Source organism: Mustela lutreola, chromosome 15 (genome assembly GCF_030435805.1).
Source record: "Mustela lutreola isolate mMusLut2 chromosome 15, mMusLut2.pri, whole genome shotgun sequence".
Taxonomy (NCBI): domain Eukaryota; kingdom Metazoa; phylum Chordata; class Mammalia; order Carnivora; family Mustelidae; genus Mustela; species Mustela lutreola.
The window spans coordinates 59,596,700-59,651,596 of record NC_081304.1 but is presented as its reverse complement, the minus strand read 5'-3'; the positions used below and the strand labels follow the sequence as shown (position 1 = coordinate 59,651,596).

General features: G+C 54.5%; 6 protein-coding genes and 1 long non-coding RNA gene across 9 annotated transcripts in view; 3 read left to right on the top strand and 4 right to left on the bottom strand.

Moving 5' to 3' along the window:
* PLD2 (phospholipase D2) overlaps positions 1-11,494 on the bottom strand; it is an 11,948-nt gene extending 454 nt beyond the window's left edge. Inside the window, exons 1-25 of one of the 3 annotated variants that reach the window (XM_059150168.1) lie at positions 11,422-11,494; positions 10,719-10,828; positions 10,507-10,637; positions 10,275-10,417; positions 9,741-9,846; positions 9,584-9,649; positions 9,396-9,454; positions 9,174-9,266; positions 8,921-9,073; positions 8,356-8,505; positions 5,276-5,359; positions 5,054-5,132; positions 4,270-4,380; positions 3,913-4,083; positions 3,446-3,572; positions 3,120-3,238; positions 2,932-3,045; positions 2,704-2,808; positions 2,401-2,489; positions 2,186-2,299; positions 2,002-2,051; positions 1,639-1,773; positions 1,328-1,481; positions 636-750; positions 1-360 (exon numbers count right to left, since the gene is read on the bottom strand). The exon at positions 1-360 is cut by the window's left edge and continues 454 nt beyond it. In XM_059150168.1, the coding sequence (XP_059006151.1) occupies positions 136-360; positions 636-750; positions 1,328-1,481; positions 1,639-1,773; positions 2,002-2,051; positions 2,186-2,299; positions 2,401-2,489; positions 2,704-2,808; positions 2,932-3,045; positions 3,120-3,238; positions 3,446-3,572; positions 3,913-4,083; positions 4,270-4,380; positions 5,054-5,132; positions 5,276-5,359; positions 8,356-8,505; positions 8,921-9,073; positions 9,174-9,266; positions 9,396-9,454; positions 9,584-9,649; positions 9,741-9,846; positions 10,275-10,417; positions 10,507-10,637; positions 10,719-10,827 (2,802 nt within the window). In that variant the 5' untranslated portion in view covers position 10,828; positions 11,422-11,494 and the 3' untranslated portion in view covers positions 1-135. Of the gene's footprint in view, positions 361-635; positions 751-1,327; positions 1,482-1,638; positions 1,774-2,001; positions 2,052-2,185; positions 2,300-2,400; positions 2,490-2,703; positions 2,809-2,931; positions 3,046-3,119; positions 3,239-3,445; positions 3,573-3,912; positions 4,084-4,269; positions 4,381-5,053; positions 5,133-5,275; positions 5,360-8,355; positions 8,506-8,920; positions 9,074-9,173; positions 9,267-9,395; positions 9,455-9,583; positions 9,650-9,740; positions 9,847-10,274; positions 10,418-10,506; positions 10,638-10,718; positions 10,829-10,943; positions 11,261-11,282; positions 11,382-11,421 lie in introns of those variants that run through there. The other 2 variants (XM_059150167.1, XM_059150166.1) reach the window with 2 other exon arrangements.
* A 5-nt stretch (positions 11,495-11,499) lies between these two features.
* LOC131816946 (uncharacterized) lies at positions 11,500-12,850 on the top strand. Its single transcript, XR_009348241.1, has 3 exons — positions 11,500-11,813; positions 12,181-12,321; positions 12,471-12,850. It is a non-coding gene; the product is annotated as an uncharacterized LOC131816946 (long non-coding RNA).
* Positions 12,851-16,812: 3,962 nt separating this feature from the next.
* C15H17orf114 (chromosome 15 C17orf114 homolog) lies at positions 16,813-17,457 on the top strand. The gene is made up of 2 exons (XM_059149864.1): positions 16,813-16,885; positions 17,291-17,457. Exons 1-2 carry the CDS (start codon positions 16,813-16,815, stop codon positions 17,455-17,457), a joined length of 240 nt encoding a protein of 79 aa, XP_059005847.1.
* A 2,564-nt stretch (positions 17,458-20,021) lies between these two features.
* PSMB6 (proteasome 20S subunit beta 6) lies at positions 20,022-22,004 on the bottom strand. Its single transcript, XM_059148636.1, has 6 exons — positions 21,846-22,004; positions 21,385-21,452; positions 20,931-21,062; positions 20,686-20,815; positions 20,362-20,506; positions 20,022-20,239 (listed from the first exon to the last, which is right to left on the bottom strand). Exons 1-6 carry the CDS (start codon positions 21,945-21,947, stop codon positions 20,097-20,099), a joined length of 720 nt encoding a protein of 239 aa, XP_059004619.1. The 5' UTR covers positions 21,948-22,004; the 3' UTR covers positions 20,022-20,096.
* A 3,261-nt stretch (positions 22,005-25,265) lies between these two features.
* GLTPD2 (glycolipid transfer protein domain containing 2) lies at positions 25,266-28,564 on the bottom strand. The gene is made up of 4 exons (XM_059148635.1): positions 28,383-28,564; positions 28,211-28,275; positions 27,818-27,984; positions 25,266-27,723 (listed from the first exon to the last, which is right to left on the bottom strand). Exons 1-4 carry the CDS (start codon positions 28,504-28,506, stop codon positions 27,186-27,188), a joined length of 894 nt encoding a protein of 297 aa, XP_059004618.1. The 5' UTR covers positions 28,507-28,564; the 3' UTR covers positions 25,266-27,185.
* Positions 28,562-31,661, top strand: VMO1 (vitelline membrane outer layer 1 homolog). Its single transcript, XM_059148637.1, has 3 exons — positions 28,562-30,804; positions 30,914-31,029; positions 31,302-31,661. Exons 1-3 carry the CDS (start codon positions 30,619-30,621, stop codon positions 31,597-31,599), a joined length of 600 nt encoding a protein of 199 aa, XP_059004620.1. The 5' UTR covers positions 28,562-30,618; the 3' UTR covers positions 31,600-31,661.
* Positions 31,662-32,518: 857 nt separating this feature from the next.
* TM4SF5 (transmembrane 4 L six family member 5) lies at positions 32,519-37,731 on the bottom strand. The gene is made up of 5 exons (XM_059148638.1): positions 37,444-37,731; positions 33,514-33,594; positions 33,068-33,204; positions 32,688-32,868; positions 32,519-32,610 (listed from the first exon to the last, which is right to left on the bottom strand). The coding sequence occupies exons 1-5, from the start codon at positions 37,618-37,620 to the stop codon at positions 32,596-32,598; spliced, it is 591 nt and encodes a 196-aa protein (XP_059004621.1). The 5' UTR covers positions 37,621-37,731; the 3' UTR covers positions 32,519-32,595.
* Positions 37,732-54,897: the final 17,166 nt, after the last annotated feature.

The following is a 54,897-nucleotide window of genomic DNA, read 5'->3' as shown; positions in this document are numbered from 1 at the left end:
AGTCCCCTCAGGCATGTCTGCCTGCCTGCCCTGGGTCCCAGGGGGCACTGCCCTCCGTACTTAGGGTTGGGGGCAGGGAGCCGGCCTCAGTGGTGCCCGAGGCGGCTGGTATGCCATCCCAGGCTGGAGCCACCACTATGTCCACACTTCGAGGGGCATCACGCCTTCCTTGCTCCCCAGGGGCGGCAGCAAATTTTCTTCCTCCAGGAACTTGAGGGGAAAGTGGACCAGGTGACCCTGGACCTGGGTGAGCTCAGACCTGGCCAGAGGTGGGCTGACCGTGGCCAGGGGCTCTGCGGCCACGTATTCCCGGAGTGCCCGCAGGGAGCGGGTGGCGTTGGATGGCAGGCAACGGAAGATCTGTGGGCGGGGGGCAGGGGGCATAGAAGCCAGTGAGGCTTGGAGAGACTCTGCCAAGAGTCCAAAAGCCCAACTGGGCTGGACACCCCCAGTTCTCACACCACAGCCCCCCACATTGACCCCGAGCTGCTGAACCCCATGATCTGCCCCCCACACTTTCACCTCTCTTCTGAGAATGGCTCAGTGGTGGGGCTCTCTCCATCCTACCCTGAACGAGACAATCCATGCATTTCCACACAGAGACCCCCCTCCTCACCCCTTGCCCCGGCACCCACCTGCTCATAGATATTGGCATTGTTCTCTGCTGTGTCTTGCCACAGCTGGAAAAAGTCATCACAGACAGGATCTCGGAGGTCCAGATCCGGCCGGGCATCTGCCCCAAGAATCACACTACAGGACAAAAGGGTGCCCACAAGGTCAGATTAAGATCCTTGGAGAACCCGGGACACCTGGGTGGCTCAGTCAGTGAAGTGTCTGCCTTCGGCTCAGGGCCCTGGGATCGAGTCTACATTGGGCTCCCTGCTCAGTGGGGAGTCTGCTTCTCCCTCTGCCTCTGCTGCTGCCCCTGCTTTTGTGCTCTCTCTGACAAATAAGTAAATTTAAAAATCTTAAAAAAAAAAAAAAAGGATCCTTGGAGAACTTGACTGCTGGAAAAGTCATTTTGTGCCTACCCAAGTAATTCAAAATAAACACACTGTTAAATAGTAAAATAAGGGCAAGCGGGCCCAACAGAGTTTTAATCTGTCTCCTCTTTGACCACTAACTTGATGCTTTACAAAAAAAAAAAAAAACAAAACTATTTTTAGAGTATTTGCTTCTTATCTTTTTGATAGCCCTACTTGGCCCTGAGTCAGATCGGGAACTCCAGTGCTACTTACGGGTAGTAAGCCATTCACACACCTCCCCAGAAGGCAGGCCAGCCCCCTCCCGACCTCTTCCTCCCCCGCAGCACCCTGTCCCACTCTACCTGAAGCAATGCTTCCGCAAACTCAAGGCAAACCTGCCCGCCTGATAATCCCTGCCATCCATGAGGGAGGGCTCCATCTCTGTGTCCTGGATCAGCACGGCTAGCTCACTGTCCCGCTTGCCCAGCAAGCTACGGTCATTGATGTTTGCAGAGCCTAGGACAGGTGCAGGACACGCTGTGTCTGCCTGAGCCCCAGGGGGGACCCTCTACCAGAGGACCAGCCAGTGTCCTTCACCCCATCCCCCACTGCTGGGCCTGGCTCCACACCCCACCCCTCCTCTTGCTGCCAGGGGTCCTGATCCGGGACTGACCAATGATGACCGTCCGGTCATCCGCGATGAGCATCTTGCTGTGGATATAGATGAGCTCTGAGACCGGGTGTCCACCCAGCTCTCCGTGGGTGCGCAGCCCACAGATGGACATATAGTCCCGCCACGCTGTCCCCACTGAAAGAAAGATGGGGGAGGGGATGAGGTAACAGGTGCCCTCTCGTGCTGATGGAGCCCTGTCCCAGGTACCCCCCACTTCAAAAGGCCTAGAGCTAAGTCTGCATGCGTCTCCCTGCAGCCCAAGACTACCTGCAGTTTCAGAGTAGTAGCAGCCCCAGAACCATGCGAGGAGAGGCTCCCCTGCCTGGTGGTCCGGGGCCTAAACCCCCCACCCCCAGCACTCACTGGCTGCTTTGAGGCGATGTAGGATGGAGTACTCCCCACGGCACAGGGTCCTGCGGAAAAGAGTGGGTGAGGGAGGGGGAGGCTAGGGGATGTCAGGAGAATGGTGGACCTCAAAAGTCCAGCAGAAAGGGAGCGGGACAGACTCAGGGCAGGGGCACGGATGGGTGGCCATGGGGGGGGTCACCTGTAGGTGAAGTGCAGAATGGCCTGGATAGAATTCCCACCACCTGTAGTGATGTCACCCTCGAAACCGGGCAGCAGGGGCAAAAGAACGTAGACTCGGAAGCACTGCCCATGTCTGGGGAAGGGGGCGGAGTCAGAGGCGGGGCCAGACACAAACCACGCCCCTCCTGGTTTAAACCACGCCCAGACGCCCATCCTGCCGCCAGTCCGCCTTACTTGTGGGCCTTCAGGATTCTGTCCACAATCTCATCGCCCACCTTGTTGAGAACGGTCCGCCCATCCGAGCAGCTAATGAAGAACTGATTCTGAGGCAGGGACCCAAGACAGGCATCAGCCGCCAGGGCCCTGCCCGGTTCCCTCCGCTCGGCGCCAGCCCCATCTCGAGGTTCCGGCCCACCCCGGGGTTTCACACCTCTCCAGGCCCAGCCACACCAGCCCTCCAGGACTGATCCCACAGCTATCCTCAGTCCCTCTCCTCAGACGCCCCCTCCCTTCCCTGTCCCCCGACCCCCGTCAGACCTCGATGTATAGAAAGTGCTGGCTCTCCCTGATGGTGTGCAGGTAGGCGTTGAGGATAGAGTTCTCCAAAGTCCCTGCTGACCAGCGGTCCACAGACCGCAAGACCTGGGGGGACAAGGAATAGGATGTGGCTCCTGACCGCAGGAGAGCAGTCTGGGCAGCTCTCAGGTTTGGGGCAGTGGGCTGAAGGGAGGGAGGAGTAAGGACAGGTTGAAAGGGGAGCCTCACCTGCACGGTGGTGCACTGCCCCCCGGGGAGCGTGAAGGGGAGCTGGTCTGCTGTGCTGGTGGATTTGGGCAGCAGGTAGGGATACATGGGTGTCTTATACTTGGCCTTGGTCATCTGAGGTGGAGGGATGGCTGTCAGCGGGAGGTAGCTCCTTCCCACCACCAGCACCCCCAGGACAGAGTGAGCACCTTGGTGAAGTTCCAGCGTTGGATGAAGTGCCGGGCCAGGTCCCGGGCGGGGAGACCATGCACAGCCACCCCGACGTCCCGCCATGGCATCCGGGGCATGGTCTCCCTGTCAATGAAATCTGTGGGTCCCGGGAGAATCAGGGGCAAGGCCAGGGATGGTCTCTTGGGGAGGGTTCCGACATCCCCAAGCGCTTCCGGCTCCGACAAGGAGCCGATCAGAGGGAAGGCCACGTTACCCTTGACCCAGCTCCTCCCATTCATAGCCCCCACTCGGACATCTGCCCCTACTCCCTTGTCCTGGGGGCTATGGAGGAGGGGACCCTCACCCTCAAAAGGCCGGTCCAGCTGTACCCAGTCCTTCGTGATAAGATTGCTGTAGTCTTTGCCCAGCCAGAAGAATTGATTTTGTGAGAGGTCTGGGCTGCCTGGAGAGTCGGAGCCCGGCGGGGGAGGCTGTAGGGGAACACACCCAAGCCGGGGAGGGGGCAAGGAGAGGTCACAGGGAGCCATACAGAGCCAGGGCCCAGGAGGAGAGAGGGGCACTGATGCGAAACAGAGAGACATAGAGAGTAAGAGTGACACAGATGGTTCCCCCCAGCCCTCAGTGGCATTGGATGTCCTAGAGGAGCGGGGAGGGGTCTGGGGGCGGGGAGGGATTGGGTCTACTTCCCAGCAGCTTCCTGGGGCCCCAGTAAGAGGAACCCCGTGGTGGGCAGTGCCTGGAACGGGTGGAGAGGAAAGGGTGTGCATTGATGCGGTGTTTAGGGGAGCTTGGGAAGGCCTTGGCGATTACCTGTGGGGCCGCTGGCCCGGATGGGTCCCCGAGGTCAGTCAGGCGATAGTGCAGGTCATCCCAGCGGCCATAAGCGAGGTCCAGCCCCCCCAAGAAGGCCACTACTTGGTCCACAACCAAGAGCTTCTCATGATGGGCCCACAGGGTCACCTGGTCTGGGTGGCGCATGACCTGCCGCAGGTGGGGGAGAGGGGTCAGGAGGGTGGGCTCTGGTGAGGGGAGAACCGAAGCGCCAGGAGGGAGGATAGGAAGATGGAAGAATGAGACATTCATTTGAGGACAGGGAGAGTTGGGGGCTGGGAAGCCTGGAGGGTAGGGCTGCAGTTGGGGGGGGGGTGTCTCTGACACCTGAGTCACCTTTATGTTGTGATGCAGCAGCATTAGGGCTCTCTTGCTATAGCCACTGTTAATGCCCAAGGCCAACTCCACTTCCTTAAACAGTAGGACAGACACACGGACACCCTCCTCCTGGTGGTGGGGGTGGGGTGGGGGGGTGGGGGTGGCAGTGTGGCCATCAGATCCTAATGCCCTTTGCACGATGGCCCCTTTGCACCCTCCCAAACCCTGCCCCATGCTCGGGGTTGCTGTGTGAACCCCCACTCAGCCTGGACAGCCTCCACACTTACACCCAGCCATGGTGCTTGTGGCAAACTTGGCAATGGGCCAGCTGTTCACCTGTCCACCGGCTTGTCCATGTGCGCAGCTCCTTGCCTGCCTGTCACTGTCTACTCGCCCACGTTCCCCACCATGTACTTACCCCCCTTCTGTGCCACCCATCCTGCATCCACCCACTGCATCCCTGTTGGCACCCCCTCCGACTGCCTATCCTTCTCTCTGTCCCCATTCCCACCATCCCTCCGTCCACTGGCCCCCACTCGCCATCATGGTCTGCACGTCCAGTGACACCTACAGATGCCCGGACGTGGCAGCCACTGCAGCGATGTTAGTCCAGTGAGAAAGGCAACATACATCCGCCCCCAGCCCCTGATGAAACAAAGCCTAAAGGGCACTGGGAGAGACATCTACACTGGCTCCAGGAGAAGCATTCCCTACCTTCTCCCACACTGCAGTCTATTCTAAACCACCCCCCCCCATGGGCCGCCCCCTCATGCCTCCCCTCCAGCCTGACCCCTCTCCTCACCGCCTTCCTCTTGAGCATAATGTCCAGTCTCCAGTCATCTGAATGGGCAGGACGCTTCAGGTAAATTTCCGGACTCAGCCTGGGATTGGGGCCGGAGGTCAGAAGCAAGCTAAGCCTTACCCAACCAGCAGCCACTCCCCCACCCCTCCCTCTGTGGCCCGTAAGCTGATCCCCGGCAGGCCCGACCCTGCCCCTTCCTGTTTGAGCTCTTCCCTTACTCACCACCAATCTGTGATGAAAATCTCCTCTTGAGCTCTCAGGATGGCATCCGCCACAGCGGCAAAGTAACCCGCCCCATTCACAAACCTGGGGGGAGGCCAAGCCAAGGAAGTCAGGGGAGTCAGAAGCCAGAAAGCTCTGGAGAGAAGACCGGAGGACAGCCACGGCTCAGAGGTGATAGCAGGGTCAGTCAAAGATCAAGAGTGATCAGAGCAGTCAGATGGATTATCAGATGTATCCAAGTGGGACAGACTTGCCAGTACAAGCTAAATAAAATTAGAAACCACAAAAGACACAATAAACGAAAGAAGATAACGACTAGAAGCATTAGTATGCCATATGTAAAGAGTTGTAACAAATCAGTAAGAAAAAGACATACAAGCAAACTGAAAAGTGGGCAAAGAATAAGAACTGACAGTTCATGGAGGAAATTAAAATGCTCAACCATACAAGAAGAGGTTCAATGTCACTAGCGAGGAAGAAAATTAATAATAAGATAAAATAACAGGTTTTGGGAAGCCTGGGTGGCTCAGTGGGTTAAGCCTCTGCCTTATGCTCAGGTCATGATCTCAGGGTCCTGGAATGGAGCCCCACATCAGGCTCTCTGCTTGGCAGGGAGCCTGCTTTCCCCGCCCACCCCCACTGCCTACCTCTCTGCCTACTTATGATCTCTGTCAAATAAATAAATAAAATCTTAAAAAAAAAAAAAAAGAATAGGTCTTTAATCCACGAGATTAGCAAAAATAAAGACCACTGATAACTTGCAATATTAACACGTGGGGAAGTGAGCATTCTCACGGCTACGGGAATACACATGGGTTACAGCCTTCCTAGAGGACAGTTTGGCGGTATCTCCGGGAATATCGAGCACACATGTTCTCGAATACCAATAAATGCACAGAGTCCTTCTATTTCTAGGAATGCAACCTATTAAATGCTTAGACAAAAGCTGGGTTCACTGCGGCATCGTTTAAAATGAGGAATAACCAGGGCACCTGGGTGGCTCAGTCAGGGAAGTGTCTGCCTCCAGCTTGAGTCACCATCAGGGCTCCTGGGACGTCCCTGCTCAGCGGGGCATCTGCTTCTCCCTGGCCCTCTGCCACTCCCCCACTCTTGCTTGCACACGCACACCGGCTCTTTCCCTCTCTCAAATAAAAAAGATCTTAGGGGTGCCTGGGTGGCTCAGTGGGTTAAAGCCTCTGCCTTTGGCTCGGGTCATGATCTCAGGGTTCTGGGATGGAGCCCCGCATGGGGCTTTCTGCTCAACAGGGAGCCTGCTTCCTCTCTTTCTCTGCCTGCTCTCTACCTACTTGTGATCTCTGTCATATAAATAAATAAAATCTTAAAAAAAAAAAAAAGAAAAAAAGAAAGATCTTAAAAATAAAATAAACAATCTAAATGTTTAATCCCTGAGGCACCTGGGTGGCTCAGTGGGTTAAAGCCTCTGCCTTGGGCTCAGGTTGTGATTCCAGAGTCCTGGGATCGAGCCCCACATCAGGCTCTCTGCTCATTGGGAAGCCTGCTTCCTCCTTTCTCTCTGCCTGCTTCTCTGCCTACTTGTAATCTCTGTCTGTCAAATAAATAAATAAAATCTTTAAAAAAAAAAAACAAATGCTTAATCCCTAACACACAAATTAAGTGAAGGAAAAATAAATGACAAAACCAAGTGCAGGATCTCATTTACATGTAAAACAAACAGCAGGGGTGTCTGGGGAGCTCAGTGGGTTAAGCCTCTGCCTTGGGGGGGGAGTTGTGGTCCCAGGGTCCTGGGATCAAGCCCTGCATCGGGCTCTCGGCTCAGGGGGAAGCCTGCCCACCACCACCACCACCCCCACCCCCGCCCCCACCTCTCTGCCTACTTGTGATCTCTGTCAAATAAATAACTAAAATCTTAAAACAAAACAAAACAAACGCTAACATACATATAAGTCTACCAAAGTATGCTGGAAAAGAGCTAAGAAGATAAACACGATACTATTGTGAGGACTACTTCTGGGGAGAGAAATGGGCTGCTGGGAGGCGGGTAGAGAGAAGTGGGGCTGAGCACAGAGGGTTGTGCAATGAATGGAAACTTACATGCTTAACGTGCTTCCACGTCACTTGAATTCTTATTTATTTCACTTATGTATTTTTTTAGGATTTTCTCTTTTGAAGCAATCTCTATGCCCAACGTGGGGCTCGAACTGACGGCCATGAGATCAAACATCGCATGCTCCCTGCACTGAGCCAGCCAGGCGCCCCTTGACATTCTAATAACTAACAGTTTCGTAGGATGGTGAAGAGCGGGGTCTCAGCCCCGAGGCTGCCGGGATTTGAATCCTGGCTCCACTGTTTACAGGCTGTGTAACCTTGGGCAAGGACCCTCACAGGGTTCGCCTGACGCCTTCATAACACACATAAAGCACGTAGGACAGTTCCCAGCACACAGTAAGTACTACGTGAGTATAAGCCATTAGTTCTGGCGTTAAAAAATAAATGTTTGCAGCCCGTCCAAGAAAACAAGGCTTCCCCAACTCCCTCCCTGCCTGTGATGTAGTTTAGCTGCCTCTGCTCTTTCCAGCTCCTGCCTCGGGCCATCCTTGTCCTCAAGGCTGCTGCCTCCTGCAAGCCTGTCCTGATATCCCCATGCAGGGCCAGAGGCTCCCCTTCTGTGCTCGGTACCCCCACAACTACCTCTGGAATGGCAATCTGTCATTGCTTCATGATTGAATCAGCTACTGGGCTGGCTTCTTTCTCCTGCCACTGGGCCGGGCACAGAGTAGGTGCTTAGAAAAGGTTTATTGAATGCATGAATGAATCAGAGAGTTTTGAAGAGATCCTAAGGCACAGAGAGGGACAGCATGGCAAAAAGGCAGGGGGGGGGTGGTCACAGGAGGTCAGAGATTGGGTCAGAGGAGATTAGCGAGTAAGGAGAGTCAGAGAGGTCAGAGGGAGATTAGATATCAGTGTGGTTAGAGGGCAGCTGGTCAAGGAGACCAGAGAAGCCGCAGGGGGTGGAAAGCAGAAGAGGTTCAAGGACTCAGAAAACAGCAAGTGGGCCCAGAAGCCCACAGACAAGCTCTGAAGGGACGTCAGTGTCTCACCACCGGGCCAGGGTCCCAGGCCGGGGCGGGGCGTAGCTGTCATGTCGGTGCAGCTGTATGAAGTCCCTGCCCGGGCCCTGTGCCAGCTCCGTGATCTCCTGGCCCCACCACCGTGCCTGCCGGTAGCTGCCACACTTGAGAATCAGGGACCTGAGCAGGAAGAACAAGGGGGGCCTCAGCCACCTCCCCTCTCCGGCTGTCTCCTCCTTCCCACTTCCTGCCTTAGTCCCTCGTGCCCGACTCCACCCGGACGAGGCATGTCTCTGCCTTCTGCACGGCTGGGTCGCAGGCATGGAGCTGGGGGGCAGACCAGGCTCTCCGATTTGTCGGACGAGAGAGTGAACGGAGGAATGGATGGAGAGCCATTTCCCTCTGTCCGAGCCTCCTACTCACCGCCGCCCTCCCTGAGCCCAGCCGCTACGAGTTCCCAGACATGTGGCCAGACCAGTTCCCTGGTTCCAAATCAAGGCCAGCTCCAGGGGCTGGAAATCCGTCCCTTCCTTCCACTCGCTCTCCCTCCCAGGTGTCCGTCCTCGGCCTCCCCCACCACCCCTTGTGGCCCTACCTGTGGGAGGTGTCGATCCTGACCCCATAGCGGGCCTCTGTGCTCCTTTTCCCCACGCGCACCTCGAAGCCAGGGTCGAAGAGCTGAACAAAGGAGATGGCGCCCGTCTCGAGGCACATGTACAGCAGGAAGGAGTCCTTCACCACCAGCCACCTGGAGCGGAAGGGCTCCGTCCGTTCCTCCCTGCCTGTGGGATCTCCTTCCTCACCCCTCCCTCCCGAACACGGCCTGGCGGGTCCGCTCCGGGACCCACCTCTTGGACCAGCGGTAACACACTTGGTCTCGGCCACAGCACGTGAGGCCAGGGACTCGGTGGCCTCCAGAGCGCTTCCGGATCACTCCCTCCCTGTGGGGAAAATCAGGAGAAGATGGTCCAAAAGGAATCCAGAGCCCCCCTCCCGCCCTCTCCCTGCAATGCTCTCCCCACCCTCCTGTGGGTTTGCTGGCTGTGGGGTGATGGGCATCGGACACTCACAGTCCTTTCGAGCCAAGGTCTGGGATAAAGGACAGCCGGCTGACTTCCAGGAATTCTGTCTGCAGAGGAAGACAATGGCTCAGAGGAGAGACTTCGCCTTTCAGCAGACCCAGGGCCTCTGCCACATGAGGGTCTGATGATACTGTTCCACCTGGAACGGCACAAGGGCCCAGTCCCCGGGGCCTTACCATGGCATGGTAGTTGCGGTAGAAAGACATGGTCAGGAGGCGGTTAAGGTAATTCTCCAGGTACTTCTGAAGCAGGGATGAGAGACAGAGACAGATGGGACCAGAGCCATTTTTGCACACCAGAAGCCTTCCCCGCCAGCCTGGTGTCTGGTCGCACCTGTTTGCTGGATGCATGTCTGCTGGAGCCCTCGGGACCCACGCGTGGTAAAGAGGGTATCTCTCTGTCGGCTGCTTCCCGGGCTGGAAGGTGGGCCACACCAAAGCTGTGGATGAGATCGGGGAGGAGGATCAAGAAGAACCAGGAAGCGGAGAGCCTGGATTCCTGCAGCCCTAGGTATGGGATACTGGGGGAGGACTGGAGGCTGGCAGAAGGCCCCCGATCCTAAGAACAGAGACAAGAAAAGGAGCGAGGCTGCCAAGGGCATTTTGGGCATCCAGCCCGGCTGAGCTACTGGCACAGAACCACGGACAGGGTGAGCTGGGCTGGGAAGGTTTCCTGGTAACCGGGGTCAGGGGAGGGGGCCCCGGGGGCCAGAGCTGGGATGGGAAAGTATCGGGGACAGAAGTATGGGTGGCTTGGAGGGGCGTGGAGACAGGCAGAAAACGGTACTGGGGGTTGGGTCAGGGGCTGCCCGTGCTGCCCCAGGGTGGGGGCTCCTGTCCTTGACAGGAAGCGGGAGGGTCCCCTTACCGCGCCAGAGGAAGCAGACTCATCAAGACTTTGTGTCTCAGGAGGTCCCGGTGCAGCTCCTGAAAATGCCGGAACTTCTTCTTGGTCGTCCAGGTAAAGGCGCCATGCGTCAAACGGACAGAGTACAGGGTGCAGGTTCCCACCTGGGAGTACGAGGGAGGGACTGAACGTTTGTCCCCTCGTTGGGCAGCAGCCCTCCCTTTGCCCAGCTCCCTGGCGCCCGCCCAGCCACCTTGGAGCCACTGGTGTATCTTTCAGTGCCCACCACTTGGGCCGTGACGGGGACTCCAGGGGCGAACACCAAGGGGCGCATTTTCAGAGGCTGCAGGTCGTAGATGGCCAGAAACGGGTGCATCCGGTCAGCTAGGAGGAGAGAAGGTGTTAGTGCGGGACCCCGGGAGTTCTCCGCCCCTCTCCTTCCCGACGGCCCTGCTCGCTGCGAACCTGGGTCCTCTCCCTCCTTCAGAGTGTCTAACTCATCGGGCTCCATATGCAACTGGCTGGAGTCCAGGTCGTCCCCAGAGGAGAACAGGCTCGCGGGGGTCGCCGCCATCCTAGGAGCATGGGGAGGCCTCAGGGAGGTGATCTGCCCTGCAGCCCCGCCCTCCCCCTCCCACTGGAGCCCCTCTTCTCCTTCAGTTCGCAACGAGACGCGGACCCGCCTCTGACCTCCATCCGGTACCCGGGTCCCGCATCCAAAATCCCTCGGCCCCGCCTCCCGGCCCGACCCGGCGCGCCCAGGAACTCCCGCCACGCCGCGGGGGCTCCCGAAGCGGGCCGGAGCAGACGCCGGGCCAAGGGGGGGTGGTCCCTGGGGGACTCAGGCCAGGCCCGGCCGCACGCGAGAGGGGGTCCCGCGGGAATGAGGAAGTGCGCGCGCCCCGCCCGGGAGGAAAAACCCAAATCTCGGCAGAGACCGCAGCCCCGCGGGCACCGAGTGCCGACCCCGCCGCCTCCTCCCCCGCCCCGGGTCGGGGCCCTCCGCCGCGCCCCTCCCCGGCCCCTCACCCGCAGCCCGAGCCGGCGCCCGCGCGGGTCCGCCAGCCGAGGGAGCGGCGCAGCAGCGGGGCCCACACCCGGGCGGCCGGGGAGGGGCGGGGCGGGCGATCGGGGCCGGCCCCCCCGGGGGCGGGCCGCCCGGCCTTACCTCCGTGCCCGCCCCGTCGGCCCTGGCCCGCCCCCGCTGCCTGCACGCCCCGCGCCGTCAGTCCGAGCGCACGCGCCGTCCCCCGGCGGGGCCCGCGGCCTGCCCCTTCCTCCCCGCGCGGCCGGCGAGGGCTGCGGGGGGGCGCGGCCCCGGCTCGGGAGCGTGCACCGTGCACTGCGCACTGGCCCCGGGCGGGACTCTGCGCAAAGCCGCTCCCTGGGGACCGCCGGGTGGGGGGGCGAGCCTGGACGCGCTGAGGTTCCACGAGGCAGGATGTACCGTGGTTCCCGAAGTGCGGGTTTCCTTATCTGTCCTCTTGACGGACCTCTGGGCTGTTCCAGTCTCTTGCGACAGAGCGTCCGGAAACACTCCTGCCGCGGCCTCGCGGGCAGGTGCGGTTCCCACTCTCGGGGGACAGCTGGAGTGCAGTGGGTGGGTCGGCGTGTAAGTCGGAGGGTTGGGTGTGTAAGTCGGAGGGTCGGGAGTGTAAGTCGGAGGGGTCGGTGTGTAAGTCGGAGGTCGAGTGTGTAAGTCGGAGGGTCGGTGTGTAAGTCGGGGGTCGGGTGTGTAAGTCGGAGGGTGGGTGTGTAAGTCGGAGGGTCGGCGTGTAAGTTGGAGGTCGGGTGTGTAAGTCGGAGGGTCGGATGTGTAAGTTGGAGGGTGGGTGTGTAACTCGGCGGGTCGGGTTTGTAAGGGTATTTTAACGTTACTAGAAACTGCCGAACTGGTTTCCAAAATGGTCGCTCTGCTCTTGCGCAGCCCAATCGAGGCATGTTGGTCCAGCTCTCCCAGCGCACCGGCAGCGTTAGATGCTGTCAGTCTTTTCAGTGTTGGCCATCCAGTGCGCATGCACTAGCTGTCACCGGAGTTTTCTCTGCGTGTGTCTGATGCTTCACGAAGGTGACCATGTTTCATGCACTCGTTGGCCACTTGAATATCTTCTTTTGCAAATTGTCTGTTCCACTCTATTGCTAATTAAAAAACAAAACCACGTTGTCTTATCATTGAATCACACATTCTTTATATATTTGGTATTTTTACTTTTTTAGGTGCACTCCAGCCCAGCCTGGGGCTTGAACTCAGGATCCTGAGATCAAGGGTGGCAGGCCCTACCAACAGAGCCAGCCGGGTGCCCCTGTATTTAGGATGGAAATCCTGTATCAGACACATGTAAAACATATACTTTTTCACTGAATGGGGCATATGTGTTTCAAATAACGGTGCTTCTGGGGCGCCGGAGTTGCTGAGTGGCTTAAGCATCTGCTTGGGCTCAGGTCATGATCCTGGGATCCTGGGACTGAATTCTACATTGGGCTGTTCCTCTGCGGGGAGCCTGCTTCTTTCCTCTCCCTCTGCTCCTCCTGCTTTCTCTCTGTCAAATAAATAAAGTCTTTAAAAATGATAATAATAAAAAATAAAAAGTAAAATAATGGTGCTCTTTAAAGAGAATAAATATTTTTATTTCGATTGATTTGTGGTAATGTACTGTTATTCTGCAACCGAAGCAAATACAGTGTAAAATGGTGCGGCCCCCTTGGAAGACAGTTCCTCAAAATGTTAAGCGTTGAGTGATACATCATCAAAAGAGTGTGGCACTGGCACAAAAACAGACCAATGGGACAGGGTAGAGAGCCCAGAATTAAACCCGCATCCGTATGGTCAATTCATGCACGGCAAAGGAGGCCAGAATATCCAGCGGGAAAAAGTTGGTCTCTTCAGTAAATGGTGCTGGGAAAACTGGACAGGCCCATGCAAAAGAATGAAGCCGGACCACTTTCTCACACCACAGTCAAAAATAAACTCAGACCAGATGAAGGATCTAAATCAGAGTTACCGCCTGAGAGGGCGCAGGCAGTGAGGTCTCTTTCTTGATGCATCTTCCAAGGCAAGGGAAACAAAAGCAAAAATAAACTACAGGGACTTCCTCAAAATAAGAGGTTTCTGCACAGTAAAGGAAACACCAAACTAAAAGACAACCTGCTGAATGGGAGAAGATATTTGTATATGGTAGATCCAATAAAGGGTTAATATCCAAAATCTATGAAGAGTTTCTTTGGGGCGCCTGAGTGGCTTAAGTTGGTTAAGTGTCTGAGTCTTGATGTCAGCTCAGTTCTTGATCTCGTGGTCTTGCTTGGTCCAAGCCCTTTTTGAACTCGGGCTCCATGCTGGGCATGGACCATGCTCAAAAACGAAAACAAAAAACAACATGTACAGCTCAACACCAAAAACGACAATCTGACTTAAATATGGACAGAGGACCTGCACAGACATTTTCCCCCAAAAAACTTGTAGATGGCCAAGGGATACATGGAGATGTAGATGGTCCACATCACTTAGTCATCAGGGAAATGCAAATCAAAACCACAGTGAGATGCTACCTCACAGCTGTCAGAATGGCTAATAGGAAAAAGAGAAGAAAAAAGCAAGCATTGGGGAGGATGCAGAGAAAAAGGACCCCTCGTACTCTGTTGCTGGGAATGTAAATTGGTGCAGCCACTGTGGAAAACAGCATGGGGGTTCCTCAAAACACTGACAGTAGAGCTGGGTGCGTGATCGGGTAATTTCACTGCCGGGTGTTTACCCGGAGGAAACGAAAACACCAATTTGAAGGTAGACGCACCCTTATGTTTATAGCAACGTTATTTACAACTAAATGTCCATTGATTGATGAATGGATAAAGATGTGGTACACACACACATACACACACACGGGAATGTTACTCAACCATAAAAAAGAGTGAGATCTTGCCGCTTATAACAACATGGATGGGTCTGGACGTTATAATGCTACGTGAAACAAGTCAGAAAGAGACAAACATCATGTGATTTCACTTATATGCAGAATTTTTAAAATAAAATGAACAGGGATGTCTGGGTGGCTCAATTAAGTGTCAGACTCTTGATTTCGGCTCCGATCATGATCTCAGGGTCAGGCTCCACACTGGACATGGAGCCTGCGTAAGATTCTCTCTCTGCAGAAGTGCTGGGCGGCTTAGTCGGTGAGGCGTCTGCCTGAGGCTTGGGTCATGATCCCAGGGTCCTGGGATGGAGCTCCTCATAAGCTCCCTGCTTAGTGGGGAGTCTCCTTCTCCCTCTCCCTCTGCCTGCTGCTTCCCCTGGCTCCTTCTCTCTCTCAAATAAATAATCTTTTTTAAAAAATTCTTTTTCTCTCCTTCTGCCCCCCAACATTCTCTTTCTCCCAAAACCAGGATGGACAAAGCATGAACAAATCCATAAATACAAACCACTGGCTGTCAGAGAGTGTCGGGGTGGGGGCAAAGTGGGTGGCAGGGAGTGGGAGGTCCAGGCTTCCTGCTATGGAAGGACGAAATCATGGGGATGACAGGTTCAGCACGGGGATCACGGTCAGTGAGACTGGAACAGAGTCTCATGGTGGTGGGTCATAGTTACACTTGTGAGCACAGTGTGCTGTACAGACCCGTCTGGTCACTGTCTGATCCCCTAAAACTAAGGTCACATTGTGTGTCAACTATACATCAGTCAAAAGAAAGACAGTTAGGGGCACCTGGGAGGCTCAGTTGTTTAGGCAGATGACATTTGGTTTCTGCTCAGGTCATGATCTCAGGGTTGTAGGATTGCGCCCAGTGAAGGGCTCCGTGCTCAGTGGGGATTTACTTGAGATTCTCTCTCCCCCTCCCTTTCTCCTGCTTGCTCTCTCTCTTCCCCTAAAATAAATACAGAAGGGTGCCTGGGTGGCTCGATCAGTTAAGCGTCTGCCTTCGATCAGGTCCTGGGATTGAGCCCTGCATCGGGCCCCCTGCTCAGCGTGGAGACTGCTTCTCCCTCTCCCACTCCTCCTGCTTGTGTTCCCCCCTGGTTGTCTCTGTCAAATAAATAAATAAAATCTTGGAAAAAAAGAAAAGAAAAGAAAAGAAAAAAGTGGTATAGCCCCTACGGTGCAATACCATGCAGCCGTGGAAAGGAATCAAGCACTACCACTGGCCACAACAGGGCGACAGGAAACAGGGAGCGAAGCCAGACACAGCGGACCACACAGGGTAGGAATTCATGTACGGGAAATCCAGAGACAGGAGGTAGCTTAGTGGTGGCCAGCAGCCAGGGAGGAGAACAAGGCGGGGTGACTGGAAAGGGACGCAGGGTCTCTTGAGGGTGACGGAAATGTTATAAAAATTAGTCGCGATGTCTGCATGGCCGTACATATCGCAAAAACCACTGACTCATGTACTTTAAAAGGGTGAATTTTACAAAAGTATGTTGTGCATGCCCATAATAGTGATATTACAAAAAACACAAGGAAACTGCAGATATATAGAACTCGGGTGAATTTCAAAACCATTAAGCTGACAGAAACGGGACCCCAGAAAGTAACACCATGAGGCCCATTTATATGAAGTTCTGATTGGGGTGGCTAGTCTCTGGGTGTACACACTTGCTAAGACTCCTAGGACTGTACGTGGATGTGTGTATTCACGTGCATGGAGATTTGTACGTCCATCAAGCTGTTTGAGAAATATGAAACAGATTTCTGATGGTGGGGTATAGGCAGGGGTGCTTCCCATGCTGCGTGAGGCACCCCCAGGGAAGGGTAAGGTCATGTTCACACTGCTCTCTGGGGGTGGGGGGGCGTCCAGAGTCCTTGCCGCAGGTGCTCTGGGGCCCCAGGCCTGGCTGAAGGCATCATTGCCTGAAGGTCACCGAGGGGTTCAGAGGGGCCAGAGTCAGCCTGGCTGGGGTAGGCGTGACCTCGGGCAAGTTGCCCATCTCCGTGCCTCCAGCTCCTCAGCTGGGAGAGCAGGACAGCAGTAATGCCCGGCTCGAAGGATCGCGTACAGGCTGACACCAGGTGACGCGTACAAGTCCCTTGAATCTACCTGGACAGCGTCGTGCATCAACTAGGACTGTCCTCTGAAAAGGGGGCAAGAGATACCAGACCGTCCCACGGGAACCAAATGTTCCCCCACCCTGCAGGTCTCATTCTACAAAAATAGACCATTCTCTAAAATCTGACATCTCGGGCATCCTGGATTCTCATGCCAGAATACAAATGAGCCCCCCGCAGTGTACCGGCCAGCACCGGGTTTTCCAGATTTCCTGTGGCACGTCTTGCGTCCCAGCCCCTCCGTGTCTGTCTCTGCCATCCCTCCCTTTCCAGCGTCCTCCTGCTTCTCCCTGTAGGCCGGAGAGTGCCCCAAGTGACGGGGGCACAGAGGAGAGGTGTGTGACTGCGGTACCCGTCTACCTCTTCCCTCCTCCCTCTTCTTCTCCGCCACCCCCTGGCGCCTGTAATCACCAGGCAGTCTGAGGCTAAGTGGTAGTTTGGGCTGCACTGGGGGGGCTTGGAAGCCACACCCCTCCTCCTGGGGCCCCTCCTGGCCATTCCCCAGCATCCTGGTGGCCTCCACTGTTGAGATGGGTCTCAAGGGGGCATGGTGCTTCCCATGGTGTGGGTGCCGGAGACAGCGGGGGACTGAGAGACAAGCAGGTACGGGGGGAGAACGAGGAAAATGGGGGGCGCTCTCTCTCTGGGGAGAAAGGGAAATGTTCAAACCAGCGAAGGGAAAAGAATAATTTGTTTCCCGGGATGGGAGGTAGATTCTCCATAGGACTGGCCAGTGCAAAACGAGAAAGTGAAGCCCCCTGGTTAAAAAAAAAATTATGACCACCTCCAAGATGTAAGAGCAAAGCCTCCCAGCCACCCCCCGGGCCTTCTGCATTCTAGGCCACGTGCGACCACATAGGTTGCAGGCCATTGAACGCAGCCCCACTCTCTCCTCCTCTGTCCCGTCCCTGCCCCAGGATGCTCCCTTGGCCTCGTTTCTCCTCCTTGCAGGGAAGGAAGGGGAAGGCTGCCCCACAGCACCCTTCCTCCTCCTCCCATCCCCCGCAGGCCTGGATCCCGCGGCCCCTCCAGATCCAAATCCCAGCCCGGCTCCGGCCCCCATTGTGGCCGAGGGAGGGATACCCTCTTCCGGTGCCTACTTCAGCCGGAAAGCCCGACTCTCCTTCCGCCACCAGCTGCACGACCTTGCATCTGCCAACGACTCCACCATCTGATGGGGATGACCAGGGGCTGAACGTCCAGGACGCATTGCAACCTTCCCTCTCCAGACTTCTCCATGATCCGTCTGAGCCCATACCCTCGTAACCTTGTCATGAAATATACTTAGAGCTCACCCAGGGCTGCGTGCAGGGGAGCATGTGTGCGGGCTGGGGTGGTCTGCGGCCCAGGCCAGGAGGCCGGGTACTGGAGCGGAGGAGTGGAGGGCAGCCCGGAGCGGAGGGGCTGCGGGGCTGGTGACCATGTCGCCGCCGAACTCCCACGGAGCCCAGCTGGGGCTGGCAGAAGTGGGCGTGGGGTGTGCTGAGGTCCAGCTCGGAGCTGAGGGCAGCATGCTGTTGGGAGAGGCTGGAGGCCGGAGGGGACCGGGGAACCAGGCGGGGAAGCATATTCACTACTTCCTAGTGGGCAGGGCGGACACGTCAGTGGGCCAAGCAGAGAGCCCGCTCCTCTCACGGACGGGAGATAAACACTGAAGCGGGCAGAGAGGGCAACGGCTGCAGAGGAAATTACACGGTGCTGAGAGAGCGGGATGGAGGGCGCTGCTGGAATCAGGTAGTTGGGAAGGAGCTGCTCAGAAGGTGGCATTGGAGCTGGAACCCAAATGGTCAGGAGCCGAGTGGAAATCGGGAACCCCCGTGTCGTGTGGACTCTCAGTCACTGATGCTGACAGCAGGGTGGAGGCTGAGCACGAGAAGGCAGGCGCGATGGCCGGGAAGCCTCTACTCGGTTCTGTCTTGAACCTAAAACTGCTCTAAATTTTATCTGATGGGAGGCCGGGCCGGCTCCATCGGCGGAGCACACACGGGGCTCTTGGTCTCGGGGTCGTGAGTACAAGCTCCACGCTTGGGGGAGAGATGCCTTAAAAAAAAAAAAAAAGTTTATTTAAAAGAAAAAAATCAGGGAGGCTGAGTCCTGGGCAGGAAAACAGGAAGTGTAAGGGCAAAACCCGTGAGGTCCTAGGGAAGAGGAAAAAAGCCACTGAGCAGAGTGTCACAGAGGGGGTCATTGATGGGTGAGCTGGGTCACAGAGAGGAGCCAAGGTATGATCTTAGATGGAACAGCGAGACATCGAGGAAGATCAAGCAAGGGACGACACGCTCTCACTTACATGGAAAGTCACTCCAGTCGCTCTACGGACAAGGCTACAGGAGGGCAAGTGTGGCAGCAGCAAGGTCACGGACGGGCCCGCTGCTGGCTGGTGGCCAAGTCACAGTGGTGGCTGGGATGAAGACAGGGGTGTGCAGTGAGCACAGCAGAGCTGTCCAATCACTAGATCGTACGCCTGAAATTCCTGTCACATCACTTACGGGAGAGCGGCGTTCAGTTCAGACGGCAACAAGCAGACGGAGGTTCTAGGACCTACTGTCCAGCTCATAGGTTCAGCTCAGTGCGGAGTGCAGGGGACGGAGGAAGCTAGGATGCCTTGAGTGAGGGAGGACTGGGTAAACAGGTTTTGCAGAAAAGTCAAAAGTTCTCTGTGAGTTGTTTATTTTTTTAAAGATCTATTTATTTATTTTTTAGAGAAAGAGAGCTTGAGCAAGCAGGGGGGGGGGTGGGGGCAGAAGGAGAGGGGATCGTAGACTCCCCGCTGAGCACGGAGGGGACACGGGGCTCCACCCCAGGACCCCAAGGTCATGACCCCAGCCATGATCCAGAGTTGGACTTTTAAGTGACTGAGCCACCCAGGCGCCCCTCTCTATGGGTATTTTAAACTTGAGGTGCACATTTGGGTTCAGACGTCTTCCTTTGCTCTTTTGCACTTAGTGCAGGACCTCCCGCCTCCTTAGGAAGCCTCCCTTGTAGCCTCGAAAATCCCCCAGGGTAGGATCGTATTCTAGGACCAAGGTTTCCAACGAGGTTCCTACAGTTCCCTTATCCTCAGAGCTGGAGGGAAAACGGGCACCGTGACCACATGCACACACTGAGCTCCTCTGGGTCCCCTGCTTGAGTGGGGATGGCCGTGGGGGCCCAGACTCTGCCCTCAGCCTCCCACCCCAGCGGCTGAAGACCGGCTCACCATCACACCCCTGTGGGAATGACAGCTTTCAGGGCTGCCCCACAGCACTCCCAGCCCCACCCCCTTCTTCAACGCTAGCTGCAAACAAGGTCCACCTCTGTCCCCAAAGTGAATGCATCTCGCTGCTCCTCCTGACAAGATGAGGTGACACAGGTGAGTGTGGAGGGAGTGGACCATGAGTCTGGGCCAGAGATCCGAGGCCCTCTGGCCTTTGGGTCAGTAGCCAGACATGATGACAAGCAGGAGGCAGATCGAGGGGATGTGGCCCCGGGCCCAGGCAGGATTCTGACTTCCGCCCTGGGCTGGAACAGGGAAGGGGGTGGGCCGTTTGTTGGGAGCTCCCATTTCAACCATACCTTGGTGTCCTAAGGACCTGGTACAGTGGAGGAAAGGGAGTGTGGGGGAAGGTGGGCTGGACAAGAGGTTTGAAAACCACTCTTGCAAAGGCTTGTCCCTCCCTGCTCAGAGCAGAGCTTTGCACACACAGGAGTGGGCCAAACAAGCACAGGGTTGAGGTCAAGAAAAGAACCTCAAAGTAGATTCTTTTGGAAAAACTGTTTATTGAAGTTTACGTCACTAGGGGGTGTCTTCCATTGTATCCCAGAATTCCGGGAATCAGGGCGGTGGCAAAGTGGCAATGGTGAATTTGGGAATCTGGTCTCCCAAAAGTACCTGCCGCTCCACCCCTGATTCTGCGATGGCTGCCAGGCGGATCACCCCTCCGCTGGAGCCGTCCCGCTCCATGGCCAAGGCGAGAGCTGCAAACAAAAGAAAGCTGGGGTCAGGGTCAGATGTCGGCTTCACAAGGAGTGAGGAATGGATATGCGGGTGGCTTCATATGAGGGCTGGAGTTCACAGGCCCAGAAAGCCAAGTCCGCACCATTGGCAGTGAACTGCAGACACTCGTCCTTGGTCATGCGTTCCCGGTAGGTCGCATCGACGTAGCCATAGATGTAGGAGCTCCCAGAGCCCCCGATGGCGAAGGACTGCCTTACCATCATACCCCCCATGGGCACTGAGTACACCTGCCAGATGGAAAGATGAGAAGAGTCACCGGCTATACCGACGGCAGCACACGGACATACAGCGGCCCATGTGGGACCGGTCTGGGAGGTACAGACTGGGAAGAAAAACAGAAAATGGGTGGGGTGGGGAGAGGATCAAAGGCCTGTGCTCTGCTGGGGGTGGGGGTGGGGTATCTCACCTGCCCTCCCTCCTGGGGGTCCCAGCCGGCAATGATGATTCCTGCCATCAGGTCCTCCCGGTATCGGTAACACATCTCCTTGAAGAGGCTGGCCGCTGTGTGGACCAGCGGAGGCTCATTCAGCTCAATGCTAGAGGGTGGGGAGAGTGACAGAAAAGGTAGCCTCCGGGCCTGGGAGTCAGAGCATTTAGCACCTGGGGTCCCAACTCCATGCGGATACCCGCCCCTCCCCTGCCCACAGGTACCTGTGGAAACCAAGCTGGTAAGTGACCGCATCAGCTACTGCCTGGGTGTCAGCCGCTGAGCCCGAGCGGCAGCAGAAGATGCGATCGTGAATAGGGGTCAGCTTGTCAGTCACTCGATTGGCGATGTAGGACCTGAAGGATGGCAGGGCCGTGACGGGGTGATCCCACTCGTCTCCCACCCCTATCCCACTACTGCCCACTCCCGGGGCTCAGCATTTCTCATTAGTTCCCACCCAAACAGAAGCCAGCAGAGACTTTCGCAAAAATGTCTCCAAAACGTGAGAAAGGGAAATTGGGAAGTAATGGGAGCTGGAACAGATCCTTCAGTCCAAGGAGGGGAGAGATCTTCCCCCGCGGGGGGCTGTGAAGGGTCAGGACGACCTGCCAGGCTAGGAAGGAAGGAAGGAAGGGAGGGAAAGACGGGATGCCCCGCCAGGACCAGTCCGGAGCTCACCCAGTGGTCGTTCTGGAGTCGGCTCCCAGAACCACGCCCCCTTCAAACTGCACGGCCATGATCGTGGTCTGGGGTAAGGAGAAAGGGGTGAGTCCGGGCCCCTTCCCATTCTCCCGCGTACGCAAACCCCAACGATCCCTCAGTGCAGTCCCCTAGAACACGCAAGCCGTACGCCACCGACCCGCCAGCAAATCTCCCGGGGCCTCAGCACCCCCGCACAGTACCAGGTTTCCAATCCCCACATCCCCAGAGGGCCCACGCCGGCCGGAAACCCTCGTCCCGCGAGACTCCGGGCTCCGCGCTCCGGCGTCCCTCTCCAACATCCTCAGGACACCTCTTCGGCGCTCCAGCATCAGACCACCTCTATTCCCCCCCATCCCGTGTTCCAACCCCACGCAGGCCTCCTCCTCCCATCGCATCGAAGTTTGCGCACATCTCCTGAACCCCGGGTGCCTTCTCACCCCTGTGGAGACTTCCCGGCCTTCCCAGTCCGGGGTAATGGCCTCGGGACCCCAGGCCGGCGCGGACCCCAAGCCTCGAGCGGCTACTAAGGTGGCCGCCATCTTCCTCCTCCGGAACTGCCACAAAGCAACTGTCGTAAAGCGCCCTGTCACTGTCTTCAGTCCGGCCGTGGAGCCGTCTGCGGGCGAAGCTAAGTCACGATTGACGGCGGAAGGGAAAGCAACGGCGCAGGGAAGATTCTTTTGCGACGGTGAACGCTTGACGGCAGGGTGGCCGGTCGACGAGCAGAAAAGCGCCCACGACGGTGTGGATGGACTACGGTTCCCATCGGGCTGCGCGGGACTTACGTAATCTGAAGGGCGTCGCGGTTCAGAGTCTTGGGGTGCTTTTGGCCGTCTCTGAACTAGAATGGCCGCACAGGCCTCGCTTCTCTTGGGTGTATACACCTAGGACCGTACACTCGGAGTGGAATTGCTCGGTCATGTAGGAACTCGGGCTTGGGGCGCCTGGGAGCTCAGTCAGTCAGTCAAGCGTTCGGCTCAGGGCATGATCCCGGGGTCCTGGAATCGAGCCCCGCATCGGACTCCCTGCTCGACGGGACGCCTTCTTCTGTTTTTCCTTCTGCCTGCCGCTCTGCCTGCTTGTGCTCGCTGTCAAAGACTTGAAGAAAGAAAGGAACTCTGGATTTAGCATTTTGCGGAAATGACAGTTCCCCATAGCAGCTGCCCCGGAGGGGTCCGCCAGCCCCGCGTGCATCCGTGAGCACCGCGTCTCTCCGCGTCTTTGCTGATGGTCACTGTGCGCTTCCTGTTGTGGCCGTCCTCCTGGGCGCGAAGGGGCATCTTGGGTGGCCCCCACCCCCATTTCCTTATTGATTAGTGATGTTCAGCATATTTTCACGTGCTAATGGGCCATTTGCATATCTTCTTTGGAGAAATGTCTATTTAAATCCTTGGCCTGTTTTATTTTTATTCTATTATTATTTTTAAGTTATCTCTACACTCATCGTGGGTCTTCGGCTCACAAGCCCGAGGTGAAGCGTCACATACTCCAGCAACTGAGCCAGCCAGACCCCCCAAATTGGGTTACCTTTTTATTGTTGAATCCTAGGCGTTCTTTTTTATTTCTAGATACTAAGCCTTTGGCAGGCATATGATTTGCAAATATTTTCTCCCATTCTATTGATTGTCTTTTCATTTCCTTTACTGGTATTCTTTGAAACGAACATTTTGAAAATGTTTTTTTAGATTTTATTTATTTATTTGACAGACAGAGATCACAAGTAGGCAGAGGGGCAGGCAGAGAGAGAGGAAGGGAAGCAGGCTCCCTGCTGAGCAGAGAGCCAGATGCGGGGCTCCATCTAAGGACCATGGGATCATGACCTGAGCCGAAGGCAGAGGCTTTAACACACTGAGCCACCAAGGCACCCCAGGAACATTTAAATTTAAAACAAACAAACACATTTTATTTGAGACCCTTGGGTTGCTCAGTCAGTTAAGCATCTGCCTTCGATTCAGGTCATGTTCTCAGGGTACTGGGATCAAGTCCTACATCAGCTCTCTGCTCAGTGGGGAGACTGGTTCTCCCTCTGGCTGCTGCTCCCCCTGCTTTGTGCTCTCTCTCTAATAAATACATAAATAAAATATTTTTTAAAAGCCTTTGAAATTAAAAGGAATATTTTATTTATTTGAGTGAGAGAGAGTATGAGCAGGGGGAAAGGCAGAGGGAGAAGCAGGCTCCCTGCAGAGTAGGAAGCCTGATGCAGGGCTTGATCTCAGGATCCTGAGGAGGCAGACACCCAACTGACTGAGCCACGCAGGCGCCTCTCCACTCTGGTCTTTTTATTTCTTTCCTTCTGCTTTTGTTGTTGTTTTAGTTTACTCTTTTTATAGTTTCTTTTTTTAAAAAAAAGATTTTATTTATTTATTTAACAGAGATCACAAGTAGGCAGAGAGGCAGGCAGAGAGAGAGTGGGAAGCAGGCAACCTGCTGAGCAGGGAGCCTGATGTGGGGCTCCATCCCAGGACCCTGAGATCATGACCTGAACCGAAGGCAGAGGCTTAACCCACTGAGCCACCCAAGCGCCCCTTTTTATAGTTTCTTAAGTCGGATGCTTGATCTATTGATTTAAGATCTTTCTTCATTTTTAAAATAGGCATTTACATGGGTGCCTGGATGGCTCAGTGGGTTAAGCCTCTGCCTTCGGCTCGGGTCATGATCTCAGGGTCCTGGTATTGAGCCCCACATTGGGCTCTCTGCTCAGCAGTGAGCCTGCTTCCCCATCTCTCCGCCTGCCTCTCTGCCTACTTGTGATTTCTGTCTGTCAAATAAATAAATAAAATCTTTTTTAAAAATAGAATAAAATAAAATAGGCATTTACAGGGACAAGTTTCCCTGTGAGCACTGCTTGTGCTGCACCCTAAGCTTTAACGTGTTTTGTTTTCCTTTTCACTCATCTCACAACGCTTGCCCTGTGATTTCTTCTTTGACCCACTGGTTGTTCAAGAGCCTGTTGGTTTTTTTCTACGTATTTGTGAATTTCTCAAATCCCTTCCTGTCACGGATCTCTATTTCATTTCCTTTTAGGGAATATTTTGTGACTTCAGTCTTTTGAAATTTATTTTTTTAAAGATTTATTTATTTGAGAGATGGAGAGCGAATCTTGAACAGGTCTGGATCCCAGGCTGAAATCAAAAGTCAGACCCTTAACCGACCAAGCCACCCAGGAGCCCCTAATCTTTTATTTATTGTTTTAATCTTTTAAAATGTATTGAGCTAGGGGCCCCTGGGTACCTCAGTGGGTTAGGCCTCTGCCTTGGGCTCGGGTTGTGATCTCAGGGTCCTGGGATTGAGCCCCGCATCAGGCTCTCTGCTCAGCGGGGAGCCTGCTTCCCCTCCCACTTTCTCTGCCTGCCTCTCTGCCTGCTTGTGATCTCTGTCTGTCAAATAGATAAATAAAATCTTTAAAAATATTTATTGAGCTATGGTGAGGCCTAACATATAGTCTCTCTTGGAGCATGTCGTATGTTTATTGAGCTATGGTGAGGCCTAACATACGGTCTCTCTTAGAGCATGTCATATGTGCGCTTGAGAAGAACGTGTATTTTCCTGGTGTTGTATGGAGCGGTCTTCCTGTGACTCTGCCGGTCTTCTACATACCACAGCTGGAGTGGGTTTTTGAATTGCGAGTCTGATCTAAACGATCCCCTGCTTCAGGTGAACTCTGGAGACAGAGTCCTAGCTCTGTAAGGTAGTTTGTAACATCCTCCTTGAACCTGCTCCTGACCACCTGTCCAGAATCATGTCTCCTCTTTACTTTGTAATTTTTTTATTGCAGGAAAATATAATGTAATGTAAAGTTCAGCATTTTAAACATTTTGTCATATGATTCAGCAGCACTAATTACATTTGCATTACTGTGCAACCTCCCCTTTTCATTTGGACTCTAGGCTCTTGCCATCTGAACCATTTCGTGTGTTCAGACATTCATTTAACAAAAGGCTAGTGAATGTCTACTAGGAGACAGGCACTGTTTGAGGCACTGGATGTACATCAGGGGACATTTCTGTCTAGAAACTCCCTGCCCCATGCAGCTTGCATTTCTCAATGGAAACAAAACACACCAAATAATTACAAAACACAGCGTGTTATTAGACGGTGACTCATGTTAAGAAAAAAAACAAAACAAAACAAAGTAGGGAAGGGAATAGGAGGAGTGTGTGTGTGTGCTGAAATTTTAGGATCATCGGGGAAGGGACCCCTGGGAGACTCAGTGGGTTAAAGCCTCTGCCTTCAGCTCAGGTCATGATCCTGGGGTCCTGGGATCCAGCCCTGCATCCGCCTCTCCGCTCAGCGGGAAGCCTACTCCTCCCCCTCTGCCTACTTGTGATCTCTGTCAAATAAATAATTTTTTAAAATCTTAAAAAAGAAAAAAAAGAATAATCAGGGAAGGTCTCCCTGAGGAGACATTTGAGTAAAGTCCAGAAGGAAGGAGTGAGGGAAGTCATTTCTCTATTTCGGGTAAATGCTTTCCAGACAGAGGGAAGAGACAGTACAAAGATCTTGAGGCAGGATCATGCGTGAAATAATGAATGAAAATCCAAGAGGTCAATTTGACCAGTGCAGTCAGATCACGTAGGGCCTTTACGAAGGTTTTCATCATTCTCAGCTGAAAATATAACCTAGAAAATTTACTTAAGTTCCTTTTTTTTTTTTTTTAAATCTGAGTGCAATAGGGAGCCACCGGAAGGTTTGGAGCCTGCAAGTGATGGGATATGATCTATCTTTCAAGAAACTACTTTGGCTGCTCTGTGAAAACCCACAGTAGGGAATCCGAGTATGGGACACAGAGACAACTAGGAGGCCACTGTAATAATCTGGGTGATAGACATAAAGGTGGCTTGACAAGGGGGATGGCAGTGGAGATAGTGGGAAATGGTCAGATTCAGCAGATCCGATGTGGGTGGGATGAGAGAGAAACAGAAGTCAGGACGACTACCAACTTTCTGGCTTAAGAACGTGGAAGAGTGAGTGGTCATGTACTGCCCTGGCACAGACTGGAGGAAGTACCTGCGGGGAGGGAAGGCATCGGAAGCTCAGGTTGGGACATGTGAGATTCTAGCAGACATTCCGGTGAAGACACGTAACAGAAGCTGCACAGACAGGATTCTGGGGTGCAGGAGGAAAGTGGGCCGGACCCACCCTTTGAGTTCTCAGCGTGTGAAACGGCCACTTGCCCGTTCCCTGTTGCCGTGGGAGCGGTCAAGGGGGCCTTTGCAGGAGCCGCGCGCCCGCTGGTGCGTCCTGGCGCGCAGCTTTCACGCTCGGGCGGCCGAACGCAGCGACCGCGGCGCACACGGAGAGGTGCGGCTCCGGGGGCGGGGGCTGCGTCGGCGGCTTGTGCGGGCGAGCCCGGCAAGCAGCCGGCCGCGCTGGGCCGGGGCTCGGGGCGCAGGGCTGGGCCGGAGACTGGGCACGCGGCTGGCACCCGCAGCCTTGGGAGTGGCTGGGAGCGTGAGTCTCCGGCTGCCGGGAACAGGGATGACGCATCTTCCCACGTCCATTGTTTCCACTTCCCTCCAGCGCCTGCCGTCATCGCACGAGACGCCCCGAACCCGCCGCGCCCCACGAGCGCATTTTATTCCCACGGCACCGCCCCTCGTCCCGCGGCTGCGCAGAGCGGGCGGGGCGTTACCCAACCCTGCCGGGGGCGGGCCCTCCAGGCATCGACGTCACGTGGAGCCGTGGCTCCGGCGGCCCCGCCCACTGGGCGGACGCAGGGGGCCTGCGGGCCAGAAGCCAGGAGGTTGGGTCTCGGCGCGTCTGGCCCGCCGGGGGCTTCAGGCCAGCTGGAGTAGGCTGCACTCGGCCAGCAGGCCCTGGGTGCGGTTGTAGACATCTTCCAGGGTGCCCGCCACCTGGACCAGCGCGGCCCGCGCCTCCGCCTCCCCGGCGCCCGGGCACGCGAGCTCCAGCCAGCGGCCGCGACCCGGGAAAGCGAGGAACGCGAGGCGGGCGGCCTGGCGGACCACCCAGGGGTGGTGCGGGCCCAGGGCCGTGCGGTACGCGTCGCTGCACTGCACGCCGGCGTCCGGGCCTCCGAGCGTCCCGGTCGCCACCCGGTGGAGGCAGAGCTGGGACCAGCGCAGCGCTCGGTGCAGCAAGAGCAGGATCCGGGAGCCCGAGGAGCTGGCGGTGTCTCGCGGGGCGACGCCGGGGCGCTCCAGCCGTCCCTCCTGCCGCTCCCACGCCGCCATGGCCAGCAGCGACGAGTAGTGCGCCGCCTCCGGGCCGTGCACTCGAGCCTCGAGGGCTGTCACTTTGGCGTAGGCCTCGCTCGTGGCGAAGGCGAAGATGGAGCCGAGGGGACTTAGGAACCTGCGTGTTCGGTGGCACGCAGAGCGCGGTGGTTGGAGAGGGGGCGGGGGAGCTCCGGGAGGCGGCGCCGGGTGGGGGGTGCGAGAGTGCTCACCTGACCAGCGCCCTCCATCCGGCTAGGTACTGAGACAAAGCCAGGTCCCCTTCGGGGTCCAGGCTGGCGCGGAACGGCCCCATCACGTGGCCCAGCACGCCCTGGGGGCCCCCACACGGAGGCTCTTCCCACTCGGGGGCCTCCAGGGAACCTGACTGTCGCGGGACCTGGGGGTAGACACGCGCGGAAGGGGGCGGGAACAGAACCCCTAGCCCGCTGGGTCTCCTTCGCCCAGCAGCCCCCTGGCTGGCGTCTCTCCTGCCGCACTCGGCTGTGGACGGGAGAGGGGAGCCAAGGCGCAGGACCCGCCGGTCACCCGATCCTCAGCCCGGCCCCGTGCCCGCGATCGCGGTCTCACCCGGAGCTCCCGACCCCAGCCCTATCCGGGCATACCTGGACCGGCGGCGTGCCCTCGGGAATGCACGGCTGCGTCCCGGATCCGCAGCCTGGGGGGGCGCCTGGGGAGGAGCGAGGCAGAGCGCTGAGGGCTCGGAGAGGGGGCTTAGGTCCCCAGCGTTTGGCTTCCCGGTTCCTCACCGAGCCGAGGAGGGCGGCGAGCACTCACGCGAGCTCCAAGCGCACACAGAAAGCAGCAGCAGCAAGAGGAGCGCGAGAGGAATCGCGTGGCGGACCCAGCGCCGCGAGGCCAGCCGAAGCAACGCGACCCCGACGTCTGCTGCCGGGGCCATCGCCCCCTTTCCAGCCCAAGCCACCCCTTGTCCCTGCGTCTCGGTAGAAGCCTCCGGTGCCCTAAGTTGCTAAGGGTTAATAATTAACCCACTAAGTCCCCTTCCCCTGTGCCCTTTGCCCCAGAGGGCAGCATCCCCGCGGGGAAGGACCGGATGAAAAGGAGTACGGGGATTCACCGACGAAGAGGATGGCGGCGGGGGGATGGGTTCGTCAGCGACCACAGGTCTCTGCGTTTGCCTTCCGCGTGGGGCCAGGTGGTAGTAAGAGAAAGAGGGCCTGGGGTCGAACCAGCTCCCCCACTGAGCCATGGCGCGGGCCCTACATTAGCTCTGGGCTTGAATTCTCGCCACTGTAAATTGAGGACAATAATAGGTACTTTGTCGATCTCACCTGAGGATTAAATGGTAACCTATGTGCAAACACTGTACATGGAAAATCTTACCACAATTGCTCCATAAATCTTTCCCTATGAAGTTCAAACGCAGGGCACCTGGGTCCAGGAAGTACCCCCTTCTAAATTCACAAGACTGTCTCCAGGGGACCTGTCTCCATCTGGATGTTTTATACGTTTACATTTTTGCGGCTTAGTTTCTGTTAAACCCCAGATTGGTTCCAGCTCTCCCATTACTCATTTTTTTGAGTGTGTGATTTTTTTTTTTTTTTTTTTTTTAAGTAATCTCTCCGCCCAACATAGGGCTTGAACTCATGACCTGAAGGTCAGGAGTAGTATGCTCTATGGACTGAGGCAAGCAAGCACGCCCCCCACATTATACTTCAAACCAAACTTTATGAACTATTTCTGCATCCAGGCCCTGTCCTAAGCCTCAAGAAGACGAAAGAGCCTTCACACAGCTCCAGGTCCTGTGGAAAATGTATCACATCTTCCCCATGCAGATGTGGGCTCCGATGAAGACAGGAGCCTTGTTTTTCCTGGTTGCTGTTCTATTTGCAGCACTTAGAATAGTGCTAGGCCAAAATACATTATTGCTATATAAATATGTATTGAATAAACACAGGAAAGTGTGGAGAGCAGGCAAATCGGGTGGTGTACCCCATGACACATGAGCCTTTTTTGTTTCTTCCCCAAATAGGAGTCCACCTGGTGGTCATAGCTAGGAAAACACTCAGGGGAAGGACCCAGGAAGTGATGTCAGAAACAGCATCTCTTGGGGTGCCTTTGTGCCTCAGTCTGTTAAGGATCTGCCTTAGGCTCCGGTTATGACCTCAGGGTCCTGGGGTTGAGTCTCACGTGGGGCTCCCTGCTCCACAGGGAGCCTGAGCCTGCTTCTTTTCCCTCAGCCTGCTGCTCCCCCTGCTTCTGCTCTCCCTCTGTGTCAAATAGATAAGTCAATCTCTCTCTCTCTCTCTCACACACACACACACACACACACACAACCAAAAAACAGCATCTCTTGTTCTTAGGGGTTCTTAATCCCCTGTCCATAAACTTCCTAGAATTGTTCCTGTCTGTGTATGTTTTCTTCTTAGGGAAAGGGGTACCCCAGATTCTCTGGGACTCAGGGCTGCAATCACTAAGGAGGTCCTTTCTAGCTCGCACAGTTTCTGGATTCTTGCCCCATCTCTCCCTCTAATGCTCCCTCCAATCCTGGAGGTCCCTAAGGTTGCTGGTTACGCATCCTCTCCAGCATATCAGAACATCCTTTCCATTCCCAGACGGAGGGTCTCTCCACTTCCCAGAGTTGGAGCATTTCCCAGCTTGCTGACGTTGATCTTAGGCACGTCACTTGCCATCTCTAAGCCCCATTTCCACCATCTGCGGAGTAGAAAGAGTAATCCCCCCTCCCACACCCGCCGTGAGGATTGAGTAACAACACCAGCAGAACAGAACCAGAACGAGGCTGTAGTAAATGCTCAGTGGGGGGGGTGGGGTGGGGTTCATTCAACTGTTGGTCAGTTCTCTGGGCCCCTTCTCCTCTTCTCCGGTGCTGGAAGCCTCTGTCTCCTTGAGCAGAGGTGGAGTGTGCAAGGTTCCCGGAACGGATTAGTTTCGGGTGTCACTTAATCCAGGGGGCCCTTCCGTAATCAGAGCCTTCAGAGGAGCAGAGATGGTATAAATCTGCGTAAGGGGCCAGGCTCACAGAGGCTGCAGGATGGAGAGGGGGCCAGGAGCCCAGTTGCTGCTGCTGCTATGGGCCACCTGCTGGGGACACGCACCAGCAGACCATCTGAGCGACTACGCATCAGTCATCGACGTGACCAACGGGGGTCCTTGGGGTGACTGGGCCTGGCCCGAGATGTGTCCTGATGGATTCTTCGCCAGCGGGTTCTCGCTCAAGGTGGGGGTTCAGGCCTAGGTCTCTGAGGAGGGAGATGCACGACCCCGTGTGGGGAACACAGCATAACAGTCTTTTCACTGGTCCTTACCCATCCGATTGCCCTACCCAGGAGGAGCCCCCACAAGGCATTCCTGGTGATGACACTGCTTTGAACGGGATCCGACTGCACTGCTCGCGGGGGAACGCAGAGCGCAACAAGCACGTGGTGCAGTCCCAGTCTGGAAGGTGCGGAACAGGGTCCAAGGGACCCCAGGATGCGGATATGCCCCTTACCCTGTTACACACCCACCCACCGCGCTAAAAGCTTCCTCCAGGGCTGTGGGGCAGCTTAGACCTGGGGAGTGGGTGGAGAACTCCCCTCCGCCCCTTGGCGGAGGTCAGGTGACAAGACCCCACTCACTCGGGTCGTGCAGCACCCCCTGAGGAGACCGCAAAGCTGGGTCGGGAAGGGGGTGGGGGGAGGACCCAGAGGTAGAGCTTCTCCCCTTCCCTCGCAGGTGGGGCGTGTGGAGTGAGCCCCTGTGGTGTCCAGGGGATGGCTTCCTCGTGGCTTTCTCACTGCGTGTGGAGGATCCGGAGACCCGGGGGGACAACACGGCGGCCAACAACGTGCGCTTCCGCTGCTCTGACGGCACGGAGCTGGAGGGGTCAGGCCTGGCCTGGGGTGACTTTGGAGAGTGGAGTAAGGCCTGCCCCAAAGGCATGTGCGGTTTGCAGACCAAGGTGGAGCAGCCGAGGGGCCTCCTGGACGACACCGCGCTCAACGATGTGCGCTTTTTCTGCTGCAGCAGTTAACCAGGGCCCCGGCCCCCGGGGGCCAGTCCCACCGCTCGCTATTAAAGCTTCTCTGTCTTGGCTCTGGTCTTGCTTGCTTCATGGGTAGGAAACTGCGTCTCCCCACTCCTCCTCCCAGCCTGAGACACGGCCAGTCCCAAATTCGGCTTGGGGCTCAGGAGTCCCCAAATGCCACTGAAAGTTTTGGACCTTGGAAAATGCCCTTAAACACACTTTTGCACCCAAGTGCGGGGAGTCCTCGGCCTCCTGAGGGTGCCTGCGGACACCTGGTTGTCATTAGGAGCTCAGGCTGTTTCCTTTCTGAACTACTAGGGACCTCAGCTTGAGAAACTTCTACCAAATGAGGAGACGATGAAGCTAGAACATCTCAAGGCCTCATTTTCTAGAGTTTAAGCTCATTTGTCTTTTCCACAGTTTCCTTCCTTTCCCTACAAAAGTAAAGAGTGGCTTTTCCATGTACGGATTTCCACCTGAGACTTCCCCCTTTGTCCTTGGGGCTCGACCTGGAACCTCCCAGCGACCCAGCTGGCTAACCCACTCACCAGATTGCGGGGCCAATTTTCCTTTCTCAGACTTCATCTTATCTTAAGAAGTCCCTTCAGTGGCCGATACCTATCCCATTACCAGCGCGTTTTTCTAAAAAGTGAAGTAATCTATTTCCTTAAAAAAAAAAAAAAAAAGTGCCCGTCCTAGACCCCTGTGTTGCTCAATTCTTGAGCGCATAGAGCCCGCCTGTCTCGTCTACCGCTGGATTCGAGCTCATGCTCACAGCTCAGGGACCAGTCGCTGAAACGTGCAGGGGTCCCACACCGGGGCGCCCCCGAGGCCCTGCGTGTCTGGAGGCCTTGGAGCGTTCCTGCGTGTCTGGAGGCCTTGAAGCGCTCCTGCGTGGACGGGACCCCCCATCTGAGACGCGCGAGAGAGTTCAAAGGTTTATTTCCAGGGCGGGGTGGGTCAGGCGGGCGTCCAGGAGCGAGCAGGGCGGTCAGCGCAGCCTCAGCTCGGGGAGCCCTGCGGGAATAAGGCCGTGAGGGCGCTGCCAGGCCGCCAGCGGAGCCCCGCTCCAGCCCCAGCCCCCGCCGCCCCACCTTCTTCCTGCAGTCGCCGCAGAAGACGCCGAGGGCAGCGTTCACCAGCTGCACCCCGCACAGCACGATCTCCAGGCACGAGGCGGCCACCAGCAGCGAAAAGAGCGTCACGTTCCAGGACACCACGCCGGGCGGCTCCTCGCACAGATCCCACAGGGTGCGGTTCTGCAAGTAGGAGCCTCTACGGCCGGGGCCGGAGCGGGGTCACGTGAGAGGGGGCGGGCACCCGGAGCGCCCGCCCCCCCAGCCCGGCGCGGGCGCCAAGGGGGTTCGGGCCACGTGGAGGTGCCCCGGCAAAGGCGCGCCGCGTCCCGGGGTTCCCGGGCTCCCGGGCTCCCGACAGGTGGCAAACGCAGGGGCGGAGGCGCGCCGAGCCTTACTCGGTGTCCTGGAAGTGGTAGTCCCAGTGGCGGTCCATTAAGCACTTGGGTCCAATTCGGAGCCCGGCTCCCGACACCGAGAGGCAGTAGATCGCCCCCAGTACCCCGAATGCCGAGGAGAAGACGGAACGCAGCATCTGGGGGCGCAGTGCGAGCGCGGGTGAGCCGGGCCGCTGCCCCCGCGTGCGCGCGCCTTACCTCGCTGGGCTCCAGGCCCAAGCCGGCGGCCGGCCCGGAGCTGCCCCAACGAGCCAGAGGCCGCGGGCGCTCGTGGGGGCCCCGGTCCCCTTTGCAGGCCCGTTGAGGCTGAGGCCGGTGGGAGCGGGGGCGGGGAGGGGCGAAGCGCAGCTGGGACCCTGCGGGGGAGCTCCCGCGACTTCACGGGTGGCTCTGCGAAGGCCGGTTCGGAGACCCAGCCCCGGGCCCCGCCCCCGTTTGGATCTTACCCTGCAGCGATTTCCGCAGCAGCCCGCACCGCAGCAGCCCTTGCCCCCCGCGCGAACCGCTGAGATGCCGGGACACAGCACCTGCGGAGGAAGGTCAGTTTGACCGCGCGGCCCCTGCCCTCCCCCTTCCAGGCATCCGTGCACACATCGGTGCTCATCTCCCCCTGGAACCGCCCGGGGTGCCCTCAGCCCTTTGGACCACAGGAAGACCTTATCTCCACTGCTCCCAGAGGGCGCTGGGGTTCTACCTTTACCATTATGTCCGCGCCTACTTCTCTGGGTTCACACCGCAGCCTCCGGGAAGGCGGGGCCCAATGTCACGATATCTGCCACAGACTTTGGTGCCTAGTAGGTTCCCATTTGAGCAGGAGTCAGGGGGTCTGGGGTTAAGCCCCCCACCCCCTGGGCTCACTTCACACTATATGAATGGATTCATCTCTCTGGGTCTTCCTATCCACCTCCCAGAGCTGTGCGTACCAGGGGGACCAGAGATCAAGACTAGATCCATAACTATAAATCCCCTGGGCAGCAGGAGAAACCTTGGCGTTGGAGTGTCTGGTGGAGGGCGGAGGACGGTGGTAGTGAATGCTCTGATGGGAAGCGTAGGGACCCCCAAGGTCCAACCCTGGTCCTTTTTGTCCTTCTTCCTCTCTGTGGCCCTCCTCCCGCAGCCCGTCCCTTTCAGGGCACCCGCTGTCCCCTGGGGGCAGTCCTCAGCCTCAGATTCAAATCTACTTGCTGAAGGGTGTGTTCCTTTCACTGTCTTGGTTTTAGCCTAAACCAGGCAGCCTCCTACTGAGCTGGCAAGTCTGCCAAAGTTCCCCAAATTCACCTCCCTGTGACCTTATTTGTCCCCGTCAGTGGAAATATTTTTCAGGTCACCCACACCAGAAAACTGGAATCCTTCATACCCAAGCCAGACCTCAAGTCTTCTCAATTTCTCCTTTAATGGTTCTCAAATCTGTCTGTCCATTTGCCTGCATGGTCCAGCACCAGATCACCTCCCACAAGGATGAGGTTCTCAGCCTCTCTACAAGACGTCTATGTTGGCCCCGTGCTGAACACCCCATCCTACATCGCTCCCACCAGAGTGAACTTAAATTTCAACCGGGACTTTTCTCTGCCCAAAGCCTTCAGGGTCTCCTCAGACGGGAGCCCATTAAGACTGAGCTCTGGGAGGGGCGCCTGGATGGCTCCGTTGGGGGGAACTGTTCGACTCTTGATTTCAGCTCAGGTCATGATCTCAGGGGCGTGCGTTCGAGCCCCATGTCGGGCTCAGTGCTCAGTGTGGTTGCTGCTTGGGATTCGTTGTCTCCTTCTCCCCCTATCCTCCCACAACCCACACGCATGCACACACACACACCCTCTCTCTCTCAAATAATAAATAAATAAAGTCTTAAAAAAACCGAAGACTGAGCTCTAGGAAGGCAAGCAAGGCTCCTCGCTTTGGCTCTAGCCTTGACCTCTTGCACAGCCCCAGGTTCTTTGCCTATCGCCCATCTCTGGGATTCCACAGCTGTCTTGATCTTTGCCTCCCTGTGTGCACAGAGTGCACTAGGCAGCATTTCATTCCTCCCTAAGGGTGGGGCCGGGAGTTTTGATTCTGTTGTCTCACTCATCCTGACCTCACCGAAACACCTGCAGAACTGAACTGGAGTTCTGCCGGATGCTCCCTCTCCCTGCCTCCAAGTGTCCCTGCAGGTCTAGAACCACCGCTGGCCCTGGTGCCTTGCTCTCTCTTACCTGGGAAGCTCCAGGATCCAAAGACACCTAGAATTGCCTTTGGGATTGACCAGTTTTCGAATGACCTACCTCTTTGAGATTTCTATTTTCTTTTTCTTTTTTTTAAAGATTTTATTTATTTATTCGACACACATACACACAGAGATCACAAGTAGGCAGAGAGGTAGGCAGAGAGAGAGAGGGGGAAGCAGGGTCCCCGCCGAGGAGAGAGCCTGACACGGGACTCCATCCCAGGACCCTGAGACCATGACCTGAGCTGAAGGCAGAGGCTTAACCCACTGAGCCCCCCGCCAGGTGCCCGAGATTTCCGTTTTCTTACTAAAAGTATTTAAGCTCCTTTCGTCGTACAAGCTCCTCTGTCTTGCTCTGCACCATCTATTCTGCGCCAAGAGAAGGGTCATGGTAAACACAGAATGAAACACTGAGTTCATAGCTTGAAACTGCTTCTTTGGTGCCTGGCTGGTTCTTGGCCACTGTCAACTCCCCTGGCCAACCACAGTGGCCTATGTGGGCTCTTAGGTCACTGGCTCACCTCCAGCTCTCATGCCACACGGCAGCCTGTGGGACCCCCTAAACCCAGCAGGGTATGGAGCATCTAGAACTCTCCTACTTTGCTGGTGGGGATGAACTTGGGATAAGAGCTTTGGAGAACTCTGTGGCAATATCTATCAGTACTGAACGCTCGGACTCCTAAAGAACCAGGAGTTCACCCCCGAGTATCCATCCAACAGCCACGCAAATAAAATTTCACCTGAAGACATTTATAGGAGTGTCTAGAGCAGACTTATTTGTAATAAACCCAAGTTGGGGCCTATCTAAACATCCATCGCCGGTAGGATGTTTAAGTTAATAGTGGTCTATTCACACACCGGAATGCGCCGGAAATAATAGACTACATGTCTACATAATGATACCAGTGAAATCACAAACATGCATGGAGCTAGAGAAGCCAGACACAAAATTATTATACCGGACAACTTCATTTATATAACGTGCTGAACAGGCAAAACTAGCCTACGGGGTTAGAAATCAGTGGGTTGGGGACTCTCGCGAGTGTCGAGCCCGGCATGGGAGGCCTGTCTGGGATTCTGGTAATGACTGGTATCTTGGTCTGCGTGCTGGGTCCGTGGGGGGTTCACTTTGTGAACATTCACTGGGCACTTCTCTGTGTGACTTACAAGTTCAAACGCTCAAAAGAAGGTAAAAGGTCCTTCAGTAGTTTGCTGTTGTCCTTATGATAAAATTCAGATTCCTCACAAGGGTGTACAGGGTCTGGCCGGTGCCCACCTTGGATCTCATCTCACTGAAGCCCGGACACCCATATGATCCCCGGATATGCGAGCCTGGCCTGTGCCCTTGCCAGCCCCTGTCTGCCGTGCGGGGTCCTTTGTTTTCTCTTGTGGGGTTCATTTCAGATCTCGCCTTATCGAGGCCTTGCAAATGCTATAACGGAGGCTGACCGGCTCAGTCAGTAGAGCACATGATTCTTGATCTTGGGGTTCTGAGATTGAGCCCCATGTGAGGCACAGAGTTTACTTAAAACAAATGAAAAGTATACTCTTGGGGCGCCTGGGTGGCTCAGTGGGTTAAGCCTCTGCCTTCAGCTCAGGTCATGATCTCAGGGTCCTGGGATCGAGCCCTGCGTCGGGCTCCCTGCTCAGTGGGGAGTCTGCTTCTCCCTCTCCCTCTTCCCCTGTTCATGCTCTCTCTCTCAAATAAACAAATACAATCTTTTTTTTAAAAAAGTATACTCTCTTGGGGCACCTCGTGGCTCAGTGGGTTAAAGCCTCTGCCTTTGGCTCAGGTCATGATCCCAGGGTCCTGAGATCAAGCCCCGCATCAGGCTCTCTGTTCCCCGGGGAGCCTGCTTCCTCCTCTCTCTCTCTGCCTGCCTCTCTGCCTACTTGTGATCTCTGTTTGTCAAATAAATAAATAAAATCATAAAAAGTATACTCTCTTGCCTACAAGTGAAATTCAAAGGGGATAGAAGATAATGTTAAAAAAAGAAAGAAAGAAAGAAAGAAAGAAAGAAAGAAAATCCTATAAACCGTGCCCCCCCCCCCCCCCCCCCCGGGTTCAGCTCAGGTGCTGAGCTCCCAGGTGCTCAGGATCTGGGGGAGGCCAGGGAGGCTCCAGGTCCCCTCCCCCTCCCCTGCTCGGGAACCACCTCCCCCACTGCCCGCTCACCATCAGGCCCCCACCGAGGAAGCCTGCCATGAGCCAGACTTGCAAACTGAGGTGGGTGGTGTCCGTCCAGGTGGTCTTGCCCTGAGGCACCAGCAAGAGGGCGTTGGCCACGATGCAGACCAGGGAGAGGGGGATGAGGGAGAGCCCCACGAAGCGGGAGCACTTCCCCGTGCACATGGTGAGGCGGCTGCTGCGAGGCGGCAGGCCCTGAGTGAAAGTGAGGCCTGACTCCCAGGTCCAGGAAAAGAACAGCGAGCCCAGAGCAAGGTACAAAGGTTGGGGAGCAGGCGCGGCAGAGGCCGGCAGGGAGAGATAAGGGAGAGAGGCCGGCGAGGAGGAGGTGGAGGTGGACGGGCCTGGCCCCCCAGGGGTGGGGAGCTCAACATGGAGGAAGTGGCCTGAGGTCAGCCTGCTCTTCCTCCTTCCCCGCACGCACCTGCTGCTCTCGGCACCCCTGAGGCTCCTCCCAGGCTTTGTGACTCAGTGCAACCCCCATGCCTTTCTGCCTTGGGGTCTCTGTGGCTTCCAGGGCCTGAAGAATAGGATGACGACAGGCCTGGGGGGTGGGTTGCGCGGGAGCCATGGGCTCTGTGAGAAGCGCTCTGTAACCCGAGGTGGGCTCCTGGGCCTGCAGTGGCCCCCTCGATCCCAGTGGGCCCAGGAGGAGGGGCCTTTTCGGGAGGAAACTAAGAGGACACTGGTGGTCCCTCACCTTCCGCTCATTCGTGCTGTCAGTCCTTGTCCAAAAAGCCCTCCTCCTGGGGACACGGGGGGGGGTGGCGGGGGGGCTCATGGTTAAGGTTAAGTGTCTGCCTTCGGCTCAGGTCTTGATCTCAGGGTCCAGGAACCAGCCCCTCCCTGTCGGGCTCCCTGCTCAGTGGGGAGCCTGCTTCTCTCTCCCATCTCTCAGGGGTTCCCCCCAGGACTGATGAATGCGGGCGCTCTGGCACTCCAGCCTCCAAGTCTGACTAGTGTTTCACTGGGTGATGGCTGCAGGATGCAAGCCAGTCCCACCACAGTCATTTCTGGCTTGGGTGGTTGTCAGCCTGTGGTGGGAGGAGCTCTGTCTCTGTCCCCGCAGGCCCTGCTGTTGCTGGTGGCCTAGCATCCCCATAGGGGAGGGCTTACCTGCCGCAGAGCAGAGTCAGTCAGGGACGAAGAACCAAGAGATGGAGGGAAATCGTCTTGAAGGCAGATCAAGCTATACCTGAAGCCTGATCAGCCCGTCAAGGTTTTGGTTCCACCAACCAGTTCGAGGGCTGTTTCTGTCCACTGCGACATGGAGAGTCTGTTTTGATCCAGAGGTGAAGTCATGAAGCCCCCGCCATGGGCAGGACCCAGAGCTGGAGACGGTGGGGACTCCCAGTCAGGGCATGGGACCCAGATGTGGGCCTTGGCAGCAAAAAGCAAACTGAAGGCCCAAGGATACTGTGGGAGTGCTGTGGAGAGGTGGGGTGGCAGGACATCAGAAGGCACATGAAGACGTCACATAGACGGTGGTCTCCAGCTAGTGGCCCCTCACGCAGCTTGTCCCAGCAGCCCACTGAGGCCACCACTAAGAGACGGGAAGGGGGAAGCCAGGACGAACGCCAGAATCCAGGAGGGACTCCTCCTGTTTATAAGTCAACTGGGGGCGGGGGGCTCTGTCAGTTGAGCATCCGCCTTTGGCTCAGATCATGATCTTGGGGTCCTGGGATCGAGTCCTGCACGGGGCTCTCAGTTCAGCGGGGAGCCTGCTTCTCCCTCTCCCTCTGCCCACTGCTCCCCCAGCTCATGCTCTCTCTCAAGTAAATGAATAAAATCTTTGTTTAAGAGATTATATTTATTTATTTGAGAGAGAGACACACAGTGAGAGAGGGAACCCAAGCTGGGGGAGTAGGAGAGGGAGAAGCAGGCTCCCCGCGGAGCAGAGAGCCCAATGCAGGGCTCGAGCCCAGGACCCGGGGATCATGACCTGAGCCGAAGGCAGAGGCTGAACCGACTGAGCCACCCAGGATCTTTAAATAAATAAAATCTTAAAAAAAAAAAATTGGGGCGCCTGGGTGGCTCAGTGGGTTAAGCCGCTGCCTTTGGCTCAGGTCATGATCTCAGGGTCCTGGGATCGAGTCCCGCGTTGGGCTCTCTGCTCAGCAGAGAGCCTGCTTCCTTCTCTCTCTCTCTCTGCCTGCCTCTCAGTGTACTTGTAATTTCTCTCTGTCAAATAAATAAATAAAATCTTTAAAAACAAAACAAAACAAAACAAAAAAAGGTGGCTCAGCATGGTGTTTGAGCCTGAATTAAAAATAAATAAATAAATAAATAAATAAATAAATCAACTGGATTCCAAAAAAGCTTTGAAGAGTTTGCCGCTTGAACCAGACATAACTCTGAACCTCCCCCCAGCTCAGCCTGGGACTCGTGGATGGCTGTTGTGACAACTGGTGTTTGGTTTGCTGAATGCTTTAAAAACATGCCAACGTTGGTTCTGATGCGTCTCTTTATTGATTTTCTGTCTCTTTTCATTAATTGTTTTTCACATCCTCCTGGGTTTGGGGAGGTGCGTTCTACATCCTGGTAGTGGTTGCTTGTCAGGGTTGCAAAAGTGTCCCTTGTCCTGATTTTCACCCCCGCAGCCTCCCTCGAGGGGCTCGTATGGATGGCTTCCCGTGCTGGGCTTTCTGGCTTTCTGGCCAGAAGCAATGTTCACTGTCAGAGCGGTGCCGCGTCGCCAGGAAAGGGCCTTCCCACAGCAGGGCCAGAAAGGGGACTCAGTCCCGTCCCGCTGGGCAGAGTGGGGTGCAGGGTCTGACCGGCGGTACCGCTGTTCAGGTGTGTAAAGAGAAAACGAACCGTGGGTGGGTGGTCCGCAGGTGTTCCTTCTCTCACAGTTTTACAATTCTGTGTGTCTGAAATAATGTGAGAAACATCATAGGGACGGGGCACCTGGCTGGCTCGGCTGGAGAGCATGCAATTCTCAGTCTCAGGGTCGTGAGACCTGCACCCATGTTGGTACAGAGGTTGCTAAAGATAATAATCATAAACTTTAGGGGAGCCTGGGGGGGCTCAGCCAGTTGAGCATCAGACCCTTGGTTTCAGCTGAGGTCATGATCTCAGGGTTACGAGATGGAGCCCCACATCAGGCTCCACACTCAGCATGGAGCCTGCTTGAGATGGTCTCCTGCCCCTCCCCACTGTTTGCACGCTCTCTCTCAAATAAATTTTTAAAAACCCAATAAACTAAAAAAAAAAAACCTTTTAAAAGTTTAATGATAAATATAAAAATGAAATTATTAAAAAATAATAAAATTACGGGATGCCTGGGTGGCTCAGTCAGTTAGGCATCTGCCTGCAGCTCAGGTTGTGATCCCGGGTTCCTAGGATAGAGTCCTGCATCGGGCTCTCTGCTCAGCAGGGAGTCTGCTTCTCCTTTTGCCGTCCAACCTCCTTGCTCATGCTCTTTCTCTCTCACACTCTCTCATATAAATGTATAAAATTTTTATGTTATTTTATTTATTTGACAGAGAGAGAGATACAGTGAGAGAGGGGACACACGCAGGGGGAGTAGGAGAGGGAGAAACAGGCTTTCCACAGAGAAGGGAGCCCAAATCGGGGCTCTATCCCAGTACCCTGGGATCGTGACCTGAGCCGAAGGCAGACTCTTAACAACTGAGCCACCCAGGTACCCCTAAATGTATAAAAATCTTTAAAAAAGAAACTTTTAAAAGATACCCCAAAAGTCATAGGGATTCTGAAAATTTTCTGCAAAACCAGGGACAGTCACATCCTGGAGACTGAAAGAAAGAAAAGAACGCTGGAGAAATACGCTGTAGGATTTGGGTGGGGTTTTCAGGCAGGTTTTCACTGGGATCCTCCTGGAAGCAGGAGGAGAGCACTGTAAGAAAGCCAGGCTGGGCTGGGAAGGGGCCACCTTGTACTTGGGGGAAAAAAGAGAGAATTGCACAGATCCTCCAACACGGAGAGAGGATGGAAGCCCATGTGGGAAAGCAGGACTGCCACGAGGTCAGAGGGGGTGAGGGGTGCAGGGGACATGCTTGAGACATCCCTCCAGGCTAGGACACCCGCTGTTCCCAATGACCCAGTGGAGCCGGTGGCTGGACGCCGCAGTCCACAGTGTGCGTGAGGAGGAAGGTGCTCCGGGTGTAGGTCTGTCTGCATCCACCAGTCCAATGGCACAGCATGTCCCATGGAAGATGTTAAAAGCCCGCGAACCTGCGTTCATCCTGAACAGCTGCACCATCAAAGGATACGTCTCAGCAGCATTGTAGGTCTCCGAGAAAGGAACGAAAGTCGGCCTGGCCCCGAGAGTCTGTGAGGCCCTCAATGCCAGAAGACAGAGAAACAGGGTCTGTGATTCTGACCCAACAAAGCTCTATGACCCAGTGATCGTATGACCATCCAAGGGGCTTTTCGGAAGGGAACCGCAGTAGAATTGCGTTTCTGAGAATACTTGGGTTTGAAATACAACTGTGTTTCTTTCTTCTCCTTTTTAATTATTTTAAAAAATATTTGAAGTCGGGCGCCTGCGTGGCTCAGTTGTTAAGCATCTGCCTTTGGCTCGGGTCATGATCCAATCCCATGGTCCTGGGTTTGAGCCCTACATCGGGTCCCTGCTCAGGGGGAAACCTGCCTCTCCCTCTCCCACTCCCCCTCCTTGTGTTCCTTCTCTCACTGTGTCTCTCTGTGTCAAATTAAGAAAAAAAAATCTTAAAAAAAAAGGAAAAAAAAGTATTTGAACTCACCCAGAGATGTAGTAAAAGCAAAACCCCCCGAATGGGGAAGTCCTGACGTAACTCTAAATTTTTGTAAAATTTAGTTGCGAAACCAAATGTCTGTTTCAAAGAGAAAAGTCTTTTGAAGAGAAAAATATATATCTATAAATCCTAAAAATCATGTTAAAAGAGGTAACGCTGTCCGTTGTTTATTGTCTGCTATGCCCAGAATCTATTTTAAAGAAATAAATGTGAAGTAACAGAAAACCCAACTCTCCTGAAACCAAAAGGAAATTTGCTGATTCAGGTAATTAAACCATCCAAAGGTAGAACTGACTTTCCAGCATGATTCATAAAGAAGTAATTGATGGGCTGGACTTAATTAATATTAAAAACTTGTGCCCGTCAGGAGAATGAGACAAGCTATAGAATAGGAGAAGCTACTTGCAGAAGACATAGTTCATCAAAGATTGTTAACCAGAACATGCGAAACACTCTTAGGGGGTGCCTGGTGGGCTCAGTGAGTTAAGCATCTGCCTTCAGCTCAGGTAGTGATCCTGGGGTCCTGGGATCGAGCCCTGCAGCGGGGTCCCTGCTCAGTGGGGAGCCTGCTTTTCCCTCTGCCTCCCCCTGCTCACGTGTGCTTGCTCTCTCTCTCTCTCAAATAAATAAAATAAAATAAAAACCCAACTCAACAATAAAAAAAAAGAACTACCCAATTAAAAAATTGGGCAACAGACCCAAATAGACACTTCCCCAAAGAGGACGTCCAGGTGGCAAATAGCATATAAGAAAAGGTTCCACATCATGTCATTAAGGAACTGCAAATACCCCTACAGCAGGAAGACACCAGCACACACCTACAAGAACGGCCAAAATTCAAAATGCTGACAACACTAAGTGCTGGCGAAGATGTGGGGAGACAGGAACGGTCAGTCCCTGCTGGTGGGAATGCCACATGGTGCAGCCACTGTGGGAGCAAGTCTGGCCATTTCTTATAAAACCAAACATTCTCTCAACCACGTGATCTGGCAATCAGACTTCCAGGTATTTACCCAAATGCACTGAACACTCAGGTCCACACAAAAACCCGCACAGGGATGTTTATAGTAGCTTTATTCTGGATTGCCAAAACTCAGAGATAGCCAAGGTGCCCCGCAGTAGGTGAGTGGATAAAGAGACAGATGTGGTCCGTCCAGACAATACACTATCGTCCAGCATTAAATGAGCTTTCAGTCTGCAGAAAGACATAAAGGAGACTTAACCACGTGATGGTACGCGAAAAGAAGCCAGTTTGAAAAGGCCAAGTGCTATGTGATTCCAGCCCTGGGCTGGGTTGGGAAAGACAAAACTCTGGGGACGGTAACAAGGGCCACGGGTGCCGGGGGTCAGGCAGGGCGGGGAGAGGGATGGACAGACAGACCAGAGTGCATGTTTGGGTCAGGGAAATCACTCTGAGTGATGCTCTCAGGGTGCATCTGGGTCGTGACTCACGTTTGCAAAACCCACGGAGTGTCCAACACTGAAGGGAACCCCCACCATAAACTCTGGCCGTGGGCGATGATGGTGGGTTTGTGTAGGCTCACGGGGTGAAACACACACACCACTCTGGGGAGAGGTGTTGACCTTGGCAGAGGCGGGGGATTGCCTGGAGGTGTAATGGGAACATTCTATACTTTCTACTCAATTTAGTGGCCCTAAACGGCTCCAGAAAAGACGTCTGCTTTATTCTATTCTATTCTATTTATTTGAGAAAGCAGCACGAGCAGGGGGAAGAGCAGATGGAGAGGGAGAAGCAGCCTCCCCGGTGAGCAGAAACCACCCCCCCGAAGTGGGGTTGATCCCAGGCCCCCTGGATCATGACCTGAGCCGAAGGTGGACCCTTTACTGATTGAGCCCCCCAGGAATCCCCGTGCTGTGTTTTCAAACGGGGACAAAAGGCGAAGGTGTTTCTAAAGGCACAGAAGGGACACAGTGGTGCGAGGACTTGGTGAGCAGGAGAGTCCTTTCCATGGCCGGCACGTGGAGAACAGGGAAAGGAGTAGCGGCTTCTGGAGGTGCTCTGGGGACAGTCGTGGGGGGTTCCCGGGAAATCCTGCCCCAGCAGGGCCCCCCATCAAGGACCGGTGATCAGTGACCAATCGCATGGAGCTCGGGATCCAGTGACGAATGCAGACTCCAGTAACTTGATGCGGACACGATTCAGGAGAGCCGGACTCCAAAGACACGTTGGAGGTAGGACGATATCGCATTCATTTTGCATATGGTTTTCTTTCCCTGGAACGTGCTGGGGTGACTTTGCAGAGGCTTTGAACCGCACGTAAAATGCACATGATAAGCGCTGATCGCATTACAGCTTAGCCGGCAGTGCTCTCTCTTCGTGACCCATGGAGGAAGGACGGCGCTGCCGTTGCGGGAGTCCGAAGTTGAGTGAGACTCAGGGGCCAGCTCACGGCACCTGCCAGCAGGGTCTGTCCTGTGACTGGGGAGGAATTCAGGGGGAAGGACACGCGTGGGGCTAGGGGCTAAGAGAGGCTGGCGGCGGCTGCTCCAGGTATGGGTGTCGGGGACTCGGAGCCACAGAGACCCATCCCGGCTCTGCTCTTAGTCCAGTGCTCCTCCAGCCTGAGTCCGCACACCCTTCTTCCCCTGGATCTCTCCGCAGGCCCTCCAAGCTCCCAGGGGCTGCAGGGACGCGCTGCGGCAAGTGAGGCTCCAGGGACTGCATGTCCCTGTTTTGCAGACGGGGAAGCTTGGTTCCAGGGTCCGAGCTCCTGACCAAGAAGCTTCCACTGGGAGAGGGGATGCCTGAGGTCGGGAGGAGAGGTCGTGGAGGCCGGTGTGGCCCAGGAGGCCGGCAGGCTCTGGGCAGAGGCTCTGGGGGCACTGGAGGCTTGCGTGATTAGGACTGGGGTGGGGGGGTCGGAGGTGGGCGCAGAGAGGAAGGCAGGGGCTAGGTTTCGTGGGGCCTTGAGAGGCGTTTTAAGCAACTGGGTGACATGATTCTGTTTAAAGAGACTGTTTCGGTGGCGTCTGGAGTGGGGATTGTAGGGGGCGGGGATGTGCAAACAGGGAGACCAGGTGTCGAGAGGCTGTCACAGTCCAGGTGACCAGCGATGTCGGGGGAGGGGGGCAGGCGGTCGGAAATCCATGTTCAGCTTTGGACCCTCCCAGCGGCTCAAGCACTGATAGCCTAGTGTCAGCCAGAGGATCGACGACGGACTGTGTGGGCTTTCCCGTGTTCCGTGCCGGGTTCTCACAGTAAAGTAAGCGGAGACGTGATCAGGAGAGCCACAAGGAACATACATTTACAGCGTCGTACTGTACTGACTGAAAAAAACCCACAGATAAAGGACCACGCAGGTCAAAACCGTGATGTCCGACGGTCGACCGTCTACTTGTTTCAGGGTTCACTCCTTGCCCGGTGGCCAAGCCACAGGAAGAGACCTCCCACAGGTGGTAGCCAGGTTGGGAAGCCCCTCCGTGAGTTCCCCTTGGGCGGGCTGCTCGGGTGGTGATTCATTCACTGGAGACGTCCGAACACAGTGTCTAGGCCGTGGGGCCTGCTCTGGAGGCCGGAAGACCAGCATGGAGAGGCCGGCGGGGCTGGTTTCCGTGGGTGCCCCTTTCCCTGGAGTCCTTCTCTCCTTGTCTTTGTGCGATCTTCCATCTGGACGTGTCTGTGTCCAAATTCCCTCTCTTTGGGAGGACGTCAGTCTCTGGGGGTGAGGGACCACTGTAGTGACCTCTAACTTAGGTAAAGTCCCTCCCTCCGGATATGACCCCGTTCTCAGCTCCTGGGAGCCAGGACTTCAACATAGAACCTTTCAGGAGCCACGGTTAGGCCCTAACAGGTGCAGAAATCTCCCCGCCCATCATGGGGCCAGATGTGAACAGTAAGGACCACCGGTACCTGCAATTTCATCAGCATCATCTGGGCTGATGAAGGCCCAGATGATGGGGGCAGGAAGGAAGGCGTTTGTTTGACTTCTTAATTGAATTGGGGAGACTCTTAGCACATTACTCTCGACTTCGCACCCAGAAATACAAGTTGAAAATATTTTTCAGGGGCACCTGGGAGGCTCAGTCAGCTGAGTGTCTGCCTTGCTCTGGTTGTGATCCCAGTGTCCGGGCTCCCTGCTCAGTGGGGAACCTGCTTCTCCCTTTCCCTTCGCCATTCCCCCTGCTTGTGCTCTCTTTCTCTCTCCCTCTCAAATAAATAAGTAAAATCTTTAAAAAGGTGCTTTTAAAATTTTAAAGGGAAACATCAGAGATACACAGAATGGGGTGTGTGCCTTCCAAAGCTTGGAGGAGATCAGAACAAAGCAAACTCAACTCATGTAGAAGATAAAGTATCCAGGAAAACCAGAAAGCATAAAATAAGGTGACTCATCATGTCAAACACATAACAATTTGTGTAAGTATTTTAAACTCCTCCGTGAAAAAATTAATGTTTTCAAATGGAGCTAACTGGCCAAATGGTGTTAGTGGTGTTGGCCTCGGGGGAGGGGCAGGGTGATGGGACACCAGAGGCGAGGGGACTTCTTCTCCGCCATCTTTGAAAGACACTTTTTTTTTCCAAAATATTTTATTTATTTATTTGACACAGAGAGAAAGATCATAAGTAGGTAGAGAGGCAGGCAGAGAGAGAGAGAGAGAGGAGGAAGCAGGCTCCCTGCTGAGCAGAGAGCCCGATGTGGGGCTCGATCCTAGGACCCTGAGATCATGACCTGAGCCGAAGGCAGATGCCTAATGACTGAGCCACCCAGGCACCCCCAAAAAGGCACTTTTCTGCCTTTTGGATTTTATTATTATTGCGTTGGGCGTTTTTTTTTTTTTCACTTCTCATTTTTTAAAAAGTTTTAATTTGTTTATCATTGTGTTGTTCCTTTGAAATAATAAATACATAACATAATTAAACCGTGTCGTACAGATCATGTTTTGTTAAAGGGGCCGTGGCATGGGGTATAACTACAGTTATTACGTAACAGCCCCAAACCTTCCGGCACTAGGTCATATCGAATGAAAATACGCGAAGCGAAAACAGTTAGCAGTAAATTGGGAAGTTGTCAGAAATACAGCAGTGTGGGAACCTGTCACCTAACTCTCCAGGCGTGGGCCAGTGAAGTAGGAGAAAGTACTCAAAGGTACAAAGGTATTGAGAATCGAAGTGATGATAAGGTTGATTGATTACTTACCACTCATTCAGCAAGTATTTACTGTGCCTGTATGATGTGCCCCGGCCTGTGGCTAGATCCCTGGAACACAGCAATGAACATAAAGTTTTCATGCCGGAGCTTGATTTACCTGATATTTAGTGACCTTTGCATCTCATAAAGGCAGAACACACACCCTTTGATGCCCAGGAAACAGTCTCAAATATGAAGCAGGTTCTAGGCTCTGGATGAAATGTCAGATTCCTCAAACCTGGAATTGTACTGGCCACATTCTCTGACCACGAGCCAATACACCGGAATCTTCCCCAATGTCTAGGTAACAAAACCAAGGCCCTGAAGAACCCCAACATGGTCCTAGATAAATTTTTTTGAAGTTTATTATTATTTATTTAGTCATCACTACTTGAATGCAGGGCTCGAACCCATGACCCTGAGAGCAAGAGTCCCTCGCTCTCCTGACGGAGCCAGCCAGGTGCCCCCAGTCCTGGATAAATTTCTGATCAGTGGTTGCAAACCTCAGGTGACTATGAACAGACAATGAGAACAGGTCACGGCAAAACGTGAGGCACTGATAACACCAGGGGACTGAGTACTGATGATCAGTCAGGCTTGGTGCCAAGACTCATAATTCTTTATCTTACATAATCCTCACGACAGGCACAACACGGTGCTTATGTTGTAAAGCAGGCACTCAGCAAACATTGGCAGAATGAACGTATGTGGCCCAGAGAGGCTGAGTCTCTTGCCTAAGACCACACAGCGTGAAGCGGTCAAGCTGGGACTTGGACTCGGACCCGTCAGACTCTAAATCTCGTGCTTGTAATCGCCGTGTCACATCACCAACAGGACTGATGCAGTATGCCAAGGGGATGAGCTGAGAGTCAAGCTGAGGTCAACCAACTTTCCGGGGCCTTCCACGTACCAGTGTGATATTTCTGTCTTTCTCCCCTCTCTCCTTTTTTCCTTCACAGGAAGGAAAGAGACACGGAGTATTGATGTATGCCAGGCGCTGTTGAATACACTGGGGGTTCAGCTGGGAGAGACAAATAGTGAGCGCAGTAAATGTGCAGCCCTATGGAGCGATGAGTTATGAAGGAAAATAGAGTTCAGGAGCTACAGTAACAGCTGTTGAGGACGACTTTCATTAGGAAGGCCAGGGAGGCCTCTCTGCGGCGGGGGCAGCCAGGAGGGAAGGTCGAGGAGGCAGAATGTTGCAGTACACAATGGCATATGCCAAGGTCCTGCGGAGACTGGTGCCGGCCCATGGCAGGCGCGGCAGAGAGGTGGGGTGGTTGGAGCTCGGCCAGCCAGGGGAGAGCTGAAGAGTTGAAGAGGGAGCTGACCCCAAGGTGGTGATGGGATGAGGGGCCATTTATCAACGTGAGGACGCAGGGGGAGGACAGGAGTGGGGCAGGGATGGGAGAGGGAGGGGAGTCGAGAAGAGAGAGGAGAGGCTCAGAGACGGGCAAGAAAGGGAGGGGTCAGCACAGGGTCTCCGGACAAGGTGGGAGGAAGACCAGGACCGTGTGAGTCGTGGAGGCTAAGGTCATGTTTCAGAGAGGCCGGGCCGCTCTGTTCAATGCTCCTAAGACGGGGAGAAATGACACTGGGTCCGGCATCATCTGATGAGGGCCCTTCCACTGGGGTGGCGGAAACATGAACAGAAGAGAAAGAGAAAAACATTCGAGGTACAAATTCAACACCAAAGACGGAGACCCACATAGAAGAAAAAGGACTTTGCAAGGAACAGTCATGATGAGAAAAAAGATGGAGCATTTCTTTTCTGGAAAGACAAGAACTAGGATCACGTGCCAAAGATGGCCAGGTGCTGCCATCTGGGGAGAGAAGCCACATGAAGTCATCATTTCCGAGGGACCGCGGGGCAGAGCTGAGAGCCTCCCTGTGGCTGGGCAGCGCAGACTCGCCTTGAGATCCGAGATCCGGGCCGGCGTCTGTCTCCAGCCGTGCCCAGCAGCGCAGGCAAAGTCCCGTGGCGGGTGGAGCCTGGTGGAGCCTGGTTCCACTTGGCGTTTTGCAAGTAGGATGGAGGAAGAGAACGGGAGACCTGGGGGTGTCTGGGTCGGGATGGACAGCTGGGCATACGCAGGGTGAGGTCAGCCGGAAGACCTGCACAGGACGGGGGACAGTGGCCATGTGGACTGGCCAACAGACTCCGGAGCCCGGAGGTTGGGACTAGCGCAGCTCCTGATAACGCCAGGGTCCTGGGGCTTGGCCATTGGGGTGTGTGGTTAAGGTGGGGCGAGGCGTGCAGGGGACGGGGAGCTGCTGGGGAGCTGCTGGGGTGCTGGGCGGATCGCAGAGGCAGCTGTCTTAGTCTTCACCCAATGCTGGAGGCCCCCACCAGGCGGGTAGATGCTGGAAGATGCTTGCAAGCAGGACGGGGGATGGACGCCAGTCAGCCCGTGGTCGTGCACTTCAAGGAGCCTGGGGCTCTGAAGGGAAGGGAAATTTTCTGGAAACCAGAGCAGGGACGGAGGAGGACACCTGCCTCACCCCAGGACATGGGGAATGTGGGAGAGACAACGACAATCTCTTCCAAGAGTTGCTTTGAAGCAGAGCCAAGTCTCCATGAGCTCAAGAGGGCAGAGGGGACGCGGAGAGCAGACCTGGATGGCTTGGGGCAGGGTTGGGGAGGGTAGGAGATCGTCCCTGGGGATAAGCCCAGGGAACAAGGGATGCCCTGGCCAGTGTGGACCAGGGCTAGAGGACATGGTGTACCTGTGAAAGGTGGGGGGTTTGTTTTACTTACAGAGTCTCTTTTGGGCTGGGTCTCCCAGGCACTTTGCTGTAATAATAATGGCAACGCACAGCCTGTACTGAATGCCCCCTAGGCTGAAGGCCCTTCTCAGCGTTTACATGTACTAACTTCCCTTATCCTCACGGTTGTCCCGTTACTGCCCCCCTTTGGCCGGTGGGGGAACCAGGCAGGAGAGGGTGGGTAACTTGCCCAGGTGGGGAGTTTAGATTTGAACTCAGGCACCTGACCCTTACCTAAGCCTTGTCTTTTTTTTTTTTTTTTTTCTTTTTTTAATCTCAATTTTAAGAAAGTATTTTGTTGGGGCACCTGGGTGGCTTAGTTGGTTAAGTGTCTGCCTTTGGCTCAGGTCAGGATCTCAGGGTCCTGGGATCGAGTACCACATCGGGCTCCTTGCTCAGCGGGGAGCCTGCTTCTCCCTCTGCCCCCCAACCCTGGTGCTCTCTCTCTCAACAAGGTATTTTGTTTTTATTTATTTATTTTTTTAATGTGAGCTCTACACCCACCATGGGGCTCGAACTCAGGATGCCAAGACCAAGAGTTGCCAACCAGGCACCCCTAAGGAGGTATTTTATTTACCTTCATACAGCCAAATTGTTGTCATTTCAACACGTAATCAATATAAAATGTTATCAATGAGATCTCTGACATTTTTTTCTCCATTACGAAGTCTTCAACATCCAGTTTGTGTCTGAAATCAGATATGCCACGTTTCTCATGTTCAGCGGCCACATGTGGCAAGAGGCACCGTACTCACTCCTCAGGCTTGGCTCTCCTCGCATTCCAATCCACATCTGGCTGTCCCGCGAGGCGGGCAGTGCCCGGCGGGGAAGGTGATCTTCCCGGGGAGCTCACCCACCCATCTCCCCAAGCCTCCTGGAAATCCCTCCATGTACTTTAAAGGAAATTTTGCAGAGGTGTTGGTGATTCTTTGCGTGGCCAATCCTGAAGGAGAACAGGGCTCTCATGATGGAAGCCAGTCTTTTTTTTTTTTTTTTCTTAAGATTTTATTTATTTGTCAGAGAGAGTGAGCACAGGCAGACAGAGTGGCAGGCAGAGGCAGAGGGAGAAGCAGGCTACCCACCAAGCAAGGAGCCCCATATGGGACTTGATCCCAGGAGGCAGCCGCTTAACCAACTGAGCCACCCAGGCATCCCGATGGAAGCCATTCTTATCTGTTCTGGGAAGTTGTGGGTTTTCCAAGAAGCAGTGTGGGGTAGTGGTTCAAAGCACATGTTCGAGTTGCCTCATTTGTTTCCAGGTTCCTCTGCTTGACCTTGGTTAAGTAATGACCTCCCTATGTCTCAGCGTCTTCATCTGTAAAATGGGAGATACTACTCATACTTGCCGGTTTGTGATGAGGATTATGTTTATTCATATATGTACATAAAGTGCTTAGAACACGCCCAGACACAAGTAAGCCCTGTGTGTATATTCTGTACCAGCTCCCACAGAGCATGGCTCCCAGGAGAGATTCTCCGGGGTTCTGGGTCTGAATCGGCCTGGCTTTCAAACCAGGTTTGTCTAAATCCAGAACTCAAGGCCTACCTCCAGCAATTGGTTGGACAACTAGACAAGCCTTGCCCTCCAGGGTCCACTTTCCCCACAATATAGCAGGGAAGGATATCTTCATAGAATTCCTTTAGCAAATTCCAGGTGGCTATTCTTGAAGATTTTATTTATTTATTTGACAGACAGAGATCACAAGCAGGCAGAGAGAGGAGGAAGAAGGCTCCCTGCTGAGCAGAGAGCCCGATGTGGGGCTCAATCCCAGAACTCTGGGATCATGACCTGGGCCCAAGGCAGAGGCTTTAACTCACTGAGCCACTCAGGCGCTCCCCCCACCCCCGGGTGGCTATACTATCCCAGGCACAGTGTGAGGGCATAGCTCTAAAGAAGACAGACCAGTCTCCCCCTTTGTGGAATTTACTTTTTTGAACGTGTTGAAGGAGGAGGTATAATAAATGTAGATAAATAAATAATAAGGCAACCGGGATAAGTGCTCGGGGAAAACGGAGGTGTGATATGATGGAGAAGGGTGGGGATAAAAATGTCTCATCTAGTTCTGAACTCCAACAGTACTGAACTCCTTGCGGTTTCTCCCAAACCTCTTACTTGCTTTTGCCCCAGGACCTTTGCACATGCTATTACCATCTTTTCTCTTCTTTACCTGCTGACTACTACTTGTTCTTCAGGTCACTGCTTTGATGTCATTTCTTCCAGGAAACCCTCCCTGATACCCCAAGGCTGTCTTAAGTGCCTCCTCTGTGTCTCTAAGAGTCCGGAACTTTTCAGCATCACACCAGTTACACCATACTAGAACTTCCTGGTGATTTCTCCATGTCTTCCAGGCCTCCCTCTAAGCCTATGACTCTATGGTCTACAGTAAAGAATACATTTCATATCATTATGGAGTACACACACACGAACGTATATGGTAGATGCAAAATAATATTCACTCTCATGACATATGATATACCTAAACTTTTATTCTCATTAAACAAAAAGAATGCTGAAATAAGTCAATTGAAATAAAGTCAATCGAGTGGGCCTCAAACAGCATTTGGAAAATGGAAAACAGCATTTGGGAAAAAAAAATTTTTTTTTTAAGATTTTTATTTATTTATTTTTCAGAGACAGAACACAAGCAGGGGAAGCATCAGGCAGAGGGACAAGCAGGCTCCCTGAAAAATAAACATCTGGAAAAATCTTCTCTTCTAAGTTATTTGTTTCAGTAATCTCTGTGCCCAACATGGGGGCCTCGAACTCACGACCCTGAGATCAAGGGTCACTTGCTCTTCTGACTAAGCCAGCCAGGAGCCCCTGCATTCTGAAAATCTTGCCCTCGGGCACCTGGGTTAAGCTCATTCAAAACCCCAGCTGTTTGCATCATGAAAGTAGCCCAGACACCATGTGAATAAAGAGTTGTGGGGTCTTTTTCAATATAAATTTATGGACACTGTCATTCGAATTTCTTATAATTTACACATCATAAAATCTCCTAAGGTTTATGATGTGTAAATTATAAGAAATTCGAATGACAGTGTCCATAAATTTATATCGAAAAAGACCCCACAACTCAACTCTTTATTCACATGGTGTCTGGGCTACTTTCATGATGCAAACAGCTGGGGTTTTGAATATTGTTCTTATCACAGAAACCATATGGCCCTACAGAGCCTAAAACATCCACTAACAGGCTCTCCGTAGAGGAAATACTCTGACCTCTGGCTAGGGTAAGATTTCCTCTATCCTTTTTTTTTTTTTTAAGATTTTATCTTATTTATTTGAAAGAGAGAGGAAGCATGGGCAGGGGGAGCGGCAGAGGGAGAGGGAGAAGCAGGCTCCCCGCTGAGCAGGGAGCCCAGAGGGATCGGGGACTCGATGCCAGGACTGGAGATCATGGCCAACCAACCCGTCCCTGCTGCAGCCCTTAAACTCGGCGGAGGCAGGGACCACGGTCTTCTCTCCTCCACCACATCCCTCAAGTCCCACACAAAGCCTCCCTTGCATTCGCTCAGTACTCAGGGAGCAGATTATGAAAGGTGGCAATGTGTGAATTAAACATTTTTGTTACACAAGGACTGGGCGCTTGTGGAAGAAAAAGGAGCAACACAGCTAAGACCAAGCAGATCTTCAGTAATCCTGCCGCTGAGCAATCATCGCATCCTTTCCCACTTTTTATGCAGTAGAAGCCAGGAATTCAGAGAAAGGTTATTTTCTGGCCAAGGGAATGGTAAAAAAAAGTTCTATTTCCCCTCAGTTCACCAGGGACATGGGCTTCCCTTTTATGGTCTTAGGAGACAAACAGGGCATGCTGAGGGCTGTTTGGCGGGGGTGGGGGGGGGTGGGGGAGTCTACCCTTATCAGGGAGTCATGGAAGTTCTCCTTTCCTAGGGAAGTGATGTTCAGGCTGAGACGATTGAGCAAGAAAATGGGGAAGTTGCGCTGTGCCTTCAGAGGCGTCTGGCTGGACGGTAGAGAGGGGGTGGGGAGGAGCATGAGATCAGCCTGCGGAGGCGGGCACAGACTGCTTGACAAGGGTCTTCTCACCTAGATCTAATTACCAGCTTATAGGAACTAAGGAAGATAGACGAAGAAATTCAAAAAACCAAACCAAACCAAATACCACAGCAGAAAACATCTCAAGAAGGCAATCAGCCAGATCCAGAATGAGGAAGATTCTACGGGATGAAGATTCTGTTTCTCATTGAATCAGTGGCTTGCAAACAAAAAGATTAAAGGGAGGGAATTCCCTTAGGAAGCCAAAGCCACGTGTGGGGCCTTGTTTATGTCTTGGAACAAATCAGCTGTAAAAGCCATCTCTGAGATAATCAAAGAGATTTGAAGAGAAGTAAGGAGTAATTGCTAATTTTGTTGGCTACAATAATGGGCCGGTGGTTACATTTGTTACTTGTTAGTTATAGATGCAAGTAAATGAGATGGCAGATGTCTGGGCTGTGCTCTCAAACACCCGGAAAGAAGCTGGGTGAGTGTGAGTGTGTGTGTGTGTGTGTGTGTGTGTGTGTGTGTGTGTGAGACATCTTGTGATAGACTAATATATATTTGGTCTTTGTTCCAGTTCCTGGCAGGGTGCTTCTCAAAATCTTGGAATTTCCCGAGTCAGAGGGGAAAGAGGAGGGATTTTTGTTATTCATACTAAGGTCTTTTCCAACAGGGACCTGAGTGCATGCTAACGAGGGTGGGTCCTGGATCTCTTCAGGATTATTCCCCAGGAATAACATCCTGCCTGTCTGGATGGCAGGCAGCCACCTGTGGGGTTTAAGAAGGA

Excerpts from the sequence above, each read along its gene's own strand:
- C15H17orf114 (XM_059149864.1), top strand. The coding sequence starts at position 16,813 with ATGGGTCTCAAGGGGGCATGGTGCTTCCCATGGTGTGGGTGCCGGAGA. Across the intron at positions 16,886-17,290 it reads GGGGACTGAGAGACAAGCAG|GCCTGGATCCCGCGGCCCCT; the intron begins GTACGGGGGGAG and ends CATCCCCCGCAG.
- PSMB6 (XM_059148636.1), bottom strand. The coding sequence starts at position 21,947 with ATGGCGGCCACCTTAGTAGCCGCTCGAGGCTTGGGGTCCGCGCCGGCC. Across the intron at positions 21,453-21,845 it reads GCCGGGAAGTCTCCACAGGG|ACCACGATCATGGCCGTGCA; the intron begins GTGAGAAGGCAC and ends TCCTTACCCCAG. Across the intron at positions 21,063-21,384 it reads GACTCCAGAACGACCACTGG|GTCCTACATCGCCAATCGAG; the intron begins GTGAGCTCCGGA and ends GCCATCCTTCAG.
- GLTPD2 (XM_059148635.1), bottom strand. The coding sequence starts at position 28,506 with ATGGCCCCGGCAGCAGACGTCGGGGTCGCGTTGCTTCGGCTGGCCTCG. Across the intron at positions 28,276-28,382 it reads TGTGTGCGCTTGGAGCTCGC|GCGCCCCCCCAGGCTGCGGA; the intron begins GTGAGTGCTCGC and ends GCTCCTCCCCAG. Across the intron at positions 27,985-28,210 it reads AGGGCACGCCGCCGGTCCAG|GTCCCGCGACAGTCAGGTTC; the intron begins GTATGCCCGGAT and ends GTCTACCCCCAG.
- VMO1 (XM_059148637.1), top strand. The coding sequence starts at position 30,619 with ATGGAGAGGGGGCCAGGAGCCCAGTTGCTGCTGCTGCTATGGGCCACC. Across the intron at positions 30,805-30,913 it reads CCAGCGGGTTCTCGCTCAAG|GAGGAGCCCCCACAAGGCAT; the intron begins GTGGGGGTTCAG and ends TGCCCTACCCAG. Across the intron at positions 31,030-31,301 it reads GTGCAGTCCCAGTCTGGAAG|GTGGGGCGTGTGGAGTGAGC; the intron begins GTGCGGAACAGG and ends CTTCCCTCGCAG.
- TM4SF5 (XM_059148638.1), bottom strand. The coding sequence starts at position 37,620 with ATGTGCACGGGGAAGTGCTCCCGCTTCGTGGGGCTCTCCCTCATCCCC. Across the intron at positions 33,205-33,513 it reads GCTGCGGAAATCGCTGCAGG|ATGCTGCGTTCCGTCTTCTC; the intron begins GTAAGATCCAAA and ends CTGCGCCCCCAG. Across the intron at positions 32,869-33,067 it reads TACCACTTCCAGGACACCGA|AGGCTCCTACTTGCAGAACC; the intron begins GTAAGGCTCGGC and ends CCCCGGCCGTAG.